Genomic DNA, 72089 nt, shown 5'->3' on the forward strand with positions numbered 1-72089 from the left:
ATAGACAGATGATATTTTCCCTTTGAAATCTGCAGAATTCCTAGACGCTCTCTCATTATAGTCTTCTTTTTAATCTTCTTTTGTCAATGTGTCAGCTAAACAGACAAATTCAATATTTTATTGTCTTCCTTGTAAAATTTTCAATGCGTGAGTTTTTGTAATTCAATGCAATAAATATAGCCTTGGTGTATTAAACATCCTGCTGATTCTGTTTCTAACTCATCGGAGAGACAATTACTGCAATATTGCAAAAGGATATTAATCTGATATCAGCTTCCTGTCACTTATGATATACGTTTGCCATGTATTCTATACTGAGTGGTTTTAAAAACGCACCCTCTAAGTGTGCTGTCCATTTAAGGAAAAAAGTTAATCAAATTGATTTTTACTTGGAATCGTAATATATTGCAAACTTTTAAAGCATGTTTTTTTGTGAATATTTTAAATAAAAATTGATATTTGCACATAAAACCTTGAATCAGTTTTAATCGTATTAGTTACTGGAAAAGTATGTGTGCAACAAAGAAACCATTCTATATTTCATTAGCTATACAAATTCCTAAATTATATATTCAACTTCTCGAAAATTATTTTGTCGATTCTATGTTGCACAAAATGTATCCACAAAGGAACTATGGATTGAAATCAGCAAAAATGAATTAATTTTCTTTATTTCCATGGAAATGGCATATATTATATATTATAACGCCTTCATAACACAAAAAGCTAACAGTCTCACTTTTATCATTCAAAAAGTAAACAAGATGAGCTTGACATATACATTGTAATGCATTTCTATCGGTAACCATTATATTTCTTGTTATGCTAAAAGTTCCAAGAATTATGAAATGAGATTGTTGAATGTGTTAAATTGAATAGACAATTACATGACACTTTACTTTCTAATTGTATAAGGCGTCAATTCAAATTGTAATTAAACGTTTGGAAATTGAATTGTTAAGCCATATTATAAGAATGAGTTTTGAGAACGGGAATTTTGTTCAGCGAAACATTTTTTTTTTTTTTTTTTAATTTCAAGTATAATCATTAACTTGTTAAGGATTAATTTTTTTGCAGCTTTTTCAAATATAAAACTATATATATAAAAGGTTCCCTCTCCAAAAGCTAATAATATCTGGTGATGTTTCAGTCGTACAATTAGAATTTACAAACGTTATTGAAATTCTATTGAAAAAAAGAGACAGAAGATACCAAAAGGATGTTAAACTATTAAGTTGAAAATGAAATGTCAATGCCACGGGGAAACAAATAAACGAAAAACGAAGAAATACAAACATCTGTTTGCAAAACACATTATATAAAACAAATATTCGGCAATAAGAACTCCCCTCCCCAAAAACGGGATAATTAATCAAGTGCTCTAGAAGGAAATGCAGATCCTGCGCCACATCAAAGTAATTGCAATTTATTAGGTCAATATTAAAAACTTGTCTTACTCATTATAGAATCAGTTCTCAGAATGTGTTGACAGTACGAACTCAACCAATCAGCTGATCTGTATATTACAAAAAGAACCGGAATTAATATGAATTCTTATAGGAAATCAGTGATAGAGTGGAAGCAACTTTTATATACTTATAATTGGAATATTAGCAAGAGTTAATCGAATCTTAATTAGTTAATTTTGTTTAATGTGTTGATGCTTCTCAGTTGAAGGTAGGAAGACAAAAATGTCATTATACATAATTTGTATTTATTAATTGATTCATGCGAGAGAAAAAGAATATACTGAAAAGTCTTTAGTTTTAATTCTACTGCATATCAAACTTACGGCAAACACTTTGACTATTACCCCTATTTCTGTTAAGGTAACGTCTTAGTTTATACAGTGTTTTTTCATTTGCAATTCTCACGTAAATAAGGTTTGACATGCTTCAAAATATATCTTCTTGAATCCCAAATGATTTTTTTTTACCTAAGCCTGAATCTTTCACTTGCTATATTGACAATTAACATATATACTCATTAACCCCTCAACACGAATAAGGATATGTTTCGCCTCCGGTCTATCATCAGCACCAAATTGAGTAAAAGAAAAACACGATGTTTGAAGTAGAAATTCCAAGACCAACATTGTGCAATATCAGCTAATACATATTCAAAAACTTTCTAATTTATGACATAATCAGATCAAATAGTTTGTGGACAGTAGAAACTGAACTAATCAGATGCCTATAAGCGATTTTTTATAATTCTTTTTAAATACTTTAAAATTGAAATATAAGCAAGATGAAATCGATTTCTAAGTAGCGGTTTATATATTTTACAGCATCTTAATTCAAGGTAGGAAGATTCAAAATTTATAATGCATAAATTGTATGTATTGATTAAGTCATGTATCTATACCAAAGTGTTTTCTTTTTTATTGTATTGGTCTGGTTATCAATCTAAAGTTAGAAACTTTGTCTTTGGTCACTGTTCTTTTTTCCTTTAGAAACAAATTAGTTTAATGCGTAATATGGATCTTTTATAAATGGGAATTCCCAACTAAGTTTGGAAAAGGTTAGATTGATGGCTTGTGTGTTTGTTTGCTTGCTTGCTTGGTTGATGTACATGTATGGCCGTATAACGCGTCGACCATTTCATTCAAGAAGTAAACACATTATGTAACTTGGAAAATTACCAAAATCTAAAATGAACTATTCCATAAAGGGAGGTAAATTATCAATAAACTTTCAACAATTAGTTGTAAATATTTTCTAATAACTAAATATAAAGCATACAATGCAGATGTAGTTTAACACAGATTTTGTCTTATTTTTAATAGTTTCATTCAACAATGTTTTTGTTCAAGCACATAGTATTGGCCTACAACATAATATACAACTACAAAAAGGTAATATAACTAAAATACCGAATAATAAAAAATTATTCGAACTCAAAGGGAGATTCAAAATGGAAAGTAATATATGGGAAAATCAAAAGTTAACAACATCTTACGAATGGAAAACAACAGTCATGTTTTTGACTTGGTACAGGCATATATTGATCCTTATATAAAATAGTGGACCATTAATAAAACCAGATTTTACAGCTAGCTAAACCCTTAACTTGTACATTGTATGACAGGTTCATATAATTTTAAGGACAGCAATATGTGAGCAAACCAAACAGATACTACAGAATCTGTTCTAGTATTTGAGGAAGGAAACCTCATAAATATTAAAAATAATTGTTTTGTGAAACTGAAGTTGTAAGTGGTGTCTTTTCCAAACATGCCCTTACTTGTTAGTCTTGTCGTACATATATCGTAGTCTGCTCTTTGCATTGTAATCTTTCTTTTTCAGCTTCTTATTTTGTATTCAATAATTATTCGGAATTGTTTGATCTGTATTGAGAATTGCTATCGATTGTCGTTCTTTATATTCGGTCAATTAACCAACAACTAGTTTCTTGCTTTTAAATTAATTGAAGAAAAACGTATTATCTCTACAAGTGTGCTAATATCAATGTATTTATTGTTTATTAGGAATAAGATTTCTCTAAAGGTAACCAGGAATCACTTAACCACAAATAAAGTCTTTATTTTTAGAATAAAAGCAATATTTGCATTTGCTGCTAAAATGCATAGTATCAGAAACATATAATTGTGTAATTGTATTATATGTCTGATGTTATTAGATTGTACTTACGGAGTCTCATGGGTACAAAAAATTAAAACTTTTTTTTTCATAACACATTTTATTTATTACACTTTTAGTCATTACTTAATGATATGATACAAAAATTAACCAAAGAAATCGCTTCGGTTTGGCCCCAGATGACTTTTAAAATGTTTATAACATTGAAAAAGCTTAAAATTATCTTCCTTGGTGCAAAAATGCTATGTTTTTGGCATTAGAATTGAAATATCTTTTTTTACTCATCAGTGACCTATATTTCTTATTATTGTTTTCAAATCAGCTATATATCAACTCAATAATTGTAAAATTTAAGCGATTTCTGTAATTAAGTTATTTTTTTATTTCGATATTACCTCTTCTTTTTCTACTACTAGTTCAACAGAAAAAGTACCTTTACAAAAATGTATGCTTCTTTTGAAGGCAGATTGTGAGCGTAAAGGATCAGTGACTCCTCTTTTTTATTATATTTTAAGTAAAAGTTCATTTTTAGAAAAAAATAGCTAAATATTATATTACATAAAAACTTTGATTTAGACCCGTGAGCCCACTTAAGCTGGTTTAGTTTAAACATATTTATTTATAGTGGATTGGGAAACAAGTTTTGCAACTTATATTAATCCCTTTCCACTTTGCGGGTGCGAGTGCTGCCTTGTAGCGGCATTAGCCTACTCTTTTTCGAAATCTACAAGGGTGTCTTTAACGTGCAAGAGATGTGGCTCTCTCTTAACACGGGCCAGCCATTTATCGTCCCCGTCCGACGGACTATCATCGTTTCCTCAAGACCATACTCGCAAATGGTGTCAAGGGAGAGCCGAAAATTGAGTTCCTGAAATTTTCATCCCAAACGGGAATCGAACCAGGAACCTTTGTGTTAGTAGTCCGATGCACTAACCACTACACCACGGCTCTCTCATAAGCTGGTACGATGCTCTGTTGTTCAAGATCTTAAAGGATTTCGAATAGAACGTATAAGGTTTTTGCATATTTTCTGTCAATAAATATTTAGACTATGCATTAAAAAAAAGTATTGTTGACGTTCTTGGATCGTTTCAAGTGACTCGTCCTTATAATTTACATATATACGAATGTTTAATGATAAGTATTGTCATCGATCAAATGATTGCATGCAAAATACCAGTTCAATATTCCAAAATTGTCTTACTCATTGCAGAATCAGTTGTCAAAATGTGTGGACAGCAGAAACTCTTAAATAATCAGCTGATCTGTATATTACAAAAAGAGCCGGAATTATTATGCATTCTTATAGGGAGTCAGTGCTAGTATTGCAGCAATTTTTATATACTTAATATTGGAATATTATCAAGATTCAATCGATTCTTAATAAGTGGTTTTTAATGTGTTAATGCTTCTCACTTGAAGGTAAGAAGATAAAAAAATTATTGTACATAATTTGTATGTATTGACTGATTAATGCGAGAAAACAAATAAACTGAGGAGTATTTATTTTAATTAAACTGCATATTCAACTTGAGTCAGAAACTTAGGTCATTATCGTATTTCTCTAAGGAAACGACTTACTTTTTATTATTGCCATTCTCAAGTTAAATTTGTCGAAGGTTAGACTATCATTTCAAACGATATCTTCCGGAATCCCAAATTAAAAATGTTACCTGAAGTTCAGTCTATCACTTGCTATATTGACATTTGGCATTTGTACCCATTAACCTCAAAATCAATAAGGATCTTTCTCGCCTAAGGGTAACTATCAGCACAATTTGAGTAAAAGAAAGACATGGTGTTCGAATAAAAAAAAGCAAAGACCAACATTGCGCAATTTCAGCCAATAACTATTCCAAAATTGTCTTATTTATGTATGGTTAACCTGATCTCACAAATGCAGTGACAGTAGGGACTCAACTAATGAAATAAATTTAAGTGATTTTTAATATATAAAAAAGAACAAGAATTATCATGAATTCGTACAAGTGAATGGTAGTGTGGTAATTTTTGTAATTTATATACTTTCATTGTCCATATTTTTTATTCATTGATTGATTCGTGTGAGAAAACAGTTATACTTAAGTGTTTTTCGTTTAACTCATACTGCTTGTTGAAATTACAGTTAGGAACTTGGTCATTACCCAATTTCCTTTAGAAGACACAACATTCACTAAGTGGTCTATCCTTTAATAAAATGGCATTCTAGAACTAAGTTTGGGGAAGGTTAGACTAAATGATTGAGTGGATTGATTGGTTGATTGATTTAAGATTCGGGGTACTCAAGATCACAATTCAAAATTTCCAATCAAATATCAAAATTTGCATTTGAATGTCATATTTCCACCACTTTTTACTCATATAGCACATGTCATCAGTTTGACAAAGTGAAGATGAATCCCATTTAGGTAAAGAGAGCCAATAGTTTAAAGTTTCATGGTTTCACTCACAAGGTAAAAAAAATCTGGTTGTTTTTTTCTTATTAAATTAAGCGGCTATATCACATGTTTATATCAGAAATGTTTTGATAATGCTTACTTGCCAAAATTTCAAAGTAACCGTGCATATGAAAAAGATTTGTTCAAGTCAAAACTAAGGTATTATCGATAATCATATTGCACATTTGACGGAGTTACTATGGCAGCAAACTATGGCATTATTTCCATTATTAGTAAAAAAAAAATTGAACTGTCTTCTTTCCCATCAATTTTTAATTATTTCATTAACTAGAAAAGTATGTGTGCACAAAAAAAACAATTGTATATACCCAAGAGGGATTATCTAAATAGCCATAATATTTAAAACTTCTCAAAAACTATTTCGTTATTTCTTTGTTGAACACCGATTTTCCATACTGGAAGATTAGGTTAAAAACTGCAATAGTTCATCACTTTCTTCACTTTCGATGAAATGACTCATTTCAAAAAATTAAACAAGTAGGCTTAAAATATTTTGTGACGCAGTTCTTTTTATTTCTTATTATGCTTAACGTTCCAAGAATTATGAAATGATGTTTGTGTTGAATTGAATAGACATAGAACTTTATACACTAATTTTATAAAGGCGTCAATTTAGAATATTTAAAATTGAAATATTGATTTGTTTCACAAAGTTAACAAGAGGTTGAGAATGATAGGTATTGAGGACAAGAACTTTATTCAGTCGATTTATATTATATTTCAAAATGTAGATACATATGGTTTGCCTTTAATTCTTCTTGCAGCTTGTTTAAACATTAAGATGTTGTAGGTTCCCTCTCCAAATCTGCACTTTGATTAAGTTTCAGCCATAAGTATGAGAATATAATACAGGAAATACCAAAAAGATATTCAAACTCATTAGTGAAAAACAAATTGACAATGGTCAAATTAGATCAAAGAAAAACGAAGAAAGTTTAAAGAACATTTTACAAAAACATCAACAACATATAACACTAAGAGTGGACAATAATTATGAAACCTGTCAAAGACCGTAGAAGATCTCATTTGCCCCCGAAAGGTATGCAGATACTACAACACGATATCGTTAGATGTAAATGTAAATGACCATACAAGAAACTTAAAATGTTATTCATGAAATATATACATTATGTCACATGCAAAATTAATCATCACTAGAAAATTTGAAAAATAACTATTCCACAAAGGGCGTACAGTCTTAAAACAAAATAACTAATACTTGAATTTCGGTGAATATTTGTTTCATTGACAGTCATAATATATCTCCTTCATTTTATCTTAAAAAAAATCCAAAGGAAATAATTTAAACTTTAAACAAGCCATTGTAAATATTGTCTTATAACTTAATACAGTTTTTGTCGGAGTGTGTCTTTAAACGATGTTTTAAATCATCATAACTTAGGCCGTGTTCACACCAAACGCCGTGTAGAGTAAACATGTTTACAATTAGTTTAGTGCAGTGTACACTGGTTTCACATTACATTTGTTCACATCTATACACCTTGTTTAGCTACCTGTACATAAGATTTGTTTCCACTTGTAAACTATATGTCATTTAAATGTTCATTACGTAGAACTGAATTCAAAATTTTTGGTAAATTTTTCTAGTGGTAAGGTAACAACCATTTGACTTCAAAAGGGGGGTGGGGGATGGGAATGGAAATATTCCGATCCCCGATTTGATAAAAAAAAATGGTCATACAGATAATAAAAAAATAATATTCTGAATCAAGAGTTTCCCCATACATTATAGTCTTAAATATTGAAAAAAAAAGTATTTGATCACCAGCATCGAAAAAAAAAGACTGAAAACGTACGCGCGAAAAAAAATCTGACTCAGATAAAAATAATAACCCTCCCCCTTTTTTTAAGTTAAGTGGTTGCTACTTCATGAAAGCCATTTTTATAATTTGCAGTAGTTTGAATATACTAGAGATGTCTCGATAACGCATTAGATGCAACAGCATTCTTACAGCCGAGAAAAAAGGATTGAGATATTAGGGATCTCTACATTTTTATCTTTTCTGTTCGTTTCAAATGGTACTTCTTCTCCAAGGAGTATTTGGTAAAGGAATAGGGTAACGATTTTTGAATTTATTTTACGTGTTATTTAACGGATCTGAGATACTAGACAAACATATCATTTACCTCACACTTTTTTTAGTCATGCATTTATGCGTGAATCGTTTTTTGAGTGGCGAATATTTCTGTGTACGACAAGTCGATTCGGGAAGACCTTTTCAAATGAATAAGGCAACAACTATTTACTTAATTTTTTGTGGAGGGGGAGGTGGGCGTGAGCTATTAATTTTTTTCAGGACAAATTTTGGTGACAAGTCGAAATTATTAGCATTATATATAGTGACAGCTGAGGGTTAAACAACCAAATTTTTTTTCAGGGCCAAAAACTGGAAACATTTTTTGTTTCCAAAACATCCATAGCCCACCACCCCACCCCCTTGCTTTTATGTTTTATACTCAACTAATATACCCCCCCCCCCCCCAAAATCAATTAGTTGCTGCCTTATAGGTTCGGCAATGATGCTGCTTTGAGTCTGGATTAGGGGTTAATAAAGTACGTTAATTTTTTTTAACAAAAAATAATCTGTAAAATTTAGACAACTAATAATTATCAAAAATAGTTTCCTCCTTAAATATATACACGATAAAACTAATGTCCTAAATGCCTAGTTTTGTGTACACTTAACCTACACAAGGCTTACATCGACTATCGACTGTGTGTAGGTAAAACATGATTTAAACTACATGTAAACATTGAGTGTTATCAATGGGAACGCAATTGTGTTTAGTTTACGTGTGAGTTACACTAACACAACGCCAAATTTAGGTCAATGTGAACACGGCCTTAGTCGTCTACAATCTAATTTACAGCTGATGAATCACTTATGGGAGCTTAAGGAACCACCATACATATTCCAAATAATTGTTTTGAGAAACTTAAATTTTACGGACGCCATCACGAGTTGGTTGACCGTTATGGAATAACCGTTTCACAAATGATATCGGATATGTTCCTTACGTCGAAACTACAATCCCCTTCCCTTTCATGAATGTGACCTACCGAATTAGACTATTTACCGGATTTGTAATCACATAAGCAACACGACGGGTGCCACATGTGGATCTGCTTACCCTTCCGGAGCACCTGAGATCACCCCTAGTTTTTGGTGGTGTTCGTGTTGTTTATTCTTTAGTTTTCTATGTTGTGTCATGTGTACTATTGTTTTTCTGTTTGTCTTTTTCATTTTTTGCCATGGCTTTGTCAGTTTGTTTTAGATTTATGAGTTTGACTATCCCTTTGGTATCTTTCGTCCCTCTTTTAAAGTTGTAAGTGGTGTCATTTCGAGTTGTTGAGTCTTAAAGTTTTCTATGTTGTGTCTTATTAACAATTATTTATCGATTTGTCGTTTTCTTGTTTAGCCATGGCGGTGACGGTTTATTTTCGATCTAGGAGTTTGAATGTCCCTCGGTTGTCGTTCGTCCCTCTTTTCCAAAAATGTCCTTACTTGTCCGTACTGTCGTGCATATCTTTTAGTCTGCTCTTTGTATTGTCCTTTTTCCCTTTTTTCTTCCTTATTTTTTATTCAACTATATTAATCGGCATGATTCGATCTGTACTAAGAATTCCTATCGATTGACGTTCAGACTATTCGGTCTATCAGCCGCCAAATGTCTCTGGCTCTTAAATACTAATTGGAGAAAAGCATTTTATCTCCAAAAGTGTACTAGTGTTGGTTGCAAATTAAGGATTATCCTATTCTTAAAGTAATTAAACATCATAAAACCACAAATATAGTGTTTATTTCTTGACTGAAAGCAATACTTCCATTTGTTGCTATAACGCGTAATACCAGAAACATATAATTGTACTGTAAATATTTCTGATGTTATTAGTTTGTACTTAAGCTGGTATAATGTTCGTTTCTACAGGATCTAAAAGGATTTGATGAATCTAAAAGGTGAACGAATAGAGCGTTATATTAAGTATGAATTTGCTGTACAGTGACTTATTTAGATTCTGCTATTGGAACACAAAACGTTTGTTAGCGTTCTTGCCTCGTTTCAAGTGAGTGACTTAATTAACTCTTCTACGATCGTTCATTCAATACTAAAGAAGATCGACTGTTTACCTAAGAAACTTTTAATTTGCATATAACAATGTTTAATGATGAGTATTGTCATCGATCGAATGATTACATGCAATATATCAGGTCAATATTCAAAAATTGTCTAAATCATTGCAGAATCGGTTCTCAAAATGTGTTGACAGTAGGATTTGAACTGCTCAGCTGATTTATATATCAAATGCAGAATTGGAATTATTTTAAATTAGTAAAAGTAAATGCTAGTGGGTAGCATTTTTTAGATGCCAAATATTGGAATATAATCTAATTTAAATCGAGTCTTAACAATTGTGTTTTTTTTTACTAATATGCTTCTTAGTTCAAGGTAGGAATCTTAAACTTTCATTTATATGCATAATTTTGATTTATTGATTGATTCACAATTATATTGAAGATCGAGTGTTTGTTTTATTTAATAGTATATCATACTTAAGTCCGAAACTTTTATTAACCCTATTTCCTCTACGGTTGTGACTAAGTGTTACAGAGGTCTTTCTTGAATTTACATTATCAAGCTAACTTTGTGGAAGGTTGGACATATGTTTTAAAATATATCTTCCAGAATCCCAAATGGAAAATGTAACCTGAAGTTCAGTCTATCACTTGCTATATTGATAATTGACATTTGTACCCATTAACCTCCCGATATATCTGTATCTTTTTCGCCTAAGGTTATTTCCAATCCTAGTTGAGTAAAAGAAAGACATTATGCTAAACGATAAAATTTAAGACCAACATTGTGCAATTTCAGCTTATAAATATTCCAAAATTGTGTATAATTAATGGCATAATCAAATATTGATTCATACGAGAAAACAATTATACGAAAGTGTTTGTTATTTTACTAACTTCTAAAATTGAGAAAGGAAATGGGGCATGTGTAAAAGCGACAACAACCCGACCATATACAGCCCGTAACAGAGAAGTGATCGAATTGGTGTTTCTTTACCGTCAAAATTAGCTACGTTATCGACAAACTTAATTGAGCAGTGAACGAACTATTGGTACTTTAACGTTAAAAAGATTGACAATGCTGACAAATTTTCATGTGTCGATAATCAAGTTTAATACCGATAATATTGAAAATAATTCTAATAATATGAAACAAAATATGTCCATGCACAATTTCGATTGGGCGAAAAGTGGTCATTTCTTCAAAGTCAGAACAGAAAAAAAGGGTTTATGGAAGGACGTCTTGATAGTATTATTTCCTTTACAATTTTACCCAAAACTAAAAGAAATACATTGGTAAACATTTAAAAAAATGTTTGATATAGGAATGAAGTCCTTTATTTTTTCGGACTACAATGTGTACCGTATGTGTGATGGATTTGAATTCAATCAATAACTTTGAAATGTTTTCTCATATATATGTATACACAAAAGGGAGGACTGGTATTTGTACTTCAGATTTTCTGACAAAATAACGAACAAAACTATTTCTTGCAAAGGCACACACAGAGAATATATTTTTTTAATAAAAATCAGAAAAATGTTTGATATAGGAATGAAGTCCTTTATTTTTTCGGACTACAATGTGTACCGTATGTGTGATGGATTTGAATTCAATCAATAACTTTGAAATGTTTTCTCATATATATGTATACACAAAAGGGAGGACTGGTATTTGTACTTCAGATTTTCTGACAAAATAACGAACAAAACTATTTCTTGCAAAGGCACACACAGAGAATATATTTTTTTAATAAAAATCAGTCAAAAAAATTCTCCAAAATATACCATGGCCAGGTCCTGACAGTTTTTAACAGTGTACAAATAAAAATCGTCCGGAAAACTGCGCTTTCTGTCATTTTGATGGATCATGCAACATTTTACCTATTACCTATTACCCATAAACAACATAGGTTCTCAAATACTAAAAAAAAGTTCTATAAGATAGTTTCAAATCAGAGTAAACATATTAACTTCCTTATATATATACAGTCGAATTTGTTTATAGGTTACACAAAGCTAGTTCTTAAAACGTTTATATCAGGGAAAACATTTGTCTTTGACTTTAAAACATGTAGGGGAAACGGATTTCCTAACCATTCACTTGTAATATTCCGTATTTCTGATTTTTTGTTAGATAACGTAAAATATACGACTTTTTTTTATGACTACGTGAACTTGTGCCATTTATTTTTGCTGGTCTTTAGGAAGACAATTCTGCAGTGACAATTTGTTTGGAAACAAAAATAAATTCCCAATATATAAATATACATGTACTTATGAATATACATGTATGGATATACATGTATGGATATACATGTATCATACGTCGTGTTCATGATTGGATTTTGTAGATATAACTACCGCACAGAAAAGTATCATGGATTTCGAGGCTTTCATATTCAAGGTTTTGAATTCTACCCTTGTTGAAAACCTGTGGAGTTCTCTACAGTTCCTTAAAACATCAATTATTTTTTTGGTAAATTGGGTGCCGTCTCCCTGAACATGCTAACACTTAAGTCATATCTTTTCATTTTCATATTTTCTTCCCTGTTTGTCTCTGTTGTCTTGATTGTTGGAACAATAAGTGGTCTCTAACAATATTTACGAAAACTTTCTGAGAATTATGAATATTTCTTCTCCGTCAGATATGGCCGATGATCATTACCAATGATAAAATGAAATGCCGTACATCACATCTTATAGAGGTTTAAATTTCAAATATTAGTCAATAACTTAAGATAAAGAGCAATTTTGTCTTTAACATTTGAAAATGTTAAAGGGTACATTTGTATTTTTTGCTTCGATTTGTAAGAAATTTATTTCAGTTTTTTCTGTAACAAAGTACAAGCATAACCGTTCGGTTACCTATAGTTGTTTTAAAAGGTTTGTGTCATTTAGGTCTTTTTGTGGATAGTTGTCTCATTGGCAATAATACCACATCTTCTTTTTTATATGTCGGTATTGCAACAATGTATGATTGAAATAATCCCGGGGACATAATAAACAGATAGGTATGAAAAGAAAAGATATGGGGTATTCTGTATCAGACGAAAGAAAAACTATTAGATCTACAGTGTTGAATCCCATAAATATTCACAGTGCAAGCAGTGTATGATAAATAATCAATGATTTCTAAAATTAAATGAACCTGGATACAGTGATGCATATGATTCTTTATAACAACTTTCAAAGAAACAATGTATAAACTATGTAGCATGTACAGTGCAACTCGTTCTTGTTGTATGTAAACGTAAGCTATTTTTGCCTTTTCATGGAAACGAAAGTAGAGAGATTATAGACGATATAAAGAAAAAAAAACTTCAACTAATACAATGAAAACTCACACATTGGACATGAAATATTATGTCGATGAAGATAATTAAATTATGTAACTTCTGAAATAAGTTTGTCGATAACGTAACTTATTCTAACGGTAAAGAAACGCGAATTCGATCACTACTCTGTTACGGGCTGTAGCAGACAACAGCCGAAGTCCACCAATGAGTCTTCAATGTAGCGAGAAACTCCCGCACCCGGAGGTTTCCTTCAGCTGGCTCCTTAAAAAATATGTATTCTAGTTCAGTTGTAATAGACGTCAAACTAAACTCCAAATGATACACAAGAAACTAAAATTAAAAATCATACAAGACTAACAAAGGCCAGAGGCTCCTGACTTGGAATTTTTTTGCAAAATTGCGGAGGGGTTAAATATGTTTATTATGCGATCTCAACCCTCCCCCTATACTTCTAGCTTAGTAGAAAAGTAAACGCATAACAATACGCACATTAAAATTCAATTCAAGAGAAGTCCCAGTCCGATGTCAGAAGATGTAACAAAAGAAAATAAACAAAATGACCATTATACATAAATAACAACAGACTACTAGCATTTAACTGCCATGTCAGCTCCAGACCTCAATTAAACTGATTCAAAGATTATGTCTTCATCATATGAATATTAAGAACAATCGCTCCCGTTAGGGTTAAGTATCATTAACTATCATAAAATATATGAGAAGAACATAACCCGTGTCATGCCAACAACTGTTTTTTTTTTAAATGTGTTTAGATCCGATGCAAATACCATATAAGTGAACCAATATTAAAGCCAAAACATGCAATCTTTAATGATCTGACAACAGCATCGTAACTATATTCCTTCTTAATAAGTCAGTTTAAAAGTTTGGTAAATTTTTTAGATGTATACTGACATTTTTGTGCTTTATACTGCTTATAAATATCAAGTCAGGAACTTTGATCACTATTCTTTTTCCTCTAGGAACTACTTTGAGTTTTAAAGTTGTCGAATTTTTTTTTAAATGGGCGTTCACAGAAAAGGTTAGATAGATAGCTTGCTTTTTTTGGTTGCTTCCTTGATTGATGGTTAATGATACTTTCAACAGTATTGCGTTATCTCGTGGCGGTCAGTTTTTATTGAAGTAATTCAGATAGTCCAGATAGAATAACAGACCTCAGGATAACACTGACAGCACAAGATAATAATTATAGGATTCGAACGCTATTAGTTTTATATACATTTTTTAACAATCGGTACTTTTTTTTAGGAGGGGATCATCGGAAAACAGTAAACATTTCTCTAATTTGCATCAAAGTTCGTTTGATTTTACTTTTGTTTTGTTCTTTCTTGACGGAGTACCAGTAAGTCTTACCAAAAGAAGGTAACGTGTCAATTAAATCTAGAAATTCGGGGTCAAAAGTTAAAATAGTCTATTCCAGCATATTTTAAGGTAGATAACAGTTAAACGTTTCCGGTAATAGAATTTTCTTATACTTTGCCAAAAGGAAGATTTTACTATGCTCTTTTCAATAATATAATAAAAAGGATAGGTAACCGATGTAACCGTGCTATTTTCAAGCCATGGGTCATGGACAATTGCTTAGAATGATCATGAAAAAACACATTTTTGTGCATACAAAAATCTAGGAGATAGAATTTTGAAATAAGTTGTGAGAAGATAAGTTTTATAAAATGGTGTCACCCAACTTGTTTTCTTGCTACACGTAACAAATAAATCCCTATCAATCTAATTTTATTGTTGTATTAAAAGAGTTATCTCCCCTTAAATGGCTTAGTTGATTTTTTTTTCTTCTAAAAAATAAATATCAAGTATTTGTTTAAATATTTGGAATAATGCAATAAATCAGCAGATTGTCTTCATAGAAAATAAACATTCTAACCAAAAACAAATGCACATCTGTCTACAAATTTGCAGATTTTGACAAATAACTAGACTGATTATGTACTGAGATAGTACAATCAAAGATGGCGAATAGACTATTTGCCAATTCCCGTGATTGACCCTATAATTAGAGATTCCTAAAAAAAGTTGTCTCCCTTATGAGTTATGAATTTTTATTTACAATGGAGAGCTAGCAGAAAGAGCAAATCTATCTGTGCGTAATGTGAGTAATTTATAAGGTTTTCAAATCTTTTAATATCATTAATTTGTTGTTAAATTAAATTCTTTTGACATCAGAAATTATTTTTCGTGGAAAATTAGTTAAACCGCCGATACATCACCTTCAATTCATCATTCTTAACATTGGCTAGAGCCAATTTTGTTCGGTATGGAACCAGTCTATGATTGACAAAGGGAAGTAATTTGTTTAAAAAGTGTGTAATAACAGATTCAAATCGGTAATTGGCAAATGGACTATTACCATGAATCTAACTTAACTTCAGAATATATTGAAATTTTAGAAAAGAAACGAAAATACGGAAACGTTTCCGATTTTGTTCCTACTATTATGGATTTTATTGTGACGTCACTTTCTATTTAAACAAAGAATCGTCATAAATAATAACTCATCAGGTAACTGTTTATATTCATACCCTTGATAACCTGGCACGAAATAAAATCATACTGATGATCAGGTTTGGGATACACTGGTGTGTGACTTGAAATACAGTAAAATGACATATGGTGATTGGATAACCAACATATAAATCTTGCCTTCCCCTTCAATGATCTCTTTTTGATCACTTTTGCTACATGTAATAGACCACTTTGGAGTTCGTTGCATTTCTTTCAAAACCTTGGGTCTTAGTGAACATTATATATTTGTGCGTTTATGATAGACTTTGGGTTTAATGAAGCAACGGGGGTTGTGGTTACTTGCTATCCTTTCGGGTATCGAAGTAAGGCGTCAAAGAAAAAATTATAATAGCCTTTCAAGACGTCATAATTATTTGGACTAAGTATAACTGTGCTATCAGCACTTGCCAAATAGAATCATATTCAAAACAGTGTGGCTGTGGCCTTTGATTGACGACCTAAATTATCCCATTGACTGGGACAGATTATGTGAACTTTTGTCTGAAACGACCACTGCTCACTCTGTACTTGTGAAAGACACTTAAATTGTGGGGTCACCAAAGGTTCTCAACCATTAAATAAAGTAATTGGAAAAAATAATCATGAATAACACGATGTTTTGATTTATATCAATAATACAAATCAAAACATAAAAGTTATTCCTGATTAATTTTTCGAATTATTTTACTTTTAAAGGCATAACGAACCTTTGATGACCCCACGGATTAAAATCTATAATAAACAGTAGTGAGCAGACGTTCACCTAATCTGTCCCAGTCAATGGAATAATTTAGGTCGTCATTCAATTGCCACAGCTACACTGTTTTGAAAATGATTCTAATACCTGTTCTAACCAGTAAACATTGAAAAACATGCCCTGGTCTAAACACGCTCAGAATATATACCCTCAGGCTGTTCTAAATCGTATAAAATAGATGCTGTTCTAGAACGGAGTTATATATTGTATCTTAAACAGTTCAATAAGCGATGCTGTTCTTGACAAATACTTTGTTTAACAAAAGATCCCGTTCTCACCAGCAGGGCATGAAAAAGTAACCCTGTTCCAACCAGCAGACATGAAAAAGGGATCCTGTTCTACCCAGCTGGGCATGAAAAAGCGACACTGTTTTGCGGCACACTCATACCACTTAAATATAGGAAGTAACCCCCTACCCCGGGAAATGCATGTTAATTGGTCATGTCTTTGGCGCGATTATCTATTCACAGAACATTCTGCAAGTGGAAAACAAAAAGTTTTCATACGTAACGTATTTGAATATTTCCCAAGACGTAAGGAATATGTCACTGTTGTTCTCATGTTGATGTTGAGCTAGTGGTTTATATAAATATTATGATGTTACATTGATCTAATTGTTTGGCATATTGAATTCTTGTAATTGATATAATCAGCATTAAAGAATGTTGTTTATGAGCCGTGTTTCTATTGATAAAGATTTGAACGAGTGATGAACTTTCTCCAGCTGTTTAAGATTTAAATGTGTGTAACGGTACAGATTAGATCTGTCATAGTAACAGAATTAGAACGACTGATGAAGTATAGCAAACTGCCACCTAAGTTAAAGTAATCAAATCAATTAAGAATGACTAATATTTATTATATATAATTACACAGGCTTGTATTCAAGACATAATATATATACAAAAGTAATAAAAAACATAATATAATAAAAAATACAAAATATAAAATTGGCGTTACGGGCAACATGCTAGCAATTGATATGTATTTAAAAAATAAAAAATAAAATACATATCTCAATTAAATTCACATTATTCGAGCATCTATCGCGGCACTTGCACTTGACGACAGAGTGTAGATGTGGTACCGTGACTTCAAATAACTTTCACCATATACTTTAAGGAGAAAGTCACGAGCCACTTTAGTATACATCAAACAGAAACATAACTCGTAGAGTATTGAATGAAACCTCAAACAATGTGAACCTAATAGCAAAGCGAGCCTTTTAAAAGAGAGTATTTACAAGAGCTCGAAGCATAATTCAAAGAACAATATGTTACTTCAAAATACCTCTCTACGAGTGACATGTTGAGCGCTGGCCCATCCCATGTCAAACATATGTAACTCAAGTATACCCACTCTTTTAGTTTATTTAATTAATTTTAATACCTGCATGTTGAGCGCTGGCCCAGCCCATGCTTAGAGGGTATATGGGCTCACTTTGCAACCTGAGACGGATAACCTCGAGTGAAAAAACCATTTGCACACTAAAACATGTATCCAAAAGAACTGTCAAATGGACAAACAAATGATTCGTTCACCCGACGAGAGGGCTGCCTAGTTATCCATTTTATTCAGGGCTGCCTGAGAACTCAGATAATAATTTTGTGACAAGTAAAGAATGGATGAAATTCATTATTACATTGCCCGAACGAATTGCTGCACATGTTGCCAAAGCACAAACCACAATCTCGGAGGTGAAAGGGGCGGATGGAGGGTAAATAATTACAAATAAAAATATTACATAAAATAAACATGTGTATCTAATCCATATAAAAATTACAACTGCAACTTAACTAAATTTCTAATGTACCCTAGACAAGTAAGGGAGGAGTTACTTAAGATTGACATGCCTTATATCAAACAAGATAGACTATTAACATTGCGGTCAGACAATTCCCAGACTTCCATAAATAAGTCAAGATAAGAGATAAAGTAAACAAATGGCATCTGCAAGGAAATAAACACTTACATAAACTTTAATTAATGAACATTAATACGCATTTATGAGCCGTGTTTCTATTGATAAAGATTTGAACGAGTGATGAACTTTCTCCAGCTGTTTAAGATTTAAATGTGTGTAACGGTACAGATTAGATCTGTCATAGTAACAGAATTAGAACGACTGATGAAGTATAGCAAATTGCCACCTAAGTTAAAGTAATCAAATCAATTAAGAATGACTAATATTTATTATATATAATTACACAGGCTTGTATTCAAGACATAATATATATACAAAAGTAATAAAAAACATAATATAATAAAAAATACAAAATATAAAATTGGCGTTACGGGCAACATGCTAGCAATTGATATGTATTTAAAAAATAAAAAATAAAATACATATCTCAATTAAATTCACATTATTCGAGCATCTATCGCGGCACTTGCACTTGACGACAGAGTGTAGATGTGGTACCGTGACTTCAAATAACTTTCACCATATACTTTAAGGAGAAAGTCACGAGCCACTTTAGTATACATCAAACAGAAACATAACTCGTAGAGTATTGAATGAAACCTCAAACAATGTGAACCTAATAGCAAAGCGAGCCTTTTAAAAGAGAGTATTTACAAGAGCTCGAAGCATAATTCAAAGAACAATATGTTACTTCAAAATACCTCTCTACGAGTGACATGTTGAGCGCTGGCCCATCCCATGTCAAACATATGTAACTCAAGTATACCCACTCTTTTAGTTTATTTAATTAATTTTAATACCTGCATGTTGAGCGCTGGCCCAGCCCATGCTTAGAGGGTATATGGGCTCACTTTGCAACCTGAGACGGATAACCTCGAGTGAAAAAACCATTTGCACACTAAAACATGTATCCAAAAGAACTGTCAAATGGACAAACAAATGATTCGTTCACCCGACGAGAGGGCTGCCTAGTTATCCATTTTATTCAGGGCTGCCTGAGAACTCAGATAATAATTTTGTGACAAGTAAAGAATGGATGAAATTCATTATTACATTGCCCAAACGAAATGCTACACATGCTGCCCTTGTAACGCATTGAGTATCCCCAAAATTATTCCGAGACAGTGGTTGTGCCAAATTGAATATTGTTACTTATTTACATGTATTGACTAATTAGAGCAAACTTTACAAAAATAAGCAGAAATCCACATTCTACTTAAATACATAAAAAATTATAATAAGGAATCCCTAATTTTCCTTCTAACAAAGTTTGAATCGTAATTATTTACACATTTTCGAAAGAGCTTGACGAATATCAAATTCAGATGTTCTTATATAACGACTGTAGCAGTCAGATTTCCAACGTCCTAAAGTTTGAATCATATGATCTTGGATACCATTAGAACTACAAGTTGTAGCTGCTCCTATTCGGAAAGAATGTCCACTATATTTATCGGCATTTAAACCCAAGTGTAATAGAATTGTTTTCAATTTGTCTATAAATAACGATCGGCGTAAAGCTAAATTACTACTGTCAACTAATAGCGGATCATTATCTGTTGCACCGTTCATTTTTCTGGATGTTACATATTTTGACAACTGTACATATGGACAAATATCATTATTAGTTTTAAATAGTTTAATGATTACTCCATGACGGAAAATGTCGGTTTTGGATGCCTTCAAACGTAAATTAACTTGACAATCAGATACAAATACTACATCATCCATAGTTAAATTCAAAGCTGAATCAAATGACTGTTTGCATGTAAATTCAGAACAACGCAGGAAACCGAAAAAACCTATAACAGATGCAGTTAACATAGTAAAATCTAAATGCGGATCGAAAATACTTTTCTGTAAATGTTGGTAAATCTGTTGAAGCACACTATAAGTAATCGGTAGTTTTTGTCGCACACTTTTGTTTTCAGTTTTCTTTATACCATTTAGAATATTTTGTAAACGTAGCAAAGGTTTACCTACATTATCTACTAAAGGATTGACACTACAATTTGCAATAGAAAAATGACGTATTCCAGCAAGATATAACTTGATAGTAGAATATTTCAAATTTAACACTGACTGACAATATGATACAAAACAAATTAATATATCCTCGGAAATATTAGACATTACATTTCCAATATTTTCTCCCTCGAATTGAGAAGTACGAAATTTGAGAAAACACTTATACCCAGATGTGTATACATCTCTTGTAGCACTATTAATACTTTTACTCCACAAATTATTAATAACACAACTTAATTCCACAGAATTTCTGAGTGGGGCGGGCAGTGACAAGGTTCCACTGATGCTGTCGGACACAGTTGACGAAAACGATCCATCTGAAATCGAGAGAGAGCATCAGCTATAGTATTACATTTTCCGGCTACATGAGTAGCGTGAATAATAAAATTGTATTTTGCGGAACACCAAGTTAGACGTCTCATTAATTTCATAATTTCTAATGATTTTGATCTTCCTTTCTTTATAATTAAAACTGTTGCCATATTATCACAGTAAAATAGAATACGCTTCCCTGACCACTCATCACCCCATATAATAGCAGCAATTACTATAGGATATAATTCCATGTAAGCCATAGACATTGATAATTCCTTATCTAATTTCATTTCTATGGGCCATAACGCTTGAAACCATCGATTTTTGAAATAACCTCCAAATCCCATGGTTGACGCAGCATCAGTATATAAATCAAAATCAGACGCATTTACTATATTATCATCAATAAAGAAAGAAATTCCATTCCACTGATCTAAGAACTTATGCCACAATGATAAATCATTTCTACAACTAGAATTTAAAGTCACATGGTGATGAAGTTCTTTAACAGAGTGAGCTATGTTAAGTAGATAAGATATAAACGATCTCCCAGGAATAATGACTCTCATAGCAAAATTTAAATGACCCAATAAACTTAACATCTCACGTTTTGTACATGTTTTGCGATTGAGGAAAAACAATAGGTATTCCTTAATTCGACATAATTTATTTTCGGGTAATCTAGCTTCCATACGAATAGTGTCCAATATTATACCCAAGTATTCGATGCATGTTACCGGTCCTAAAGTTTTATGTTTTGCGATCGGAATTTCAAGTGAATCAAACACGAAAACTAAAGTTTTCATAGTAGCGTCGGCATTTGCTGACGGTCTGTCGATTGTTAAGAAATCATCTAGTAGATGTAGAACTGTATTAATTCCATAATTATTGTGTAAAATCCAACACATAGCAATAGATAAATTGTCAAAAAGTTTGGGACTGGAACGACACCAAAATGCTAATCTAGTGTAAAAGTAATACATATTTTCCCATTTAAATCCATATAAATGCCATAAACTCGGATGAATAGGGATTAATTTAAATGCATTAGATACGTCCAATTTACAACATCTTGAGGCAAAACCGTATTCTTTGATGAATTTAATTGCATCATCGATTTTAATATACGAAAGCGAAAAATCTTCTTTATTGATGAGGTCGTTGACACTACTATGCTCATCACTATTGTGAGGTGCAGATAAATCAAGTATAAGTCTTTTCTTTTTAGAATATTTACCTTCAACAATGCCAACAGGACTAACCCTGTATATATCAAAAGGGGCTTTCGTAAATGGGCCTATAACAAAATTATTGTCTAATTCTGATTTGACTAATCCGGAAACGTCATCTGGACATTTTGTAGTAGAAAGCAGGTTTTTACATTCTAAAACCTTTTCCGGTAAGGACGATACGCCTGTAAAAAAATCCTTTACGTAACCCGTTAATTAATGAATTTACGAAATATCTATCAGGATGTCTCTGTAGCTCCCACGCTAACTTATCTACATTGATTGGTGTTGTGGCATGCATTAACACATTATCATTATCTAGTCATATATTTGATTGTTTGGTTGTTTTTGGTACACTTGTAGAGGGTTTGATTTGATTTGACGATTTCATATTCATGTCAACATGAGCATAGCGGCACGCGGATCCCCTGTAGCAATTACCAGCGAAATAATAGTTGCAGATTTCTTTCCCTTTGTGGAATAGCTTTGGTCTTCCGTATTGGTCAATATCGGCTGATTGTGGTTTAGAATACGGTGTTGTAGGATTACGCTTTTGTTGGGAATGGTTGTTTTTGCCCTGTGACGTATCAGATAAATAACACATTTCAGTGATATGCAATGAACTTCCACATACGCCACATGTATTGATAGCTCTCCCTAAGCAAACTGAAGAATACAGTTTCTCATCTCTGATTGACCAGTCGACGGTCAAACCTTTTGTCAATTTTATTGCCGCAACTTTCTTAGCGAAGGCCTTATGGTATTCATAGAAAATGTTACCTTTAAACTTAGTTGCCATTTCTATGATGTCTTGCAAAAACATGTCAAGTTCTACCCGACGATCTTCGAATTCGCACACAATGTTTTTGTAAATGTTAAATGCCTCTATGTATTCTTGGATAGATAGGTCACGCTGCAGGCGATGATCTTTTGGCTTAAGAAGGAGAATAGATCCATCTGCCTCTATTTGCTGTGTATCACTTTGATTTTCATTAACAGGAATAAGCAAAGAAACTAAATTAATGTACTTGCCTTCTTTAATGTTTTGTCGCTGAATTTGTGACACTGTTTGTATGTGCGGAAACATACCAGCAGACACTTTCCCGGAAGCACTATATCCCTGTGTTTCGATAAATTGAGATGACGATGGAATTTGAGTACCAGTATGCGATATATCATTCCCGGTAGCATTCTTTTGAAAATCCACTACTGTTTTAAGAATTTCTCCTTGACTTTTAACTGTTTCGGTCAACGATTTAACATTCGCCGATAGTTCACGAATAGTGTTCTTTGACATATCATTGACTACTTCTGTGTCATCAGTTGTTTGCACATTAACAGCAGGCATAGGTTGACGATTAGAGTGTAACAAAGCTTGTAATTGTTTTTGGCTAAATGAAGCAGGAGCATTAACTCCAATCACAATTAGTTCTGCTATTAATTCCTCTTTTGATTTTTTGCTAGAATCATTTGAATTGACAACATTAGCGGATTTTCGTTTCTTTGAAGCCATTTTAAATAATTACAAATAAAAATATTACATAAAATAAACATGTGTATCTAATCCATATAAAAATTACAACTGCAACTTAACTAAATTTCTAATGTACCCTAGACAAGTAAGGGAGGAGTTACTTAAGATTGACATGCCTTATATCAAACAAGATAGACTATTAACATTGCGGTCAGACAATTCCCAGACTTCCATAAATAAGTCAAGATAAGAGATAAAGTAAACAAATGGCATCTGCAAGGAAATAAACACTTACATAAACTTTAATTAATGAACATTAATACGCAATAAAGTACCTTCGGAAAAATAAAGTATTTCTAGTTTATCCACCTTAATGAACAACATGAAGACGCTTGATGAACTTAAATAGTGCAGAGATATATGCGGTACCCTCTATCTGGTAAATATGTCATAAAGGCAAGCATAATTGACGATTTTTTTCCGGTGAAGGACATCACTCGAAAGCTAGTATTTGGATATGGTAATCAAATGTATGCTGTTTCCCAAAGGTACAAACCAGTTGATAAAGGAAATGCGATATTGTATCCCACTTGAATCTGCATAATCAGAGTTTTTAAAGTTTGCATTTATTTCGATGAGGAGCTCTAATGAAGAACCATAATGAGTGGAATGCACTATGTGTTGATAAAAGGTTGGTAATTATTGGTCGATGTTCAATTTAATCATCATATTGTCAATATAATACTTTCATGGATTAATCAGCAGCGTTGTTCTTCAATTGGTTTTACAAGGCAACTCGTGAGATATAGAGGACTGTTTAAACAATAATTATATTACATTTTATTATTACATAATGCACCAATCAAATGCAGGGATCCTGCATACTGCTATTATTATATTGATGGAGAAATCTGTTTTCACCTTTTTCTTTAAAATATTGATCATTGTAATATCCTTTCTTGTCTTTAATCTTCCAAACACTTGACAGTGTATAAATACACGGTGGGTATGGTTGTCCTGCGAGAGAACGTACTGTGCTGGTGATTTGGTCCTGACGGGTGCTGGTGGGTCCTGATTCTGTGCTGGTGGGTTTGTTTACATTGTATCAGAACGGCAATAAAACGACTGTTTTGTTGCTTAATTTTTCTCTGATGCGTCATAAGTACCATGCAAGGTATATTACAACAATATTATATTGCAAAAGTCGTGCAAGTTCGTTAAACGGAATTGGCCTGACGCTGTGCTGGTGATAAGAAAAACGGTCCTGGTTCTGTGCTCATATGTCCTGGTGCTGTGCCTTTATATTTTAGTTAAAAGTGGCATATATTCAAGATCATTGACGCTGTACTGTAATTGACTAATAAGCTGTTGTCTGCTTTTTTGAAATTGACATTGTTGTGTATCTATCTACTGTTATTATGAGAGAAAAAATACCCCAATATTTTAATTTTTTTAAAATTAACTGTAATCTTATTTATTGGCCTTTTAATGGAACCCTTCTTGCCCCCTTTTAAGATAAGGAAATATGTTTACGATTTTCGGGATTACGATTATTTTGCAAGATCACCAAAATACGTTGTAATTTATACAATACTTATATAAAGTAGATGATGTGGTATGTTTGTTGTCAATGGACAAATTTCCATAAGAAACCAATGGAAGTATGTGTTAATAACCATACGTCATCGTAAGACCTTCAACAATAAACCATAAAATAAAAATGTAAAAGATTTTGCATAAAAACGGAGAGCAAAAATATAGAACAAAGGACTTTCGGAGCGTTTGAATCATATGTCTTTAGCAGCGTAAAACATATTTGTTTGAGAACAATTGAGTGCTGACTATAAGAATGAAAATAGTATTGCGGGCTTGTTTGTTTGGTTTTTTTTTTAGTGGGGGAGGTATGGGGGATAAGTTAGAGCGAGGTTACAGTGAAAGTTTGGAATAGTTTCCCGTAAGATTTAAAAGTTGTATTGTAAAAGAAAAATGTATCTTACATCTATTAAGAATCACTTGCTGTATCTGTAAGATTTTTTAAACATATTTTTTTTGTCTGAACGGTTATCAGTTTATTTTTCGAAATTTCGATAGAACACTAAAAAAAAATCACTATTTTATGAAAGGGCAGGCTAGAATATGTCAGAGAATGAAGACGAGATAACCTAGAGAACACTTACAAAACTGAGATTTCTTAGCTTTTTCATTTCAAAATTCCAAAATTATATTTAAAAATAATGAATCTAAAGCCAGATTTATCAATTATTTTTGTTTCCATCTATCCGTTTTCAGGACTTTAACATTCAACGTAAACACGCCTGTAAAATGCGTACTCGGCTGTCTGTAATAGACCATTTTTAGACATCCTCCTAAAAAAACAAGCCGGGGTTGGGTTCAGAGATGCAATTTAAGTACTTATATCAATATCTTATCTTTTCGTGTATGGTTAATGACCCCTACTGTGGCCTGTCAATTACGAAATGTGGCAACTGCAATAGTATCAAAACAGCACAGACGATGAATAATAGAGATATAAGTTTGTACATATATCAAGGCGAAACTTCTTGCAAAGCATTATTAGTTATAGTTCATTATAGTATTTAGTAGAAAAGGGAATTTTATGAAAGTAAAATCACTATTTTTGTAGAAAATTCACAGACTTTTGTACAGAGATTTTTGTTATGTTTAGCATGGGATCAACACAAGGGTTCATTACCGAGTAAAAAAATCAAAATGTATATCTACCTTGCACATTTCAGAAAATTAAGATCAGATAACGAAACTGGGTCCAGCAACATTTATACGCAATTTAAGATTTCGACCCTCACAGTTTCCATTCACCACAAATATTCTCGTTACAACGAATCATTTTAAATACAAAAATACCAGTTGCAGCCTTTTGTTTATATATTAATATATGTATACAGATAACGTTATGAAAGGCAGCAGGGTCACCAGGGTGAGGAGTCCATTTCTTCTGAAATAAATGCTAAGCATAGATCAAGAAAGCGACAGATAATCATGACATTAAAAAAACTCTCTTCCTTTCGACTTTTTTTCGAACAAATTGAAACATAAAATGAATTATACAGTATTGTGGAATTTTCAAATTACTTTTGATACTATATATTGTTTTCTGATATTGGACGAAAGATGTTGCCCTTTTATGTAATTATGTAAGACAAGTTAAGATCATTTGAAAACACATATTAAACAGCCAAATGGATGCACAAGAGCTAAAATAGGAGTCATAGATCCTATTGACAACAATTATCTGCCCAATTTTATTGATTTTGTAACATTTGTTTCAAATATGACCAACTTCTTATCCAAAATCACCAGCACCGTATCAGGACCCACCAGCACAATGACAGGACCCACCAGCACAGTATCAGGACATGAATAAATTGAGAAAATGCTAAATTTTAATGAATTGCAATGTTTTTTCACAAAATTGTTTTGTGGTGTGGATTGCGGTATAGAAAGCGGACTCTATGATCATTTTATTTTTATTTTTTCAGTTTGAGATTTTCTGAAAATGAACATTTTTGTGTTACGCTTACTGAAACAGTTTAGAGGGTCAACTTTTTAATGGTTTACATATGAACCCATAAGAAACAAAATTGAAAAATCTCAACTGTTTTCTTCCATTTTTTAAGAGTGAAAATGTCAAAAATCATCATTTTCTTCTTTGTTTACATTTTTTCACTGATCACCAGCACCCGTCAGGACCGAATCACCAGCACAGTACGTTCTCTCGCAGGACAACCATACCCACCGTGAAATATATATCTATAGGTTTTTCATCAATGACTGATGATTTATTGTGAAGCCAGTCATCACGCATCGATTACCCTCAAATGGTGACTGTACATGTTTATGTATATATCATTGGATTGCTCAACCTTGGGAAGTAAATAGGGGATGTTATATATTATGCCCCTTGCGGAGGGAGTGACTAAGTAAGTAACTAAAGGGCGCTAGAAAAACCTATATCTGATGGAACATATTTACGTGACTTGTTGGAAGTGAAATATCTGCACTGCCCAACGAACATTAATCTCTAGTCCAGTCCATTCTCTATGTTAACTGGAATTTTAAATGGCATTTCTCTCCTCTCTTTCGAAGTTTGCAAAGACAACTTCGTTCCTGTTTCCAGGACCAATTGGTGAAAAGAAATCTTAAAAAATTGAAAACTGGGCTACAAAAAGGTATTATATCTGCCTAAATCCCATCTCTGATCCGTAGTCTAAATAATAAACTAATTCATTCCGAAACATGTTTTTTCCGACATAGTCGGTATAGTTTCGGTTTGTGCCCTTTGAACTTAAGGACGCTTAACTATGGCAACAGAATACGCATGCTCGAAAATCCTTTCTGTGAATGGACAAAATGCTGTCATGGTGGGTGATTTGGTTGTGTTTGAAAAAACGTCTCGTTAATTATATCGTGATGAAAAGCAAGTGAAAAACTATAAATATTTGAACTAGAACTTACAAAGATTTATATTTTTATCAAAAAAATTGTCCATGACGGCTATTTATTCGGGACAATTATATAATTGTTAATGTAAACTTTGTTGTACGAAAGTACAAAAAAGACATGACTTTTAGAACGCACCTACACATATGAGATTTCCGCGGGGTTTTAGTGAACAGAAAGATACGAGGACCGAGAATACTGAATTTCTTCTAGTTACATTCAGATGGAGATTTAATTAAAGAGGTCCTGCATCATTAAGTCATTGTGCTTCTGAAGGTTATCGAGATGATTAGTTTTAAACATATACTCAAATTTAAATAAGTCGGATATTTTTTTTAAAGATAGTTCTTGTTAATTAATAGTTTACTATATTAAAACATCAGTCAAAATTTACGAATAATAATAATACCTGTAAATATTTAATTTTGATGTTTTCGATTAATAACATTTTTGACAGTTTTATTGATACAAGAAAGAAAAAGGGTCAACGAATATATGTACAAACATTTTTGTAATTCGAATCTACAATCTTCATATGACCTTTTTCTGATGTTTTGAGCTGCAGCATTGATGGCACATTATGTGTGCATCATAAAAACAAAATAATCGTGAAAGATGAAAATAATTCCACATTGAATAATCGATTGCATAGGAAGTGCATTATTATGTCACAATAAAACAGCAAGTCATTTATGAAGTAAGACTACGTTTGCTTCAAATAGCTCTTAAACAAATGCCATCTATAATTAGAACCTGTTACATGTTCGACACCAATTTGTTTGGGACTTTAGTTTAAATTCTTTACCTCTTGCAAACTATAAAGGTAAGAAAATTTCAATATGTCAATTTATACTTGTAGACACGAATGGTTTGAACGTCTTACCATATCTAAATTAGAATGTTTTCCTCCACAAAAAAAAACGGAAATAGCTTGGACTATCAGGACATGAACTTTCTGTAAAAAAAACTTTAAAAAAAATTCAAATAAGCGAGATTTCCGTTGTTATAATTTTCAAAGGTCAGAATACCCATTGCTACTTCCTGCTGTCCACACCTCCCCAACCCATACCTCAGAATATAACATGTGTAACATGAAATTGGTCACACGCTATCAATCGCGCGACACAAACTGGCAAACACAACAAAGGTAAAGGAAGTTTTACATATATATATATATATTATATAGTATTTGTACAAAGTTGAACATGTATCTGAACTTTAAGATGAAAGGACAAGGTTGTTTGAATTATAACTCAATGATATGTAAAACAACTAAAAAACATAAATCTGACATTGTTTTAATGTGAACATAAGATTTTCAAGATTTTATTGTAAACTCTGACAGTTTACACTGTTACAAGAGTCAGATATACAGCTTATGGTATAATAACATAAGTGGGTTTTTTTGCGTTGTAAGATGTCCTTATTGATATTACGTTTAAAAGATAACCAACCTATTATTCATTAGTATCTTGTCCTTAAGTGGACTGTCGGGGTCATCTTTAAACTATCATGATGATAATAAATCATCCGGTGGATGAAATCGATACTGTAACGCCGCAATCGTGATATCAGGACGATATTCAGTGACCACAATCTTAAATGTTAGACATTATTAGATAACATTCACGAGGGCGTTAGCCCAATTGCTTGTAACTTTTTTTTTGCAAAAATAAGATTTTTAATTTTATGGTAAATTATAGATATAAGAAGATGTGGTATGAGTGCCAATGAGACAAGTAATGCTCATTGTTGAAGACCGTACTTTTATCTTAAAGACTTTTATGGTTTGCTTTTACAACTTATGACTTTCATTGAGAAGTCTCACTGGCACACATACCATCTATCTTGTTATATCTATTCGAATTGTACTTGCATATTACATATTTCCTTAGGTTTTTGCATTGTCAAGTGGAAGGACCAGGGATTTTGTTTTTGAAACTCCAATTTTTAACTGAACGGCAAAACACGAATGTGTCGATTAGACAGCGGTGATCTTCGGGTGGACTATATCGGTTTTGTGAAACATGATAATTTCTACGCACAAGTTTAGACTCTTGTCCTTGTCAACACAATATTATAATCTTTATTGCAAATTTACACCCATAAGGGTCAAGTAATACAAACAAACAAATATGCATTTTAAATACGATGCAATACAATACAATATAATAGAACACATTTTAACAGTTCAATTATAAATTTATGTATAAAGCACAATCATGGGCTTGTCTGAAATATACACACGTTTTTGTAATTCTTTGACTTTCCATGGTTTTTTTCAATTTCTTTTATGATGGGAGATGAGCATGCATTGTTAATTTAAATAAGTTTTTTAATCAAAATATTCTATTTCTAAATTCTAAATTTGAAAAAATACAAATTGAAAGCCTATACATGCAATACAATAGACAAGACATTTGAAAATAATATTTTGATAATTTTATCACGAACCCGAAAATAGAAAGAAGTGCATAATAAACAAATAGTTCCTTGTGTTGCATTGAATGACCTGTTGATATTGTAAATTGTGTCACATATTTCAGAATTTAAGTTTCGTTTCGCCCTTGTTAATCGATTGTAAATTTTGATAAACCGATAACAACAAAGACCTGTCAGAAGACACTAGATGATCCTAGATTCAAATTCAACGAAGAACTGAACTTCATTTGATCAAAGCTCAGCTAGGACAATAATAACGACCTGGACATAATATAGAGTTATAAAAGTGGTTATATATAATTACAAAAGGATAATGGTGTAAAGCGATTATGTTGACAAGTTTACAAAAGTATTTGTGATGTTTTGATAATATATATTCAGCTTTTATTTTAATGCAGTGTAGTGAAACAAAAATTTAAAACTTTTTGCAGAAATGTCAACATTGACTCTTTGTTCATTTAACATGGGGTCCACAGAAGAAGAAACAGTGATGGAAAACAAGAGGAAAGTAGTCATAGCCATGGATGGGAGTGAGCATGCTATGTATGCATTAAACTGTGAGTAATGTTACAGGGACAATATACTCAACAGTTAGACGCAAAATTTTAATGAAAATTAATATGAGTGATGAAATTTTATATCAATCATTCTTTATTCAACATAAAATAGATATTTGAACATTAGAATATAAGCGGAAGGAAATTAAATGTACATCGTATGCATAATGCACTATGTATATATAATAGATACATGCATTATGTAAACAAACGTAGCCAAGGGGTTTTAAATAAATACTGTATTGTCATTTTGTTAGGTATTATAAATCTATGCACTTTGCTCTCAATGCGATCAATACTGTTATCATTTTCACATATTTAAGTACTGCTACGTGTTGAGGACATGGAAATATAAATGTAATCCTAGCGATTAGAATTTATTTATCATTAAATGTAGAATATGGCTATAAGGTCTCGAGGCTTAGTTATTTCCTGCCACTGACGCCGTTGAAATTTAATTATGTTTTCGTTGTAGATTTGTTACTGTGGATTGCCCATTTGTGTTTTTTTTAAAGTTTTATCCATGGTACAATGTATTTTCTGTTTTGTTTGGAATCATAATGATTTTCGAATGTCCCACGTAATTGGTAGCCTACTCTTTTTTTTGCTTATTCTGATATTTGATGTTTGTTTCATTATAACAATTTATTCTGATTGGCTAACTGCACATCACATGTTATTCCTCATGCAATTGCATAGCCTGGGGTCCTGGCTAATCTTGTCAACGCGCAGCTAGATTGGGCCGGATCCCAGGCTACACCTGACCCTTACGACGCGCAGCTAGATTGGGCCGGATCCCAGGCTAGCAATTGCATCACTCAATAAAACTTTTCGTTCATGGTAACACGTGGTCCCACAATAAAGTGCACATGCAGGTGAATTGAATAAAAAAGTTATAAAATTCGTGTTTTCAAGATCATAGCTAAAAAATGTAATTATAAGTATTGAATGCTTCTTTTTATACCCCGCTTTGAAAAAAGGGGGGTATACTGTTTTACCTCTGTCTGTCCGTCCGTCCGTCCGTCAGTCAGTCCGTCCTCCCATGAAACTTTCGTCACATTTTTCTCAGGAACTACAATACAAGGATTTCTGAAATTTGGTTTCAGGATTTATATAAGTCAGCTATACCGTGTGATGCGTTTTCAGATTCATCACTCGACAACTTCCTGTTTACCGAAAATACTTGCATATTTTTTACACTATTAATATTATCCACTTGCGGCGGGGAATCATCAGTGAGCAGTAGCTCGCAGTTTCACTTGTTGTAACTTCATATGGTTGTAAAAGCGTTGACCGTGTGCACATTTTTAGAATGAAGCGCTTAATTCCGCGCTTCATGCAAAATGTTCTTCAGTCAACGCTTTTACACCCCAATGAATTTACAAAAAGAAGCATTCAATTCTTAAATATTTGGTCTCGGGAATACTTTATTTGACCTTTTTAACTTTTTTGGGTTCAGCGTCATTGATGAGTCTTTTGTAGAAGAAACGCGCGTCTGGCGTATATATAAAAATTTAGTCCTGCATGGTATCTATGATGAGTTCATTTCCGTACTGTATATGTTTGAAATATTTTCCACTGAATGTTAAGCAAACAACAATTAATAAATAAGTCTAAATTACTAATTCCGTATTTAATTAAAGTTATTTTACATAAATGCAGTTCATACACTTTATTTCATTTTGATTATACACAATCTCTGTTTATTGTGCATAGGCTAGCAAGCAAAATAATAATTGAGTTACATGTAGCTGCAATCTAAATAAACACGATCTCTCATCGCTCCCGTGTTCTGATATGTCGGGTGGGAGATCTAACGAAACCCGCTTTGAGGTCACATGTGAGTCACCTCGTAGGTGTGTCTTTTTTTTACCAATGAAATTGAGTCTTCCACGATCTTGAAAGTTTATCGCAAGGTAAAGGGATGTAACTCATTTCATATAGACATATACGACGAAACCGTCAGTCAAAAATTCATAAACTTTTTTGATTGGCTTATTAATAGGTCGTCAACTCTTTTGCATACAATTATAAATTCATAACTTCTAGTTCACTCACATGTGACCTCAAAGCGGGTTTCGTCAGATGTAGCTATGGATAAATGCCACTTCAGTCACATGGTGACGTGCTCGCCTTTAGTGTGGAAGGTCATGTTAGGTTGAACCAAAACAAAGACTTAAAAATTAGCATACATGTATGCTGCTTCTTAACCAATAGAGTGGGAATTGAGACGAACGGCTGTGTGGCTTAAATTAGCAGTAAGCTAGGATTTAATTGTATCCTAGCAGTCGTTCTTAACTTTCGTGAACTGTACTGTAGAACAACTTTAATCCCAACAGTCTAATGTACAAAGAAATATTGTTCATACACAGTATTTATGTACTTAAAGGATTTTAGTGCAATCATCTTTAATCATCTACCATATTGTCCATAATTCTTAAACGAAAAAAATATGTCATTTGTCTTTCTTCATTTGTTCTTTTTCCGCGTGAGTTTTCCGTCGGCATATAAATGCATATGGTTAGACGTTTGCATTGGTGGTGAAAACATGATGTTAGATTTTCTAAAAAATGCACCAAATGCGAGTGTTTAATATATGGTGCCTCCATGGGGCAAATCAATGAAGAGAATTAATTGATTATTACAGATATTACACCAACCAATTTAGCATGCACAAATCTATCAAAAAAACTATTTAAAAATGTATTTTTCAGGGTACAAAGAAAATGTCCATAGATCAACTGATTACGTGTACCTGATACATTCCATAGAACTTCACCACGTGCTTCATAACTCAAAATGGCAGTATTGTAAGTATTTTCAAATTCTTTGTCTTCTACATGCCACACGTGACATATTTTACACTCAAAATAGCGATATTGTTAGGTTGTCTTTCTTCAATTTAATTGATACTTCGATTTGAATATATCTCAAATTATTTTGGAGTAGATGTTGGTCTGATTCGTCTGACCGCTCACCGTGTTCACATCTGTGAAAACGAGTTGCGGGTGTGTATTTCGAGAGTTTATATCTCTTCATTGATAATATAGGATGGGAGACAGCAGAAATAAATTAGATACTTGTGTTAAAGGAATGGAAAATATTTAAAGACATTTACTAAAAATTAAATTTAACATGAGAAAGGTGTGTTCATGTCCAAAGCCCTTGTGATCAAAGTCGAGTGAAAGACTCTTGTTCCGAAATGAATATAAACACTGTATTAGGTATTTTCTGTAGACAGCAACCTGCAAACACAAGTTAAAGCAAACGATATCTCTCGGTCATAAAACTTTACTCAGTACTCCGAGTACAAAATAAGTGCTCGAAACACAAAATCCAGTATTTTGATTCTTGAGTCTGAGTACAAAAATCGTGCTCGAAAGTTTTATGACCGCAAGGCCTGAGGATTATTTTTTATCCAAATAAACTAAAACATTAATTTGTTTGATTTTATCAAAATGAAATTTATCATGGTAATATACAAGTCGTTATATTGTCTGATCGACTTTATACTCCAGACTTATTATGACCTCTTTTGTACTCAACAGACTGAATTTCTACTTTTATTGCATTCACTAAATTAGATTATGCATTTATAGGGAATGGTTGACATGATACCCATATAAATGCTCAAAAGTCAATAAAAATAACCATTTGATACCAATTAACTATATAGAAATATTGTCTGGTGACTGTCCATTAATAACCACAAGTCATATTAGCGCAACAGACAATTATCTACTCAGTATGTTGATCTGAAAGCATATTTAAAAACAATTTAAGTAAAATAAAACTGACGTTTTCATGTAAAATAGTTTATAAATCCAGGATGCTGTCTTGTAAATGACTGCGCCACAGGCTTACGAGAAAAACAGCTGCTCGCTGAATATTTCGTAGAAAACATTTTCCGGTGGCCATATCATGAATTTAGTAATATAAAATTGTTATGCCCGCGTCACACTGTCTCGATTTTTACGCCGATGGCAACACGATTATGGAAATTTTCAAAATCGGGACTGATCGTATCCAGATCGGGCTATTCGTAGTGCCATCTTTAACCATCGTAAAACCATCGGCCACTTTTTCTAGCCTTCGTGGACAACTTCGGGAAGGGTTCTAAATTTTTTAACATGTTAAAAAATCACCGAATGTTCGTCAGAGTTGAGGGTTCGTATTGAGTTCGTGTCACCATCCTCACCATCGTAATGTCACCGGGAATGCATCTTTGAACATCGTATTGCATTCGTGTTTCCATCGTTTCCATCGGGCAGTTTTTACATTACGATGTCTACACGAATGAATCACGAAGCTACCCGAAGGTCTTACGATTGCAACACGACCTCGTGAATACCTCGTAATCCCGTCGTGCAGCCTTCGAATAAAAGTACGAAGGCGTCAAGATGGAACTACGACGCTAATAAATCTAAAGCTAAATGTAAGTTAATGTTCGCGCTAAAATACATTTAAAGTGCCATGCGCGATATGTACATGTAATGGTCAGTGAGTCTAATACGACAGTTAAGAAAGACGTTCACAAAACATCGAGCTCATATCATATGATTCTATGAGAACAAGAAAGGCGACAGCGTTGTTTCTATTATTTCAAATGGAACAAGAAGAGCAGCTATTACAGCTTAAGGATTTAGTTTTACAAGTAAAATATTATGTTTTGTCAATTTTTCATATCAAGTAACATAATGAAAATCATAAACGCGCCTTGTACACAAACACTGCAGGTACACGTATATAGGGAAACCAACTTTTCCCATTATTCTGATTTTTTATGTATCGTCTGAGTTGTTGTCACATGAATGTTAACTCCATAACCATTTTATTTTCTATATGTCATATTTTGCCGCATTTGTTGCTTTCCCTACCTCCTTCCTTTTGTCTATATTATTATGATATTCTCCTGGAAAGAGCTCTTTTTGAATCAAAGGCATCAACGAACCCATTACCTTACCTTTAAAAGAGGGACGAAAGATACCAAAGGGACAGTCAAACTCGTAAATCTAAAACAAACTGACAACGCCATGGCTAAAAATGAAAAAGACAAACAGAAAAACAATAGTACACATGACACAACATAGAAAACTAAGGAATAAACAACACGAACCCCACCAAAAACTAGGGGTGATCTCAGGTGCTCCGGAAGGGTAAGCAGATCCTGCTCCACATGCGGCACCCGTCGTGTTGCTTATGTGATTACAAATCCGGTAAATAGTCTAATTCGGTAGGTCAAATTCATGAAAGGGAAGGGGATTGTAGTTACGACGTAAGGAACATATCCAATATCATTTGTGAAACGGTTATTCCATAACGGTCAACCAACTCGTGATGGCGTCCGTAAAATTTACGAAGGGATGATTTAAAATAGATCAGTAAACATGGGCATAATTATGGATGATTATTCAGACTAGTGCAATCATTTTACAGTTCAAACAAGGCAATGCCGAGCGTGGTATCCCCTCGTATGTAACATATTGAGGACAAATATGGACACTATATTTGTATATGACACATGAAGTAAATGGTTAATTGAATATGCATATTTGATAAACTATTTTTTTTAAAACCAACCAAAACGTTCAGTAACTGGAAATACCTTTAATATTGTCTTTAGAACCAGCAGGTAAAAAATGAGCAACTAATTTCCTGTGTATTATTCTATTTCAAGGGAAAAAAACAAGTCTATCTGCATGACCTCAATGACCTTTGGACTTAAACGTAAAAAATATCAGATCATTACAAGGAGGAACAATATACCAAATGTGGTTAAAATCTTTTGAAATATATTGATTTTAGAGTGTCCACAAGGTTTATATTTAGACATCGTATGGCCATGGTATGGCCATCGCGCCATCATCGTAATCCACTGTGTAGCCTTCGTAATCCATCGTGTATCCTTCGTGATCCATCGTGTAGGCTTCGACTGAGATATGAAGCTTAAATACCCGTCTTCGGTTAATCTTCGTATGTTCATATTTTGCTATCGTATATAATTTCGGCACCATCGTATAGACTCCGTTATTTATCGTACATGCTTCGGTCATTTTTTTTGGTATTTTAACGAGATCGGGAATAACTTCGTACGAACTTACAATTTAATCATTCGGGTGTCCATCGTATATAAAAATCGGGACAGTGTGACGCGGGCATTAGTAAAAACTACTTTTTTTTTAATTTTTGTTTGTTGTCATTTTTAGTCCAGTTACTAGCATAATATAATATCTTGGAAAAGTGCAATAACCTCTATCTTATATATTTTTGTTAAGAATGCAACAGCAACGTTTCGAAACCTACAGTGGTGTCTTTTACGTGCAAGATATATTGCTGTCTCTTTACACGGGTCAGCAATTTATCTTCCCATTCCGACGGACTATCAACGTTTCTCAAGACCATACAAGCAAATAGTCCCACGTGAGCTAGAGCCGACAATTCTGTCCATGAAATTTTCTCCCAAAACCGGGGATGGAACCAGGAACCTATGTGATAGTAGTCCGGTGCGCTAACCTCTTCACCACAGCTCTCTATAAAGGGACCCATTTGTCCATTTGTTAAAAGATGATACTCTCACTCCCAATTCTAATGAGTACCCCCCTCCCCTTTCACCCTCATCAAATCTGGAATTAGCGCCCTTTAAAAATAAAAGATTTCAAGCGAACACATACACATAATGCAATATATTAGGCGACAAACCAGTTTTTGAATTTGAGTTATCTCCCGTTTAACAGGAAAATCTCAATTGACAAATACGTAATTTTGGTGTGTCCAAGGATTTGTATAGTTAGAGTCTAACTATACAAATCCTTGGTGTGTCCGATAATTATTAAACTATTATAACTTATATTACCACAGGACGTCCCGTTTACTGTATATGGAAAGATTATGATAATATTATTCATTATATTATTCTAATTTTGCAGCTCCACAACATAACAACATTGAAACTGTAGGACCATTGATAAAAGAAGAACATGTAATTATCCAAAATAAATTGGAAAAATTCTCACAGCAACTGAAAGATCTCCAGGTAAGATTTCAGCTTCTTATTAAACATTGTTTTATTCGCTTTCAAACATCAAGTGGCATCACAAACATATAACAAAAGTAAACTGGACAAATCCGAAAGTAAGCTGAAATTCTTGAAAGCGAATATAGAAAATAAGATGTGGTATGATGGCCAATGAGACAACTGTCCACAAGAGACCAAAATGGCACAGACATTAACAACTTTAGTTCCCCGTACGTTCATCTACTTAATTGCTTACGTTATGTTTGTTTCATCTGACAGAAATCCTTCTTGAAACTTTGTTGCTATAAACAATACCATATCATCTTTTCTTATTTGAAGATATCATGATGGTGTATATACCGTTTGTGTCGATATAAATTTGTTTAGGTTAGGTTGAAAATAATATTCCCGATTTTTTCTTTTATTTTTGGATCTTATATCAATGAATATTGGAACTTCTATCTCATGGCAGTCAATTATCGAGATTCTGGATCAAGTTTCTTAACTTTCCTCGATTGATGACAGTGTCATCCCTAAATTGCACTCTTGATTTATTTATAAATGTTTTTTGTTTTGTTTTTAGATTGATGGTGAGGCTAAACCAGTTGAAGCAAAAAGCGCGGGAGAAGGGGTTGTGCACGAAGCAAATGAACTGGGTGCCAATGTAATCATTACTGGTACCCGAGGATACGGGAAAGTTCGTCGCACAATTCTAGGGAGCGTTAGTGACTATATCATACACCATTCTTCAGTGCCTGTAATTGTTTGTCATAAAAAGAAAGAAAAACATTGAAACGTAAAGAATGAATCCAGTTTGTTTTCATGAATTAACAGGGTCGTGTTATGAACATAAAACAGCACAAGAATATAGTCCATAACACTTGGCATTAAATCAAAGCTTTGAATGCCATTATTTGAAAGTGATTTCTGAATGTAATGAAATATCACTACCAATCTTATTTACCCATTATCATGTCTAGCATTTACTGTATACAATTATCCGAGTTTTTTATTACTTAGATGTATCAAATGAATCCTTGGTGAATTGTATTTACTTTTTCATGATTCTCGAAAATAAAATGATAATTTCTAACTATTTATATTATATGTGGAATCAAATGAAATGCCAATATGGAATCTCTCGAACTTGATGGATACCATAAAAGGCACATCTTTTAAATATAATAAGGACCATGTTCTATCTCTTTTAAAACATTCTCAAGGAGTTCTGAGGGATGTACCTAATAATTAATCTACAGTTGATTGGAACACCTATTAGATGTATAACATTGGTACCGATTGCTCGCGGTTAATTCAGAATACCCGGTTATACATCGTTTTTGATTTTATTGAAGTTTGTAGTGTCCAACTGATTTAGTTTAAACGTTCACTATCTATATCGTCCTGGTTTGTTTTTTTTTTTATGTCAAACAGCTTTTTCTTGTCTATTTATTTGACTCGGATGTCTGTCGTTTATTGTTATTAAGATTTAGAGAACCTCATTTTCTTTTCAACATATACAGCTGGGTTGGTATATATTCTTTACTGACATCTAAGGTTAAAATTCATTAAACCTGTGTAAGAAGACAAGATAAAATTATCATAATAATTCTTAATGAATATAAAGAGATACATTAAACAGCAAAAATGATCAGCAATGCAAAATCTATAAAATCCCTATATGATTGCAACATTGATTGTCATTGTACTAGTATCGTCTGCGAGGATATTCGAGCCATTGTTATTTCTTATTTCCTATATTAAGTAAGTTTGATAAATGATATATAAACAACTTGTGAAAAATTACGAACAACTACTATCGGTACAAACATTTAACTGAATGTTCAGTTTTAAATTGTCATGCCAATCTTGATTGATTGGTTGTTGGTTGATTAACGTCCAGTGTCATGCCAATCTTAACAACCTCCTAAAACACCAAAATATAAACTATTAATTCTGTTCAGTAGCTTTTCAGATAATCAGTATATGCCTGTAATATTTATACAAGTAAATTACATTTACTGAATAGTAAGAACATATAATATACAGATCTTGTTTGACTGAAAGCGCAGTGAAGAAGACTGAAATTTTACAAAATAAATGAAAATGACTGTATGATTTTAAGAACTGTTTAAATCAAAAGGACCGTTTCAGGAAAAATATAAATGGCTTATAAATTGTAAGTGTCCGTTTGGCTACTTTTTCTTGACCCTGCTCGTTCTGTCAAACGACTTTCAATTTATAACAATTTTCAGTGTCAAGTTCCTGTATAGTACGTTTGTTTGAAAGGATCAGAAAAACTTGTGATAGATCAAAGATAGTTTCTTTAAAGTTTCAATACATATCAGTTTGACGACTATTTCAAGGTAATATATACTAGTAGTCACGGTAAACAATAAATAATGGTTTTAATTGTTTTCAATGTAAAGTTTTCTGCTCAAATCGGTTTCATATGAACTGCTTATCGTCAGCAGTGGCGGATCTAGCCATTTTAAAAAGGAGGGGGTACCATAGATACATTTTTTGTAAAAGGGGGTTGCAACTATAAATGTCCCCATTAGAATACATCGATGGTAAACCAAAAAAAAGGAGGTTTTCAACCCATTGATCAAAGATATTTTCTATAACGTTGCATTTCTAAAAGAACATATCGGTTTGACGACTAGCACTATTTACAAAATGTATGTATTGTTTTTTTTTTTTTTTATATAAACTTCTTGCAATCACACGAACTACATTGTAACTTGGTTTCTTAAATTACCCCATTTCGGGGATTTTATTAAAATTACCAAGTAGTTCGAATTACACCTCAGTATGACAATCTATCATTTTAACAAATGTTTAACGCGCTGCTTTCTATTTCATGCATGGTCCAGCAATTTTGAATGTATTAGCAACGTTGTTGTCCATCAGATTTTCGGCTTTTTCCACTGAAATTTCTACCCGACAGGCGAGACAAAATTCTCTGAATCAGCTTATTATAATCTCGCCGTATGATGTTTTGTTATATGAGTGTTTATATACGCGTATGGTCCAAATACTCATATGGTCCGGAACATACATATATATAATTTGCAGAAATTGTTATCCAAATGAGAGTCTATAAAATGCCTTTAAATAGCCATAAATGATTCATATTTCCCTCCAGATTAGTGGCATAAAAAGTGGCGCATAAATTCTACTTTTTTTGTATTTTTATGAAAAAATTAAAAAAGATCAACCTTTGACATATTAAAATCCATTACAGTGCAGATTCAACGAAAACTGATCTTATATCAAGTGGCCGGAAATACCAATTTAATTTAAATTCCTGCATGATTGAAAGTTGATCTGGAAAGAACAGGAAACTTTGAGTCTATTTTTAGCATTTCCACAAAACATCATTCTATTGATTCGACTGAGGACTGACAAACACGTAATCGATGGAGGCTGCAGCGATGGAAGGCAAGAGGAAAGTTGTTATAGCTATGGATGGGAGCCAGCATGCTTTGTATGCATTGAATTGTGAGTACTGAACACTACAAATAAGTGATAATTCATAAAAGTAGGTCAATGTACAGTTGACTTGCATTTGAACTATTAACAATAAAACGGAAATAAAAACAGGAAGTCAGATTTCATTCACAAATTCACAAATATATTTATAATTTTATTGATCGGAATGATGTTGTTTTTGTTAACAATCTTCTCAGTGGCGGATCCAGAAATTTTCATAAGTGGGGGCCCACTGGCTGCCTAAGAGGGGGCCCGATTTCGTCAAGCTTCAGTGATTCCCTATATCATACATTTTATAAGCAACCAAATTTTTTCTCAAAAAGGGGGCCCCTGCACCCCCCTCTAAATCCGCCTCTGCTTCTTTCCACATCTTAACTCGCTTATATACATATTGATCGTTTTAGGGCTAGCTGTCTGTCAACACGTATACATGTTTAGTGTACCTGTGCAAATTCACGTTCATGTTATAAATGTGTAATGCACCAAAATTATAATATTAATGTTTTTTATTATTAGAATAAAAGAAAATTCGTATCTAAGGAGATTTATGAATTGTAACACTTTGACTCAAATTTAGGTCAATATAAGTATACAGGAATAAAAGGAGAAGTGGAATGTGAATCAACAAGTTATCAAACCAAATTACATAAAAATCGCAAAGCCCTCTCAACGAGTTTTAGAGTGCTGCATGCACAAAAAGTCATAATATGATGATATCTTTTACATTTATGCAGTTATATGAATTGCTCGATACGATAATACGTTTTTTAACTTGAGCCTACCCAATTTTCCAAGATCGAGTAGTCTAGGAAGATTAAGGAATAGTCATACAGAATTTCACAGTAATGTCTTCAATGTTTTATAGTAATGTAACATTGTGTATACATGCGTATGTATAAACAAACAAAAAATGTGAAAAGGAAAGGTCAGGATTCATTTCTTAAGACTCTGAGTTCAACAAAGTTTTGAAAGCAGTTTAAAATTGACTAGTATTTGGGAGGCCTATTCGTGTTAAAAAAAGGAAGCTGTGATATGTTTGCCAATTGAGACAACTCTCTTCAAGAGACCAAATCTGTTTTTGGAATTTATACGTGCTGGCCTCTACGGACTCCTATATCTGATATATGGGGAAAATGTACTGAAGTAAACTTAAGGGCAGCACGTATGTGAATACATTTTCTTAATAAATTCTTAATTTAGATATAATTATGTCAAAGTCTGTCGAAATTTTAGTTTTGAATCACCGTCGTTCTAGAAGTTATTAATTCCACGCATGAATATTAATCGAACCGCAAAGTATTCCCACAATTGCGATACTGCGACATTAGGTTGCGGAAATATAAAACACATGAAAAAATTGGTCCAAGTGATAAATATTCAGACAGGTTTGCAATTTTTCTTATCCTTTCAACAGTTTTCAGCCAACAGTCGTAACATGTATAGTAGGGCAATAGAAAATAAAGCCTGGACACCAACCGTGTTTTCCTTGTCTTATACTCAAGATATCTTTTTTTGGTTGTTTGTTTGGTTGGGGTTGGACTTTTATTGTTTTTCGGCACGAGAAAAAGCCTAAACAAATAGATTTAAGATAATTAAACAGTGTTACCAGATGTATGTGTTAGTCTAATACAAATTTATACAATATACTATACTATAGACCACCAGCGAAAGTGTTTTATCATGTTTACTGTCAAAAATTCACATTGTTAGCTGACAAGGTAGATGCACCGATTACGAAATTAACACGTGTTGAAAGAAGTGAAATGTTATCTTCAGGTTTAATTGCATTTCGTATTTTAAGATTTTCTGTTCGGTAGTATATTGCCAAAACTAAGTCTGAACAGTTTGAATTATTTAAAGAAGTTCAATTTGTCATAATAATTAAAAGTGAACCTTAACTAACAGATTCTTGATTCATAGCTTGAGCCTTTGAAAAATATACGCTAAAAGATGCCGGATTTTGGCACAGAGAGATGACCAAAATAAACATGTTTTCACCAATGCTTGGTATAAGTAAAAAAAAACTTATTAATTCCTCATCAATTTTAAAACGAAACTTGAAATGTATCATTCCCTGCTTAAGTGGGAAACACCATTATTCTTAAGTCCTCGAACGGCATAAATAAGTTTGACAAGTTAAAATTTGGAAATCTTGGGCAAGAAAAAGTCCAGACACATGATAAGCTTCCACAGGACCAGCATGTACTTTTTAAAAGTATTAAGTAAACTCAACTCTACAGTACAAATGTATGTACGGGTAGTTGACATTTCATATGTACTTGTACTCAATATCTACTCAGTGACTTTTAGATAATCTGTTTTGTTTTCAGGGTTTAAAGAAAATGCACACAAACCTAACGATTATGTGTACCTTGTACATTCCATAGAGCTACAGCATGCACTACATAACTCAAAATGGCTTTACGGTAAGTTAAGGAATTGCTATCTAGGGAAGATGGGTGGATGAGGAAAACCGAGGGGATGAGGGGAGCATGGTTCATAAAACAACTGTTCGATCTTAAAAGATTTTGTGGGTTAAAATACAAACAAAAAGAAAGAAGTGTGTTACTTTCAACAGCTTTATCTTGACCTAAGAATAAAAAACTTTAAATTATAGAACACTTTTAACAATTTAACTAAAACCTTCATAATTACGAACATTATTTATCTATCGCATTATGTTACAGAATTGTTATTACTTCATATCATTCGTGTCAACAACCTATAAGTTATATGGTTCGCTACTGACCCCCTACGGATCCATAGAGGGTTAGTAAAATCCATAGGGGGTGAGGCCGGAGGCCGAATCCCCTATGAATTTTATTCACCCTCTATGGATCTGTAGGGTGTCAGTAGTTAACCGTATAACGAATTTATCGGCCGCTGGACTTTTTCTACGGCGTTTTGCTGAAAAATAAACAATGAAACACAACAACATTAATAGATGACGTCGCCATTAACGCGTCATGAACCCCATATGAAACTTACTAACCCCATACTATAAGTTATATGGTTCGCTACTGACCCCCTACGGATCCATAGAGGGTTAATAAAATCCATAGGGGGTGAGGCCGGAGTCTCTTATCGCACCGCGGGTAAATTATCACGTTGTGATTGGTTTAACGCCGTCACGTGGTGACCCCCTATGAGACCGTAGGGGGTTAGTAAGTTTCATAGGGGGTTCGTGACGCGGTGATGGTGACGTCATATATTAATGTTGTTGTGTTTTGTTGTTTATTTTACAACAAAACGCAGCAGAAAAAGTATAGCGTGCGATAAATTCGGCCTCACCCCCTATGGATTTTATTAACCCTCTTTGGATCCGTAGGGGGTCAGTAGCGAACCATATAACTTATAGTCACCACGTGACGGCGTTTAACCAATCAAAACGTGATAATTCATCTGTGGTCCGATAATTGACTATAACAAACAAGGTTGTAACACACATATTTAATAACCCCAAAAGAATGTATACCATATAACAATTATACATAGGATCATATTAAAAACAGTGTGGTCCTGGCCATTAATTGACGACCTAAAGTATCCCATTGACTGGGACAGATTAGGTGAACGTTTGTCTGTAACGACCATTGCTCACTTCTTACTAATTAAAGAATTTAAACTGTGGGGTCACCAAAGGTTCTTAACGCCTTAAATAATAAAAATTATTCGAAAAATTATTCAGGAATAGCCTTTATGTTTTGGTTAATATTATTGATATAAATCAACACATCGTATTATTCCGGATTCGTTTTTCGAATTGCTTTATTTAGGTGTTGAGAACCTTTGGTGACCCCACAGATTCAGTGTCTTTAACAAGTACATAGCGATCAGTGATTGTTACCGACAAACGTTCACCTAATCTGTCCCAGTCAAAGGGATAATTTAGGTCGTCAATCAATGGCCAGGACCACACTGTTTTGAATATGATTCTATATATACTTCATAAATGAAGATCAAATGATAATATGAAGAGTCTGTATAGTTACAGTTTTATATAGGAGAAAGATGAGAAGTTGTTTACAGGATTAAATTATTTAATTTTTGTATAAATAGTATTATATGATATCATATATAATTTGACATTATATATAATTATAAATTATAATTTTACATGAATCTGATAGAATCAACTACCAAGTAACTTGTTAAAAAAATCCAGCTATGTAATTTTTACATCGGATGACCGTGAAGGCGTTCCAGTATATTACTGTCGCCTAGATTTGCAATATATGTAACTTTCGTGTTGGGATTTTAATCGATTTATAAATATGATAAATAGGCGGACATTATCGAGTGCAGAATAACATTCCTAATCGCTTGTTATCTAATCATTTTTTCCAATAGACACTCCTAAAATGTATTTTTAGAACATATATTAATAATAATAACTTTAATTGTAAATTACACCCATAATATGAAAATGTTTTGTTGTTAGAAATATATATATAAAAGTAAAAAGTTTATCTCGAATATCTATATATGCACGGAAGAATATCGCAAGAACGTCTGCAATCTCCATTCTAATGCAACAACGTTTGTAACGTTAATTTTGATTGGATAACGTCACTTTCTTACATGGCATCAATTGACAATTGATGCTATGGGACGTGCGCGCAAGCGCAGACGGCATATGACATATTTTAAATACATGTTTTAACGTTGTTTTCTGTCAGTTTCATTAGAATGGAGATAACAATATTGTATTTTAAGCTCCGACGGCATCAATTTGCGATTTGATGGTCGCAAATACCCGTTTACTGTCTCCGCTAACGCGTCGCCAGTAAACTTAATTTGCGACCATCAAATCCCCAATTGATGCTGTCGGAGCTTAAAATATAATACAGTTATCTCCTAAATGCAGAGTAATCGATCCTTGCTCTCTCTCACGGAAGAAAACTCTGCAAGGGGGATAGATCATTTAGCGGGGGGGGGGGGGGGGGGGGACTCACATAAAAAGTTCTTCAGTTAGATCTTTTTATATATTGACATATTTCTACTTCACTTATTCGGACGCACTTGACGGAAATTTTTTTATACGAACTCAAACATTTTTGGTCGTATATTGGTATCACGTTGTCGTCGGCGTCAGCGTCGTCCGAATACGGATGGTTTCCGGACAATAACTTTAGTATCAGTAAATAGAAATCAATAAAATTTTAACACAATGTTTATAACAACAAAAGAAAGCTTGGGATTGATTTTGGGGTTATGGTCCCAACGGTTTCGGAATTAAGGGACCAAAGGGCCCAAAACAAACATTTATCTAGTGTCAGGACAATAATTTGTGTATCAGTAATTCAATTTTTCTGAAATTGGACCACAATGTTTAATATCATAAGTAGAAGCTTGGTATATATTTTAAGAGTTATCTTTCTTTGTCCAGAATAGAAATTGAATCAACTAAAATCAATGCTATATATATACAATATACAAGGTAATATTCACTTTTATTAACAACTGATAAATTTAAACAATCTTTAGCATTCAGTGATTACAAGCACTTTGATTACCATTCTAGGGTTATGCCCTTTTACAAGTGGAAATTTGGGAAAAAAATCGTTTCTGTTCCCGTAACTTAAGTTGGTCCCAACAGTTTAGGAATAAGGAGCCCAAACGGCCCAAAATTAAACTTTGTTTGATTTCATCAAAAAATGAATTATTGGGGTTATTTGATATGCCCAATCGAACTGTGTATGTAGATTCTTAATTTGTGGTCCCGTTTTCAAATTGGTTTACATCAAAGTCCAAAGGATCCAAAATTAAACTGAGTTTGATTTTAACAAAAAATGAATTCTTGTGCTTTTTTTATATGCTGAATCTAAACATGTATTTAGATTTTTGATTATGGACCCAGTTTTCAAGTTGGTATAAATCAGCATCCAAAATTATAATAATAAGTATTGTGCAATAGCAAGAAATTTCCAATTGCACAGTATTCAGTAATAGCAAGAAATCTTCAATTGCACAGTATTGTGCAATTGCAAGTATTTTCAATTGCACAGTATTGTGCAATAGGAAGAAATTTTCAATTGAAGTTATCTTTCTATAGAAGTTGAATCAACGTAAATCATTGTTTTATACAATGTACAATGTATATTCACTTTTACTACCAACTGATAAATTAAAACAATCTTTACCATGCAGTGATAACGAGCACTTTTTGTACATTTTATGATGTATTTAAATGGGAAGTTATTGTTGAAAACTCCATTAGAAATTTGAATTGAGATCAGTTTTGGAATAAGGAAAAGTGGGATGTGAAAAAAAATTGGGGAGGTGGTTCAATTTTTCTCATTTCAGATTTCATAAATAAAAAAGATAATTTCTTCAAACATATTTTTGAGAGGATTAATATTCAACAGCAAAGTGAATTGCTCAAAGGCAAACAAATAGTTATAAGTTCATGAGACCACATTCATTCTGTGTCAGAAACCTATGCTGTGTCAACTATTTAATCACAATCCAAATTAAGAGTTGAATCCAGCTTGAATGTTGTGTCCATACTTGACCCAACCGTTAAGGGTTCAACCTCTGCGGTCGTATAAAGCTGCGCCCTGCGGAGCATCTGGTCAGATGTTACTATTGACAATTAATATTAATTTTAACCATGACTGTATGACAGTTTATAGTTTAATAATTTATGATGTATTTAAATGAGTAGTTAGCGTTCGCAAACTCCATAAGAAATTTGAATTGAGATCTGTTTTGAAATAAGGGAAAGGGAGAGTTGAAAAAATGCGGGAGGGTCAAGTTTTCTTATTTCAGATTTCAGAAATGAAAAGAAAATTTCTTCAAACATTTTTTTTATAGGATTAATATTCAACAGCAAAGTTCAAAAGCAAAACAAAATTTTAAGTTCATTAGACCACATTCATTCTATGTCAGAAACCTATGCTGTGTCAACTATTTAATCACACTCCAAATTCAGTGTTGAATCCAGCTTGAATGTTGTGTCCATACTTGCCCCAACAGATCAGTGTTTGACCTCTACGGTCGTTTAAAGCTGCTCCCTGCTCATCTGGTTCAAATTTATATATATATATATATATATTTATTTATTTATTTTACAGAACCCCAAGCAACCGATGTTGACACCTTAGGACCATTGATACGAGAAGAACGCGCAATTATCAAAACCAAAATGGATATGTTAGGAAAGCATCTAATAGATTTACAGGTAATTTGGTTTAAATTTGTATATCATTCGGCCTGGCTTATACATGTACACGCATTACCATTATAGACACTGACTTATAGTAAATGTATTTAAATAGAATATGTTATAGATAATGCATATTTTAAGGTTTTTCTTGTCGTAGAACACACCGAGGGGTGTCAGGATTGATCAAATGAAAGACCGACCGGAGGGAGGTCTTTCTTTCAATAATCCTGACACCCGAGGTGTGTTCTACAACAAGAGAAACCTTAAAATATGCATTATCTGACTTATATACCGTCAAAAAATATTAATTTTATAAGGATTTGTAAAATTTAGTATCCTTTTTTACCGACAACACTAAAGTGAGATATTCCTTTCTTGTGCGTTCAGGTTTTAATACGCCCTGCGGCTCATTTAAAATGTGAAATAAAACTCACTAAATAAATTAGATATAAAACTTTTAAAAATTGTTATCCATACACAATAAAAATATTCCTGTAACTGCATGAAGTAAGACACACGTATTGTTACCATCCGATAACGATGTATGACAAATACAAGACACATTGTAAGTTATTTATTGTACCACTTAGCTTATGGAAAGGGGGGAGGGGGTATGTTTTTTTCCTATTTGTTATGTTATTTCTATCGCGGAAAAGTTATTATTTATTTAACCATTTACTTGAATCGAATGAATTCAGAAAGATTGTCTTTTGAATAGCAATATATCTTATTAATAGATAATCAGGATAAAATTATATACCCTCCGCAACCGACCCTTTCGTGAGTTACGTTAATGTTATTCAATAGAATATAAGATTATTTTATAAGTTAATCATTTGATAGAGTAAAAGGTATACATAAATTTTAAAAAGTTAAGAACTGACACGAAGACGAATATAAATATATGTAGGTCCTATTCAGTGTATATCGTTCTGAACATGCATGGAATAGTTGCCACTGGACGTTAAGCAAGCAACCAAAAATCAATCAACCTATTCAGTTTGACTCAATAAGATTTTCAAAATCTTACATACGAGTATGTTAAATCTGGATTTATTTTATGAAAGTCTACATTAAAATTCATCTGACCTATATGATAATGTTTCTTTATTGTAGCGATAAATCAACAAAACTTCACGTTATTTGTTTCTAAAATTAAATTGCGGGTCTACAATGACGTTTTTTTTTTACATCTATCATCAGTTGAACTTTAGAAAATACTTTTCCAAATCGGCAACAAAAAACTATTGGACGAATAAAATTTGAAGTAAATCATAGATTGCATGTTTATCAAGGAAAATAATGACCTTACGCAGGTCATTATTTTATGCCTTGGAGCATGTACCATTGAAACATGGTATCGTCCGGGTTGATTCTGAAAAAGAATGACCTGACGTTCTGAAAGAAAATAACTCCATATAGGTATATAATTTTTTTGAAGACAAGCACGAATCAATGAATGGAGTGTTTACACCGAATGGGATTGCCCTTCCCAACCACCCCGTACAAATTTTAGTTTAGGAAACACCAACCAAAAAATGAAAATAAGAAGTTATCAATTTCATGCGTACAAAGCGCTTTTTGGATTTACCCTCATCAGGAACGCTCCGGCAAAGCCGAATATTTGAAAGCTAATTATAACGTCTTTAGAGAGAAACGAACCCTTTTACATTTTTGCCTGAGTGAATTTGTTGGCAGATTTTTTTTAACAAAATGAATAGAGCAGCTGTAAATAAATCCGAAGCAAATTTTAAAAATCGCTTTGCTCTATTTGAAAAAAAATATAGTATTGATAACACTTCATTTACCAACAGAAATCAAGAAACAATTTCGAAAAGAAAAAGCAAAAGACAATTTTAAAGACATTTTAATCAATTTTGGTTTTCTTACAGATGGAAGGTGAAGTAAAACCTAGCGAGTCAAAAAATCCAGGAGAAGGTATCGTTAAAGCAGCAGCAGAGTTAGGGGCGGAGTTTATCGTGACTGGTACCCGGGGTATGGGAACTATTCGCCGAACAATCCTAGGAAGTGTTAGTGACTACGTCTTACATCATGCTGAAGTACCAGTAATTGTTTGTCATAAACACAAAGAGAAGCATTGAATGTCCATTGGATCTTTTTGAACGGTTGTTTTGCGATAAACATTTTTATTTTACTTTTTTTTGGCACAGAACCAGACACGCATTTTTGACAACGACTATATTTTTATTATTTCCGACAGTTATTATGCTTGGAATAAAATGTTCATTAATAATCTCATTTCGTTTACTTTTTAACAAGGTTTTCCGAAGAAAAATAATTAAATTAAATAGTTTGGTGGCGGGCAAATTAGGCGGTTGTCAACAGTTTCATACATTGTATAAACGAACCAAAATTCCAAAAAAATAAAACAAACACGACTAACAAAGGTCAGAGGTTGTATGATTCTCAAAATTTAATATGTGGATCCTAATCAGTTCAATTTTTAACGATATTTACTTTTACTGAACGAGTTATGGTCCTTGATATATTGGAACATGGCACTGTATGTTGAATTTTGTTATGAACCCGTTCAGCTAATGCTCTAAAAATAATTTTGATACCCTGTTTGATAATGATGACAAATTGTGATAACGTTTGATATTGACGATTTTCATGTGCGGCGTTCATGAGTTATGGTCTTTGGTTAATTGAAAATTATTGTATTTTTTGGTGTATTTAGGTTTCATCCTAGACCCTTATAAATTCAGGGAAAATCTGCACACATATTGGATTTGTGCACCGGTTGTAGCTATTCCTCTTAAGCTTGTTATCCAGACTTCGTCATATTTTCAGGAAAATTTATAAAAAATTGTGTCAGTTTTATGAAATCATCTCTTCGTAGATCCTTAAAACCTCATGAGCAGACTGTTTACATATTGATGATAAAACACATACTGTTACGGAAATTTTTGTCGTTTTGTCAGCAAAATTAACAAATTTGTTAAGATGGTAGCAATTTTGTGTAATCAATTTCTCATCATACTTTTATGCCAGATCCTTGAAACTTCATTGGCAGATTGTACACATATATAACTTGTGCACCTGCATGCTGTTACAGAATTGGTTAAGGAAATTTTACCAGTATTATGACATGCACTCTTCGTAATTTTTCTAGCAAAATTTTCAAAAGACACGATTACCAATTTTGTACAATAAACTCGTCCTACAGTTTCATCCCTCATACATTTATTGAAGCTTTTCACTTCTCATTATGTATTGTAACATGCCCCCGCGACAAAATGTTGAGGGCATATTAAATTATACATGTTCATTCGTCTGTGTGTACCGCGTCCGTCCGGATAATGATTTTTAGTTTATTTATTTATTTATTTATTAATGAAATGCACATTTATACCCCTGGGGGTTGAAGGCATATACAAACAATACAATACAATATACACAATAGAAAAATTAACATATTAAACATCATATATAAAGTGGTAAAACAGTAATATTTATGCAGGCGTTGTGTCCACTCCCCTCAGTGCAAATGACTTTTTAATGAACGGAACAGTAAGCTGCATAATATCAAATGAAGATAGAATTAATTGTAATCTATCTGTTTCAGACAAATTAAAGTATTCTGGACATATATTATTTATATCTTTTTCAAGCTGATTACGTAAAGATTTATTAATTTTACATTTTAAGAAAAAAGTGGGTTTCATCTTCAACCGCATTTATATTACAATGTTTACATATTCTATTTTCTCTTTGAATTCTTTTATATCTACCCCTCTCTATTTCCAAGAAATGGTCACTTACACGCATTTTACATAATAATTTTCTATTTTCAAAACTATTTTTAGAAATGTATTTGTCTATTTCATATTTTGTTTTTAGTTTACTGTACAAGAATATTTTACTGGTTTCATTAGTTAATTTTAATTTTTCAAAGAAAATATTTTCAAAGCTATCTTTAAGTTCTTTTTTAATATTTTTTGAGAATGAACTCTTCTCTTGTTTATAATTTTTATCCTGAATTTTATTTATATCTAATTTATTTACATTGGCTATATTTTCTACATATGAAAACCATGAAAATATACCGTTAGTGCTAAGCCATTTAGATAAACAAAAAGCATCATATAATAAAGGGTTATTTTCATCACTAGAAATTCTTGCTAAGTACTTCAATGATTGTACTTTAATAAAGACATCTATGGGATACTGAGCTAGTTCTGCTCTTGCAGCTATATTGACAGATTGTTTACTAAGCCCAAGTATATATTTGCAAAATTTTAAATGTGTCTTCTCCACTTGGCTGCTATCAATCATTGATAAAATATCAAATTTACTCATGTCTTTAATTTGAGCTCGTCTTTCAGCTCTTATTATTTTTTCATAAAAATCCATATACCAAATTTCAGAGTTATACATAACAATAGGTTTAACTAGTGATTCGAACAATTTTTTGTATACTTTTATAGACACATTTTCTAAAGGAGAAAGATACTTAAAAATAGAAAACAAAACTTTAGTACCTTTCTTAGCCAATTCAGTGTGTGATGAAGTCAATTTCCCAGATGCTTCAATTATATTTCCAAGATATTTATATTTTAAAACTTTTTCTAGTTTGTCACCATTTAAGTAAAAATCATATTTATTATATAAAATGTTTTTCTGTTGAAAGACCATTATTTTAGTTTTTTGTGTGTTTATTGTGAGCTGCCACTTATTACAATAAGAATTTAGTTTATTTATAGAGTTCTGTAAGCCTTCAGGAGTTTCAGATAATAACAAAATGTCATCTGCAAACATAAGGCAGTTCATTGACATATTTTGTAGAGTCACTGGTTTACAACTTTCATCAAATATTTCTGGTAGATCATTTATATAAACATTAAATAAGTTTGGACTCATATTATCCCCTTGTTTCACTCCTCTATCAATAGAGACATATTCAGATATATTCTCCTTTAATTTTACTGAAGCTTCAGTATTCTTATACATATTTTTTATCAAATTGTAAAATTTTACACCAATTTTCTCATTTTTTGTTATTTTGTACAAAAGACCTAACCTCCACACTGAATCAAATGCCTTTTTTAGGTCTACAAAACAACCATAAATCTTTTTCTTTTTATAATTTATATATTTATTAAACAGAGTCTTTACAATAAAGACACCATCTGAAGTCCTACTATTCTTCTTAAAGCCTAGTTGATGGTGACATATATTATTTTCAAATAAATTAAGTAATCTACAATTTATAACCATATTAAATAATTTACTTAGACAGCTCATCAGAGAAATTCCTCTGTAGTTTGAAGGATCAAGATGATCCCCACTTTTAAATAATGGAATTATAAATGATTTATTCCAATTTTCAGGATATAGAGAGGTAGATAATATAAGGTTAAAATATTTAGCTATGGCTGTTAACATTACAGAACTACTATGTTTTATAATTTCATAACATATTTTATCTGGTCCACAACTTTTCCCACTTTTTAATCTTTTAATTTGTGTTTTTATTTCAGATATATTGACACACTATTTGTCCGGCGATTCATACTTATTATGAAGGTGTATGTGCATGATCACGTGCACATGATTTTGATTCTTATATTTTTAAAATGACAGAACGTTGGATATTTTGTTATTTTGGAGTGTTAGCTGCATTAAGAGATCGTGGTTTGTCCGTCTATTTCCTCCTGCAGTTTTGGAGATACAGCTTTAATATTTTGTTACGTAGGATGTTCATATGTATATGTAAATGGAGGTGTGCATGGACACATGATGATTGTGATTTCTTTTAAATATTCTGAAAATGACAGATAGTAGGACTTAAATCTTTTTGTGCACTAGTTGCATAAAGAGATCATGCCATGATGGTTTGGTCGGCTATCTCCTCCTATACAGTTACATTATAATACATACATGTAGTGTTATATTTTTTATTTCTTTATTATTCTAATAGATATTATTGATTCCTGACTCAAAACAAACAAATGAGATTTTCTCATCATTGTGCTTCCGTCGTCTTTTTTTTCACAAAAAATATTTTCCTTTTAAACTTCTATGAACATTAAAACCATGTACTTTTCCATAGAATTAACATAATTGGATATTGCATTTAGAGAAGCTTTCACGACGAATTGCATCATTTAATTGCATGAGTTTGGCTATTATCTTGAAATTTAAAACTATTATAGCAAATGGACAGATCTACGAAAAGTCTAACATGGCCATATTCGTCAGTTGGGTTCTTATTGTAGGAGCTTTTGCACATAAATCATCGACGATTGTTATAACTTTTTACTCATTATTTAAAAGACTTTAACCGCTTGAGAGAAACTTTGAAAGCAAAAAAAGATGCACAAAAATTGTGGATCCGCCCCTGTTATCTTCCGTTGATACGTACAGAACAGATGGTGGTTATCATAACATCATCGAAGCCAGGTGAATATATGGCTATTTTTGATGAACTTACTCCTTGAAAGAAATAAAGCAAAACGATCATGATAGATTAATATATCTTCCTGAAAAAAAACCATCAAATGTGTTACAGTCCGTCTTAGATGTGTTTGTCCTTGAAACCAATAGTTCATTTACATTGAACTAAATGCGATCGTTTCCGCTGTGAGAGGGGGCACTGATTGGTAAAAAATACTGAATCATTTTTTAAGTCCGATATTCATCTTGTCTAAAACAATTCAAATATTTTCAAGATGACCGCATAAGTCTGCATAACGCTTTTTTTGCCAATGAAGTGTGACGCAATTAACTATCCAAAGCCTAGTTCTTTTTTATCCAAAGTGTTAAAAGGCTAAGATAGAGATAAACAAAATAACATCCTCCGATCTATGAAACCTCTCTACAAATAAATATCGTCGGGCTGTGAGCCAAGAAGTTTACACAAATATCTGATGCTGTTATGTAGAATGACAGAGAAGAATTCAATTATATGTTGTCTTGTGTGCTAACTAAATTGTTATATAACTATGGCTTCAGTTGAGGAAGGAGCGACAAATGAAGGAAAAAGAATTATTGTTATTGCTATGGATGGCAGTGTTCATGCAAAATATGCTTTAACGTGTAAGTATTAACTTACTGCAAGCTTGTAATTGTGATTGGTTATATTGTAAACAGAGCGTTCAGTGCAGCGTTAAAAACTATACATTGAGTTTAACCTATATCTCTTTAGTTTCCAGAAATGCCAACCTGTTATTTATAGACGTTTCTCCAGGTTAAAGAATACTGTTATATTTTATTCATTTAGAGCAATCCAACATCCCTTCAAATATGTTTTGGCTATTTGTGTGCTACAATAGTTCTAATTTCGGGTCTATTGATCAACTTTACTGCATGTATCATTTGTTCGTCCTGAACATGCATGAAATATTTGCCACAGGACGTTAAGAACCAACAATCAATCTGTATCATTTACTATAAGAAATTGTTGTCAATGTCACCTTCGCCGTCATTGAACTGATACAAAAGTACACTCGTGCTACCAAAATTTCCACATCTCGATTTGAACTTTGATGATTTTATTCTATTTTCTTTTTTTTTTATTTTCAGGGTACAAAGACAATGTGCATAAAGCACATGATCACGTGGTCTTGGTGTATACAGTCGAACTAGGAACTAAGCTTGAATCAACAAAATGGGTATACCGTAAGTGATATTAAACCGCTTCGATTTATATCCGACTATGTGGTATGAGTTTTGCTCATTGTTGAACGCCATACGGTGCAAGACCTATTATAGTTGTTAACTTCAATGTCATTTGGTCTTGGATAGACAGTTGTCTCATAGTCAATATTTCGTATTTCTATATTTATCCTAAGGGAATTGCAAGCTTAACCAATTGAATTATTAGCTGTCCAAAATTGATAACCCTGCTTGGGATATTTGATAAACAGGAATTGAACTAGATATAACAACAAGTCATGCTCAAAATGAAGTTTAATTCCAAATTTCAGAAAAGCTCTGGCCGTTCAAAAAATGCGAGAAAAATTCGTACACTGCTACAACTTGTCAATACTACATAAGTATCTGGTAAGCAGAAAGTTGTTTTGGATGATGGTCTAAAAATGCATATCACGATAAGGCATCCTCACATGAAGCCGATACCACAAAATTTTAGAAAGTTCTGAATTGAAGTAGTAAAAATTGTTACACAGATGTCATAGAACAGACTGACAGACGGACAGAATTTATGCTGTTTCCTTCTTTCGCAGCGGGGAAACGATAATACATTGCAATGTTACATATTCTAAAGTTTAATGTTATAAGTATTAATTTTCATAAATACCGATGTAATGTTTTATCGGCATATGGTACTTTTTGATATGATCTTTGAGTTTCACCTGAATAATCAAATAAGACATTTGTGCATGGTATGCATGACTATATACATTTGGATCTAAAAAGGATAAGTTGTAAATAATGTTTTTTCTCTCCGAAAAACCGAATGAGACAATTGTTTATTTGTGACCCTTTAAGTATAGCAATTGTTTGGCCTCGACATTACAGTATGGTGGCTTCTGATTACATAATATTCATTGCGTTTACTCCTTAAATATTTAATAATCTTAAAAAAAACAACGCGGGTACTTAAAAGAATGACGCAGCGAGAAATGCATTAATATATATAAAAACCCGAGACAAGCAATAAGATAAAATGTATTGCTAGAAATGTAGAAATAAAGGTTCGCGCCGTCGGTAAAGACGCAATTTCAATTCAATTCAATATTTTATTTAAGTCTCATCTCTCGATAATATATATTATCTTACTTTTACTATGTATTATAGATGCAGATGGTGACCGAGCAACGTCAGAACTGGCAGAGTCCATGTCAGCTGAACGTAAAATACTGAAAGATAAATTAGAAATATTTGCAAGAATGTTGCTTGATTCAAAGGTACGATGTCAAAATATATGCTTATATATATTTTAAGATGGTCTAAATGTTCATCTACAGCTAGTTTGTTGTTGTTTGTAAAGGGTTGAAAAATGAAAAAGAGGGAAACGGGTGATAACTCTAATAAGAAAAGACTTTGATTCAGTTATGTCATTCCAATTGATATTTTAGTGTTTGTTTTCTATGTTGTGATGTTATACTGTTGCTTCAGAAAAGGGTGAAGGTTTTGTACCATTAAAACTTTTAATATCTCTACAATTGTTTGCACTTGTCCTAAGTCAGGTATCTGATGTTCAGTATTTGTCGTCTGTTTATATGGTTCATAAGTGTCTCCCGTTTTTCGTTTTTATATAGACTTATAGACCATTGGTTTTCACGTTTGAATAAATGGTTTTACATTAGTAATTTTTGGGCCCTTTATATCTTGCTGCTCGGTGTGAGCCAAAGCTCCGTGTTGAAGGCCGTACTTTGACCTATAATGGTTTACGTTTATAAATTGTGTCTTGGATGGAGAGTTGTCTCATTTACACTCATACCACATCTTTTTATATCTATTTGATGAATTGATATAAAGTTCCATTTTTTCATGATTTATTTGTAAAACAAACTGATCATAACTGATAAAATGAAATATTTCGACACATTAAAAATGTATCGACCGACATAATTTCTATTCAAAACATTTTCTATTTTAGCTATATCTCTTTTGTATACAATAAAATTTGATATTGAACTAACCTCTCTCTTTCGATCAGATTGCAGGTGAGGTTAAAGCCGTCCATTCAAAAAATCCGGGAGAAGGAGTTATACAAACAGCAAAAGATGAAGGGGCGGCCATGATTGTTACAGGATCACGTGGTTTAGGAGCTATTCGTAGGACAATACTCGGAAGTGTTAGCGACTATATTCTCCATCACTCAGTTGTTCCTGTAGCAGTTTGCCATCAAAGAGTTTAACAACTCATTGTACAAATAACTATATTTTTTATATACGTATGCTTCAAAACCTCGATGCATGTTATATTTTCTATTATAGCAAATCCTCATAAATTTTTATTTTCAAAAATAAAAATAAAACCGTGCACCTATATTTTATCCACAAATAACTTCAGGTGTACTTTTCAATGATACGAAATATGAGAAGTATAATTTAGATGCCTTTATAACAGTCATGACTAGTCATTTTAGGGCTGTTTTGATCTTGCTGTTCGGTGTGAGCTAAGGCTCCGTGTTAAAGGCCGTACTTTTGATCTATAGTTGTTAAATTTTTATACATTGTGACTTGGATGGATTGGCACTCAAATCACAACTTCGTATTTCTATTAATAAAAGGTAATTTACAGAAACATGTAACATGACATTATTTACATCAAAATAGACAAAAGAAATGTATAAAAGTCTTATTGTAGTGCATGAATATACTTGCAGGAGGTCATAGCATCGCATGTCCGATGACCGCTGTTTGGTCAAACCAGTGACTCTTGATTTGTGTTTGCTCATGTTGTTCTTAGCACACAGCAATCAAGAATAAGAAAAAAGACGGATCACCCAGCTTTAGGTTACCGTACGGCCTTCAACAATGAGCAAAGCCAATACCGCATAGTCCGCTATATATGGCCCGAATTCACTAATGTCAAACAATTCAGGCTCATACGTAAAGAATGTGGCGGGGTTAAACATGTTAGCAGCTGGATCCCCACCATGCATCCTCCTAACCTGGGACAGTGATGTCTTCTCATGGTATGTAGCCCTGTTAGCTAGTCCATTTGTAAATGTTAAACATTTGATTTGGCCTAAAAAAAAATGGTAAAAAATATCAATCAAACAAGCAATACATCCTTATTGTTCAATTTCAATTTAACATACACAACCTCGCTACGAAAGGGAAAAAGACCATCCAGAGACAATTCACAACCATACATTTGAGTTGTTCTACTGAAACTCGGGTATTTATAAACAATGATCGATGGCTATTTCAGTTTCTTTGATACAATCTTTTTAAAACATATTTTTACTATACTTCCTTGTTAAACGTGTAACGCCGATCCCATAATTTGACTTGAAAGGCTAATCTACACCTACTACATACGCATACATGTACTAAGCTGCACAGCCCCCCCCCCCCCCCCCCCCCCGCTATATACCTTAATATATTAAGGTATAAAGGGGAAAATATCCTGAGACACGTGCCTGAGCTTAGCTGTGTCAGAATGATTCTATACATCTCATTGGAATACTCCAAAACGTAAGGGAGAGGTAGGGAATGTCACAAACATTATAAGACATTATAAGACATTATAAGACAAACAGTTATCAATACAGACTAAAACTTCTAAAGACTAATATATATACAATGTAAAAATCGTGCTTAGAAATTAAACACTTGTGTTACATGTTTAGATCTAAACGTGTTTAGGATTGTGTTTAATTTATAAGCACATTTCTCAGTAAGCACATACTATTTAAACTTGGACTTGAATTTAAACGCGATTAATAATGTAAGTGTTTAGAAATTAAACACATTTTTCTAAGCTAAACACGATTCTAAATACAATCCTAAACACATTGTACTGAGACACGGTTAGAACTTTTAACATGTAAAAAAAGTGCACAAAAGATGACTTTTTTTTTGTGCTTAGAATTGTGTTTAGGATCTCAACACCATTTTTACAGTGTATAGCCCGCTATCGTCTATTCATAAACAAACATGCAACCCTACCCAACACCAACAAAATATCAAACTCTAGATAGCCCAGTAATTTATTAGAGACAATCTTAGTTGTTGAAGACTGTTGAACTTTGAAGAAATTGTATTGTCAGATAATTACATTTTTTAAAGGGCGATAGTCTTCTAAAAGACAACAGTCAATGCGATTTTTAAGCTCTGAAAATTCTCCCACCCATCACAGCTGTGAATAAATTTACGAGATGCTATTGAGGATCCGCTATCAAAATGAATCTTCTACATATCAAAAAGAAAACACAAAAAAAACAATAATATGCAAAGTATGTCTTAAAAACAGTAAGATACATGTAAGTAAACATTCTTGGTTAGGGACAGACTCGTGAATATCTAGATTTTGAGATCTCAATGGTTCTCTCATAATCTTGATTTAGGTGCTAAACAGATTATTCAACAAATATCGACACTTTACATGCAGATAACAAAAAATAGATAATAAAAACCATAAATCCAAATAAAACGTAAGAAAGGTTGAGATAGCGCACGTTTGTATTTTTATATAAGTTTTATGTACTTCTGCGTGTATAATGTGCGTGTTAAGACACACATACACGAACTCTTACTAGAAAAAAAGGTCGCGTACCAAATATAATCCGTCAATCTATGATAAAAAAAAACATTTACATCATAAAAACACTTTGAAACATTAAGAATATGGTAAAGGTTAAGTAAATGAATACTAGTCTTTGTTATTTATCTTTAAGTTTGAAAATTATATCTTGGTAAAGTGAAACATATTGTTTGCACTAAACGTCACGTTTGTTTTCAATACATTCTATATAGCTCTTACATTTAAAGCTTCTCTCTCTGTTAAATTAGACAGGTTATGTTAAAAGCCATGTCTTAATATCACTAATATTGAAGGTATATTTATTTGCAGTTGATGCAATACTGTATTTTTAGTTGAAAGGGCGATAACTACAATAAAAATTACCACTCGAGAATTCCTATAATCAATTTCACCGTATGCATTTATCAAACATATCGTTTTTGAAAGTGGATCATTACTAGAACTTTAAAAAAAAAATACATGGGTAAATTCATTTCTTTGTTATCTTCGATAGACAAGGGTTACGATCCAATCCTCTCCTCTCCTATCCACTAGATCTTAACCCTTTGCTAGTAAGCCGGGATGCATCTTAATCCACCAATGATTTTGTTGGAGAGGTCCACGGTCTGGATGGCAAGCGAAGATGAGTTTTTGAAACGAGAATAAGAAATATTTCCCTCAATTTTATTTAATGGATATTCTAGTCAGTTCAACACTGCATGGTTTGACATTTTACAGTGAAACATTGCGCCTTAAGTTTCCTTTTTGGTTTGTATTCAATGTTAAACTTTGAAAAAAATCACAAAATATGCCGGAAATATTATCAAAGGTACCAGACTTGTAATTTGATACGCCAGAAGGCGCGTTTCGGCTACACAAGACTCGCCAGTGACGCTCGGATCAAAATAGTTAGAAAGCCACTCAAATGTAAAGTTAAAGAGCATTGAGGACAAAAAAATCCAAAATCAATTTGAAAATAATTCGAGTAAAGAATGAAAATACAACGCCATAAACATTCATAACAAAGCTTCAAAGGGATGCAAATTTTTCACACTTGTTCGTTTTGATCGTGTGTTCTGGTATTATTTAAACGACAAAATCATCATAAAAATCGTCCAGACATATCCAGTTTTTTTTTCATATTCCAACAGTTGATCATCTACTCCATCATGCTAGGCCAATGATGGAGGGGACGTTAAATTGTTGGTCTGTTTCTAGAATAACATTGTTATGTAAGAAAAAAAATAGCTTGTTTATTTAGTCATTTGTCATGACCTTTCAAATAAAAAATATTTATTGACATGCTCGTTCAATAATGTAAACTTAGTAAGTTATGGTATACATGCATCATACTGCATGCAAATACGTTAACGTATTCAGTAATATATAACCCGAAAGACAAGTGAAATTCTTTGAGAACAAACTACAAACATATTACAAAAGTGTTTATGCCCCACCTACGATAGTAGAGGGGCATTATGTTGGGACATTATGTTTTTTTATCTGTGCGTCCGTCTGTTAGTTCGTCCGTCCGTCCGTCTGTCCCGCTTCAAGTTAAAGATTTTGGTCAAGGTAGTTCTTGATGAAGCTGAAGTTCAATCAACTTGAAACTTAGTACACATGTTTTCCATGATATGATCTTTCTAATTTTTATTCCAAATTTAAGTTTTGACCCCAATTTCATGGTCAACTGAACATAGAAAAGGAAAGTGCGAAGGTCAGGTTAAAGTTTTGGTTTACGTTTTTGGTCAAGGTAGTTTTTGATGAAGTTGAAGTTACATCAACTTGAAACTTAGTACACATGTTCCCTATAATATGATGTAAATTTTTATTCCAAATTTAAGTTTTGACCCCAATTCACGGTCCACTGAACATAGAAAAGGATATTGTGAAGATCAGGTTAAAGTTTTGGTTAAAGTTTTGGGTCATGGTAGTTTTTGAAGAAGCTGAAGTCCAATCAACTTGCAACTTAGTACACATGTTTCCCATGCTATGATCTTTCTAATTTCCTCAATTTCACGGTCCACTGAACATGGAAAATGATAGTGATAGTGGGGCATTCGTGTACTACGGACACATTCTTGTTTTTTTTCATGAAAAAGTTAAAAAAAAAAAAAAACCGTGAGGTTATTGATGAGTTTAACAAAATAATATAAACAAACAAACAGTGTGAATAAGGTGCCAAAAAAATAAAGAGTAGAGAAAAATGGACCAAAAAAGGTTAAGAGAATATAAGGGTGTTATAATATAAAGAATAGAGAATTATGGGTCAAAATTAAAAGAATAGGAAAAGTTGGGTTAAAAACAAAAATGAAGGAGCCCAATCTAGACCATGAAGCATCATATATAGACCACATGCAGTTTGAGAAAGCTTTTTTTCTATCAAATACTGTTTATGCATATAACAGACATTTTGCAAACGTCGCAGTGCCAGCAGCTATTGTATCTATTCTGCAATCCTTTATAGCCGAGTGCATATCCCTTTTGTTTTTGTTGGTATTTTGTATTTAAGAATTGAATGCTTCTTTTTGTAAATTTATTGGGGTGTAAAAGCGTTGACCGATGTACATTTCCGCGCTTCATTCTAAAAATGTACGCACGGTCAACGCTTTTACAACCCTATAAAGTTACAAAAAGAAGCATTCAATACTTATATTTACATTTGTTAGCTAGGATCATGAAAACACGATTTTTCTACATTTTTATTTAATTTATCTGCGCACTTTATTGTGGGACCTCGTGTCATAATGCATGAGAAATGTTATTGTCTGATGCAATTGTTTACGGAATAACATGTGATGTGCAGTTAGCCCATCAGAATAACGTATTATAATGAAACATTATACATCTAATGTAATTATAACCGAAAGGTGATGAAAAATCATCTGATTCAAGAATACGAGTTCCAATTTGTATGAAATGACAGAATCAATTATTATAGATAAAAAAAGAAGATAATGGTATGATTGATAATTGGACAACTCTTCACAAGAGACTAAATGACACAGATATTTTATGTCACCGTACGGTCTTCGACAATGAGCAAAGTTCAAACCGTATACGCAGTTTAGTTTAAACATATTTATTAATAGTGCATTGCGAAACAAGTTTTGTAACTTATATCAATTCCTTTCCACTTTGCGGGAGCGAGCGCTGCCTTGTCGCGGCATTAGCCTGCTCTTATTCGAAATCTACAAGGGTGTCTTAAACGTGTTTTAAAAGAGATATGGCTCTCTCTTAACACGGGTCAGCCATTTATCGTACCCCTTCCGACGGACTATCATCGTTTCCTCAAGACCATTCTCGCAAATGGTGTCAAGGGAGAGCAGAAAATTCAGTCCCTGAAATTTTCATCCCAGACGGGAATAGAACCAGGAACCTTTATGTTAGTAGTCCTATGCACTACACCACGGCTCTTTATACGAAGTTTAATAAGGCCCGAAAATGTTAAATAAATTAAACGAGAAAACTAACAGTCAAATTTATGTAAAAATAATGAGCGAAAACAAATATGAAACACATTAACAAACGACAACCACAACCACAAAATTACAGGCTCCTAAATTTAAACAGTCTTTTCCAAAAACAACATTTTTGTTTGACACTGATAATTCCGAAATATCATTAGCCTGAAAATCAAGACATTTAATTGCAGAGCATTAAGCGGTGCACACAGAACTTGACTTTTTATAAAGGAGAGGGGCTCCAGCCATGCTTCAGTGATTCCCTATATAATCAAATAAATTTGCCTCACGAAAGTATTACAAATAATGTTCAACCTTCGTCTAGGATTTGTATAGTCCTTGCATTCATCGAGAACGCCCAAGCTAAGAGAGAAAAAACAAGGGGAGGGGGTATTTTTTTCTTACCATTCTGCTACCCACATTGACGAAGAAGAAAAATATATGGGTCATTTTCCAAAAATGTCTAATTTTGAAATTGAAAAAATTATTAAAAGTTACTTATTCAAACAACCCTCTACATAAGCAAATCAAAACAAACAGTACTTTAAGAACAACATATTAAAAGATGCAATCTTAATGATGTCATACAAGAATATGTTGAAACATTTTTTGATTGGTGGTACATTATTTTGTCTATCCTGTTACCATTTTCAAAAGAAATTTTGGGTAATTAAGAAAAGGTTTAGATAAAATGTTAAGCTTGTTTTACGTAGACAGTTAGATGGTTTTCAAGAGAATAAACTTCTATATATATTAATTCTGTGATATAATAGATTATTTGCCAATTTTCCAGGTTGTACTGAAAAATGCCTCTAAAAATTGGTTTTCAAAGTTTGTAAAAATTACCACCAGTAATGCAAGTCTAAGATAGCAATTTATATTGTTCGTCATTTTTTCACCCTTTCAAATAAACCCAACATCAAGTAAATCCCTCATAAGTTAGTTTACTCTTCTCTATATTTCATTGGTAACAGGAACGTATATATATTCCCAAATACAACTTCGGTAATCTATTCTTACGGTAGAGATGTTGTTTTTTTCTATGGTCGGGTTGTTGTCTCTTTGGTACATTCCCTATTTCCATTTTCAATTGTATGCCGTAGATTTTAACAAAAATTTAAAAGTTGTGAAACCAGTTAATTTATAAATATGACCATAGTGATGATAATTTGTGTCAGCAAAAAAATGCTGACTACTGGGCTGGTAATACCCTTGTAGAATTAAAACTCCACCAGCAGTGGCATCGACCCAGTGGTTCTAAATAAACTCACCATAGATACCAGTATTACATTTTGTATTTAAGCCAGACGCGCCTTTCGTCTACAGAAGACTTATCAGTGACTCTCGAATAAAAAAAATTAAAAGACCAAACAAAGTACGAAGTTGTGGATCATAGAGGACAAAAATTCAAAAAAGAATTCCAAAAGACAGCTAACGTAATCTATTCCTTAGGTAAAAAAGCCTTAGTATTTTGAAAAATTCAAAAGTTTTGTACACAATTAATTTATAAATATGACAATATCAATTTAAATTCATGTCAGCACAAAAATAGCGACTCCTGGGCTAGTGATATTAAGTTTAAATTAAAACGTGATTCGATTTAGTTAGCACTTGTCTCTTTTAACGTTAATTATAACAATATAAAACAGAGTTCATTTAAAAAATGCAAATGTACTTAGCCTAGTTTATGTTCTAATTCAATTTTTCAAACTAAAATAAAGTATGTAAGTGCACAACGCTTATTGATATCTGATATCTATGTCGTACTTAAAATGTATACTTATATAAAAGTTATTTGATTCGCTGTATGCAAATAACGACCATTATATACAGATTGAGTAACGGTACACTGGCGTACAGAATATCTTAAAACAATAAACTGCTAGAAACACCAATATATACAATATAAAAAAAAGGATACACATAAGAAGTTAGCTATATCATTAAACTCTTCTTTCCGCAATATAATTGATCTTCGTTCACTAAATAATTCAAAATTTGGTGACTATGTGAGATAAAGGACACAGATACAGTTAAGTCGGTCTCATATATTGACTTCTATCTAGAAATTGACAATGAGGGTCGTTTGAAAACACAATTTTACGACAAAAGAGATGATTACAGCTTTCCAATTGTGCACTTTCCATTTATGAGTAGCAATATTCCAGCTGCACCTGCATACGGGGTATATATCTCCCAATTGAAACGATAGTCCCATGCGTGTATTACCTATCATGATTTTCTTGCTAAAGGGTTGCTGCTCACAAGGAAGCTATTAATCCAAGAGTTCCAAATGGTGAAGTTGAATAAAACTAACGGTACTAATTTTCTTGCAACATATACGCATTTCGACAATACATGTCTCTTCAGTGATGGTTGTGGCAAAAATATTTGAAATCCAAAGCTTATATTAAAGATGAAAAGCTATAATACAAAAGGTATCTATATAAAACTATATAAAAGTCTATCCTGTTACCTTTTTGTCTATCCTGTTACCGATATCAGTATTGCACCTGCGAATGCTAAATTGGGAAGATTAAGACGTTATAACCTTAAGATGACTTCAAACAACGAAATGTTTCATTCGTTTTGCACCTATATGTTAAGATAAAAAAAATAACGACGTTTTTGTCTACAATTGTCTATCCTGTTACTGTAACCATAGCAACCATAGCAACAGGATAGACATAACAGGATAGACAAATTTCTTAGTTTTTGATTGCTGTTGTGAAGAGCCAGTCTGTGATAAAACCATGCAAAATGGTCCAAATCCAAAATATTCCAATCAGGCTGATATTTTGTATTTTAGATACCTTATATGTAATAACTATTTGTGCAAAATATTTTGAAAAAATATTCAGCCATTATTTGTGTATGCCGAACATTCGAAAATTGTCGACAAATGGCCATTTTAAGCCTATTTTAGGGTATTTTCACCTGATTTTTTTTTGTTTTATAGAAAAAAATTAGATTAATGATAACATATATTTTAACAAACAACTTGAAATGAAAGGAAATTATGATAATTCAAAAAGTTGTGAGATTTCTCAATACCCCTACTGACAGGTTGAAATTGCATGGTTTTGAAAAAGTGCCGATTCAGCAAAATTTGTATATTTTTAAAGGCTTGAATCTTGTAAGATCATGTTTTATTTTCCATAAAATGTAATATTTCATGAAGCTTATATATTCATCTACAAAATGCTAGAAAATGGTGCTCGGCAAATGATACCTTATTACGATAAAATAACAATTAAAGATAGGCGTGATGGCCATTTTGTCGATTTTTAATTTTTTTTATCTGTTTCAATAGAAACTTTTCAAAAGTATGTGATAGTCAAAATATAAGAAAATTAATGACTGAACTAATGTTAACTGGTTATATTAATTGAATAAACCAAGTTCAACTAAGTTTGAATTAGAAAATATACTAAAGGAGTAAACCCGGGGAGACCGCTTTTTTGCATTTTTTGCCCCTAAAATGAGCATTTTTACAATATGTTTAAAATATTAACCTATTCCAAAGAAAATAACTTTAATAACTTAAAAATTAGGCTGTTTTATTTACAATACTATGCACACTCATCAGGTAATATCACCATGAGTTCTTCACAAATTTAGCATTTTATAATAGTCTAGTTTTTAGACGCTTTTTGTCTAAATTCAAAGTGGCCACAATTGAGTTCAGTCTTAAATTTTTTAAAACATGTTGTATTTGATAATGATTCATAAATGTGAAAGCCTTGTACATTCGTGTAATCTATTTCCAGAAAAGAGGAAGCTTTCATAGTTTTGTGAATTTCATAGAATTGTGCCTCTTACCTAGAAAAGGGCTATATTTCTATATTATGATACAGCTTTATGCCAAATATAAAGAGACTACTCCTAGAAGTTCCTGATAAAACTGGACATAACAGTAATGTAAAGTTTTCTCCTAGAATGTAATCTCTTGCAATTTGAGGCTTGGGAATAAGACATGTAAAATATAGTTGGCCTATTACTACCAGCTGAGACAAACACAATGAGTGTCGTCTTAGAACTTAAACTTAGAAAATTTAAAAAAAATAATTTAACATTTATCTATTATGGTCCAGTATCCAAAATCTAAATGCATGGTTATATTCATGATATCATAGAACCCCAAGAATTCAATTTTTTGATGTCAGAAATCAAATAATTTTCAATTTTAGACCCGTTAGACCTCAATTTGGACCAATTTGATAACCGGTCCCAAATATTAAAACACGAAATACATGGTTAGATTCAGCATATTGAAGAACCCCATATATTCAATTTTGTTGAAATCAAAAAAAAAATAATTTTGGACCCCGATTTGGACCAACTTGAAAACTGGGCCCATAATAAAAAAATCTTCGTACATTTTTAGATTCAGCATATCAAAAAACCCCACGAATTAAATGTTTGTTAAAATCAAACTAAGTTTAATTTTGGACCCTTTGGACCTTGATGTAAACCCATTTGAAAACAGGACCACAAATTAAGAATCTAAATTCACTGTTAGATTTGGCATATCAAAGAAACCCAATAATTCTTTTTTTTTATGAAAGCAAACAGTTTAGTTTTGAACCCTTTTTGGCCCCCATTTCTCAACTGTTGGGACTAAAACTCCCAAAATCAATCCAAACCTTTCTTTCATGGTCATAAACCTTGTATTTAAATTTCATAGATTTTTATTTACTTATACTTAAGTTATAGTGCAAACACCAAATGTCTTTGGATGACGAAGTCGATGACAACGACAACGTCATACCAATATAGGACCATTTTTTTTCAATTTTTGCGGTTGTATAAAAACAAATATACACAGATAAATGGTTAAACTGTTGAGCAGACATACAATTACCCTACCACGTCCACTTGTATTTTTGTCCATCGGATGAGTTAAGCCATTTTCAACTAATTTTTATAATTCGTTCTTATGATTTACTGTTATACCACTGTCCCTGGTTAGGGGGTGTTTGGATCCCGCTTACATGTTTAACCCCGCCACATTATTTATGTATGTGTCTGTCCCCAGTCAGGAGCCTGTAATTCAGTGGAAGTCGTTTGTTTATATGTAACATATTTGTGTTTCGTTCATTTTTTATATACTTAAGGCCGTTAGTTTTCTCATTTGAATTGTTTTACATTGTCTTATCGGGGCCTTTTATAGCTGACTATGCGGTATGGGCTTTCCTCATTGTTGAAGGCCGTACAGTAACCTATAGTTGTTAATGTCTGTGTCATTTTCGTCTCTTAATTGAAGACAGTTGTTTCATTGGCAATCATACCACATCATCTTTTTTATATTGTCATTAAAATGGTAAGATTTTACTGTTCATATACATGTAATATTATTGTGGTCTACCGTAAAGAAAAACGTGCAAAATGGTCTAAATACAAGTTTTTAGTCATGAATGAACATGATGAAGGCATTAGCAAAAAATAGTAAAAGTATGATAGATCTGAACAAAGTTTCACATAATAAAGTCATCAATATCTATTTTAACTAAATATTAAACATTTTTTTCAGAGTTGATATTTTTTTGATAAAAACAAGCATTCTGCGAGTAAAACATGGCAATACTTTGTCCCCAACCCGTTACAAATTCATTGTAATGGAATAAAAATTTGATCTATAATTTGTCATAATGTAAACTACATAAAAATATTGAGACAAAATCTTCCAGCAAAACCTAAAAACTTGTTAAATTCTGACTATGTAGGTGAATTTCCTATGTCTAAAGACCAAAACTCTGCACACAAATATCAAACTGGAACAAATTTGAATCACTAAATACCAAAGAAAAGAAAAAACATTCAAAATGTCATTTTGTCTTTAAACTAGAGGCTCTAAAGAGCCTGTGTCGCTCACCTTGGTATATGTGAATATTAAACAAAGGAAGCAGATGGATTCATGACAAAATTGTGTTTTGGTGATGGTGATGTGTTTGTAAATCTTACTTTACTAAACAGACTTGCTGCTTACAATTATCTCTATCTATAATGAACTTGGCCCAGTAGTAGCAGTGGAAATGTTAATTAAAATTTATGAAAATTGTTAAAAATTTACTATAAAGGACAATAACTCCTTAGGGGGTCAATTGACCATTTCGGTCATGTGACTTATTTGTAAATCTTACTTTGCTGAACATTATTGCTGTTTACAGTTTATCTTTATCTATAATAATATTCAAGATAATAACCAAAAACAGCAAAATTTCCTTAAAATTAACGATTCACGGGCAGCAACCCAACAACGGATTGTCAGATTCATCTGAAAATAACAGGGCAGATAGATATTGATCTAATAAACAATTTTGACTTGTCAGACTTGCTGTAAATGCTTTGGTTTTTGAGTTGTAAGCCAAAAACTGCATTTTATCCCAATGTTCTATTTTTAGCCGTGGTGGCCATCTTGGTTAGTTGACCGGGTCACGCCACACATTTTTTAAACTAAATACCCCAAAGATAATTGTTGCCAAGTTTGGATTATTTTGGTCCAGTAGTTTCAGAGTAGAAGATTTTTGTAAAAGATAACTAAGATTTACGAAAAATGGTTAAAAATTGACTATAAAGGGCAATAACTCCTAAAGGGGTCAACTGACCATTTCGGTCATGTTGACTTGTTTGTAAATCTTACTTTGCTGAACATTATTGCTGTTTACAGTTTATCTCTATCTATAATAATATTCAAGATAATAACCAAAAACAGCAAAATTTCCTTAAAATTACCAATTCAGGGGCAGCAACCCAACAACGGTTTGTCTGATTCATCTGAAAATTTCAGTTTAGATAGATCTTGACCTGATAAACAATTATACCCCCTGTCAGATTTGCTCTAAATGCTTTGGTTTTTGAGTTATAAGCCAAAAACTGCATTTTACCCCTATGTTCTATTTTAGCCGTGGCGGCCATCTTGTTGGTTGACCGGGTCACGCCACCTATTTTTTAAACTAGATATCCCAATGATGATTGTGGCGAAGTTTGGTTTAATTTGGCCCAGTGGTTTCAGAGGAGAAGATCTTTGTAAAAGCTAACGAAGACGGACGACGACGCTGGACGCCGGACGCCAAGTAATGGGAAAAGCTCACTTGGCCCTTTGGGCCAGGTGAGCTAAAAAATGAGTTATTTCCGTTTGAACAGAAGTCTTCTAATGAAAAAGTATTTCATCAAAAATTTAATTCTAGAGAAAGGGCTTCAACTGAACAAAGAGAAAAGCTTATAAAGCGTGAATAATGAATTTGACCTGTAACTTGTCATGATAAATCAAATCAAAATCTACAAGCACAAAAAAGTCTGATTTGCCGAACTGACAGATAGACAGACTGATAGACAGGCAGTGCAAACTTAAGTCCACTTAGACGTTAGCCGTTAGGGTACTAAAAATCAAAATCTCAAAGTATCAACAAACACAAAAGAGATGCTCTTTGAAGAACATTCAAGATAATTTTGGAAAAGCTTTCGATTTTTGAAGAAGTAGGGTTACCTCAAAATCTTTTATCTTGATTTAATCTGAGATATAAATCAAAAACTTTTATATGTACATTATATATGC

The 72089-nt window shown here is 32.6% G+C and overlaps 4 protein-coding genes across 7 annotated transcripts; 3 read left to right on the top strand and 1 right to left on the bottom strand.

The window, feature by feature from the left end:
• Positions 1-15907: 15907 nt before the first annotated feature.
• Positions 15908-39311, top strand: LOC134726352 (uncharacterized). 4 transcript variants are annotated; one of them, XM_063590767.1, is made up of 5 exons: positions 15908-15995; positions 31078-31203; positions 33918-34013; positions 38130-38236; positions 38802-39311. In XM_063590767.1, the coding sequence occupies exons 2-5, from the start codon at positions 31080-31082 to the stop codon at positions 39009-39011; spliced, it is 537 nt and encodes a 178-aa protein (XP_063446837.1). In that variant the 5' UTR covers positions 15908-15995; positions 31078-31079; the 3' UTR covers positions 39012-39311. The 4 variants fall into 4 exon arrangements, with proteins under 4 accessions (XP_063446837.1, XP_063446824.1, XP_063446831.1 ...); XM_063590761.1 differs by lacking the exon at positions 15908-15995 and adding an exon at positions 30794-30932; XM_063590773.1 differs by lacking the exon at positions 15908-15995 and adding an exon at positions 30798-30923.
• LOC134723281 (uncharacterized) lies at positions 19961-20410 on the bottom strand. Its single transcript, XM_063586935.1, has one exon. It carries the CDS (start codon positions 20408-20410, stop codon positions 19961-19963), a length of 450 nt encoding a protein of 149 aa, XP_063443005.1.
• Positions 39312-41553: 2242 nt separating the features above from the next.
• LOC134708373 (uncharacterized) lies at positions 41554-51140 on the top strand. Its single transcript, XM_063568853.1, has 4 exons — positions 41554-41722; positions 44044-44139; positions 48790-48896; positions 50774-51140. Exons 1-4 carry the CDS (start codon positions 41641-41643, stop codon positions 50981-50983), a joined length of 495 nt encoding a protein of 164 aa, XP_063424923.1. The 5' UTR covers positions 41554-41640; the 3' UTR covers positions 50984-51140.
• Positions 51141-55699: 4559 nt separating this feature from the next.
• LOC134708380 (stress response protein NhaX-like) lies at positions 55700-58856 on the top strand. Its single transcript, XM_063568867.1, has 4 exons — positions 55700-55943; positions 56430-56525; positions 57666-57775; positions 58531-58856. The coding sequence occupies exons 1-4, from the start codon at positions 55850-55852 to the stop codon at positions 58729-58731; spliced, it is 501 nt and encodes a 166-aa protein (XP_063424937.1). The 5' UTR covers positions 55700-55849; the 3' UTR covers positions 58732-58856.
• The last annotated feature ends 13233 nt before the right edge of the window (positions 58857-72089 follow it).

This window comes from Mytilus trossulus, chromosome 1 (genome assembly GCF_036588685.1).
Source record: "Mytilus trossulus isolate FHL-02 chromosome 1, PNRI_Mtr1.1.1.hap1, whole genome shotgun sequence".
NCBI classification, from domain to species: Eukaryota; Metazoa; Mollusca; class Bivalvia; order Mytilida; family Mytilidae; genus Mytilus; species Mytilus trossulus.

Bases quoted from the DNA above. Each gene is read 5' to 3' on its own strand.
- LOC134726352 (XM_063590767.1), top strand. From the start codon at position 31,080: ATGTCAACATTGACTCTTTGTTCATTTAACATGGGGTCCACAGAAGAA. The intron at 31,204-33,917 runs GTGAGTAATGTT...TGTATTTTTCAG, and splicing joins TGCTATGTATGCATTAAACT to GGTACAAAGAAAATGTCCAT. The intron at 34,014-38,129 runs GTAAGTATTTTC...CTAATTTTGCAG, and splicing joins TAACTCAAAATGGCAGTATT to CTCCACAACATAACAACATT.
- LOC134708373 (XM_063568853.1), top strand. From the start codon at position 41,641: ATGGAGGCTGCAGCGATGGAAGGCAAGAGGAAAGTTGTTATAGCTATG. The intron at 41,723-44,043 runs GTGAGTACTGAA...TTTTGTTTTCAG, and splicing joins TGCTTTGTATGCATTGAATT to GGTTTAAAGAAAATGCACAC. The intron at 48,897-50,773 runs GTAATTTGGTTT...GTTTTCTTACAG, and splicing joins AGCATCTAATAGATTTACAG to ATGGAAGGTGAAGTAAAACC.
- LOC134708380 (XM_063568867.1), top strand. From the start codon at position 55,850: ATGGCTTCAGTTGAGGAAGGAGCGACAAATGAAGGAAAAAGAATTATT. The intron at 55,944-56,429 runs GTAAGTATTAAC...TTTTATTTTCAG, and splicing joins TGCAAAATATGCTTTAACGT to GGTACAAAGACAATGTGCAT. The intron at 57,776-58,530 runs GTACGATGTCAA...TCTTTCGATCAG, and splicing joins GAATGTTGCTTGATTCAAAG to ATTGCAGGTGAGGTTAAAGC.
- LOC134723281 (XM_063586935.1), bottom strand. From the start codon at position 20,410: ATGGATGATGTAGTATTTGTATCTGATTGTCAAGTTAATTTACGTTTG.